This window comes from Topomyia yanbarensis, chromosome 3, assembly GCF_030247195.1.
Source record: "Topomyia yanbarensis strain Yona2022 chromosome 3, ASM3024719v1, whole genome shotgun sequence".
NCBI classification, from domain to species: domain Eukaryota; kingdom Metazoa; phylum Arthropoda; class Insecta; order Diptera; family Culicidae; genus Topomyia; species Topomyia yanbarensis.
In genome coordinates, this window is record NC_080672.1 from 220,801,441 (window position 1) to 220,873,529 (window position 72,089).

At 42.0% G+C, this 72,089-nt stretch overlaps 1 protein-coding gene across 1 annotated transcript; it reads right to left on the bottom strand.

Moving 5' to 3' along the window:
• Positions 1–26,194: 26,194 nt before the first annotated feature.
• On the bottom strand, positions 26,195–27,304 carry LOC131687671 (uncharacterized). Its single transcript, XM_058971769.1, has one exon. It carries the CDS (start codon positions 27,302–27,304, stop codon positions 26,195–26,197), a length of 1,110 nt encoding a protein of 369 aa, XP_058827752.1.
• Between the last annotated feature and the right edge of the window lie 44,785 nt (positions 27,305–72,089).

The following is a 72,089-nucleotide window of genomic DNA, read 5'->3' on the forward strand; positions in this document are numbered from 1 at the left end:
ACAAACAAGCGCACCGTCGCTACCGATGGGCACCCGACGTCATTACCATCATCAAAATCATCACACGCACTGAATGATGACCACGTGAGTTGCAGTGACGCCAGTTTTGTGGAATATTCAGGAATGTTCCAATTTTTGTCGAGCAATATTTTTGAGCGCTATATAAGAAATCGACTTCGGTTGATGGAAACAGTTTTGCTTGAAATTCCGATCTGGCAAAAGATCAAGTTCGAAAAGTGAAGTGTTATCCGACAGTAGTGATTACGATACGATTGAAGTGATATCCTACAGTAGTGATCCCGATTATGATACGATTACGATTCCTCTTCGACGGTGTTACTACGAGGATTTTTCTGTTCCGACAGTGAAAGGAAAACAGCCGCGCCGAAAAACCGAAACAATTGACACTTAGGGATCCGTCCTGTACAGTCCAACCCAATAAAGTGCTTTTTAACTGACCAGTCACCAATTACCAAACAAACTAAAATACGGACAAAAAGTACAAACTCAAATAATTGCATTACATTGCCATGTTAATTTCACGTAATCTCTATCCTCTTATCTAATAATTTGATTAGTATATCACACTCTCCCAAGAGAATTTAATGCTATTTGCGTATATTTTATATTATTTTTCGAAGTGGTTGATTCGTTCGTACCGCCGCGTTGCAAATCTATGTGTTCCGACTAAACAACTTTGTTCTTGCCGTAAAAACCGTTTACTTCGGTTGATAAACTCTACCAAATCGTAGTGGTACTATCAACGTTTTGACTGCATTGATTAGCTGCTTCGAAAAATTGTGCGCAACCCAAATAATTCGATTTCATCTCGCCACCGAAACAAATCTTTCCATTGTTTGGTAATTTTGTGTTGGAAATACTACTTCGTGATCATGAACCAGCTAGTGGATAAACCATGCGAGAAATGTAGAATGGCACTGGGTAAATCTGACCCAGCAGTGTGTGACGGCTTCTGCGATGAATTTTGTTATTTTCACAAACACTGCACCTGCCCAACAGAAGATGAATTATCTGCGTGCAGTGGCTCAAATGTGCTATGGATGTGTGACGATTCCCGTTGCCGTTGGAAGACGCAAAATTTCGTAATTCTATCAGCTCGGTTAAAGCCGCCTATGAGATGCGAGAGAAACAGCGCGATAATGAGATTGGATGTTTAAGATAAAGCATCGAGTCATTGAATTCTACTATGGCTATGCTTATAGACTGCACAAAACCGAGTTCATCTGTGCAATGCAACGAAAGTGCCGTGGTCAGAAACAATGCATCCTGAAGGAGCTGTGAACGATAGTTTCACGCTATTCCTATCAAATATCAAAAACGACGTCAGCGAGCAAGAACCCAGCCAAAAAGGGCAAGTTGCTGGCTAGCGGGGGGCTATTTGCCAACTCGGATGCGCTAATTGCCCTACAATTTGCAGGCAATTAGGGGGCTATTCTAAATGCAACATTTGGGCGATTTGTCGCCGTCATTTTTTGCCGCTCTACACGCCCTTAAATCGCCCAGGGAACGCGCTATTTAATCGACCTTAATTGCCTGATATGAAAATTAAAAATAATAATTATTTTCGGATTCAATATCTACTCACATAAATTTTTCAGTACACTAGGTAATCACCACCAAACTATAGGAAGAATCGATTGTGAAATTCGTATTGCACACAAAACTTACCACAATCAGACTTTTATTTAGACTGTAGGTCAAAGATCTTGTTCCACTTTCAGACTTTCCTTCAGAAGAAATAGAAACCATTAAACATATAGAATTTGAACATATATGGGCAAAAGCAGTAATATCAGGAGAAGTGCACATATTCTCCTCTGTGTACTTTCCACCTGAAAATGCTCACAAAAAATCATTTGAACTATTTTTTCAAACTGTAGAATCTATCATGTCAAACATGGAACCTGAAGTAAAACTGCATATTTATGGCGACTTTAATCAACGTAACACCAACTTCATCGTAGACATTGAAAACGAATCTATCTTACTCCCTGTCGTAGGCGAAAATGAAACACTTCAATACTTCTTTAACAAATTATCCGAATTTGGCCTGCACCAAATCAACCATGTAAAAAATAAACAAAATTTATATTTAGACCTCTTATTCACGAACTGCACTGAAGACTTTTGTGTTAATGCATCTTTAACTCCATTATGGAAAAATGAAGTATTTCACACAGCAATCGAATATTCAATTTTTATTCATCAAAACTCTTCCCCGAACGACTTGGAGTATGAGGAAGTGCCGGAATACCAAAAAACTGACTTCGAAGAAGTCAAACGTAGACTATGTAGAATAAATTGGCAAACTATATTGAGTATAGAAGGAAATGTCAACGAAGCAGTGACTAAATTCTATTCAATTGTAACGAATTTAATCTCTGGAACAGTACCAGTAAAAAGAAGAAAAAGAACTCATGGCGGCCAGCAGCCTGTATGGTTCAACCAACATCTGAAAAATTTAAAAAATAGAAAGCAAAAGGCACATAAAATTTACAAGAAAGAACATAGCATTACAAATCGGCAAAACTATCTGGATATTTGCTCCCAACTCGACATAGCCATTAACACTGCACATGAAGAATATAATCGTAAAATCGAGACTGAAATCAAGACCTATCCAAAGAATTTCTTCAATTACGTGAAAACGAAATTGAAAAGTAGCAACTTTCCATCCCAAATGCATTTTGACGAACATGTAGGAAATAACAATACTGAAATTTGCAATTTATTTGGAAAATTCTTTCAAGAAGTCTATACTTCATATTCCGAAACAGACCGCGACCCAGAAATATGGAAATCATCCTTTTTAGTGCCAATTTTTAAATCAGGCGCTAAATCGGACATCCGAAACCATCGTGGGATTGCCATTATATCATGCATTCCAAAATTATTCGAAAAACTAGTAAATGACAAAATATTTCAGCAAATCAAAAATCAAATAACAAGCAAGCAGCATGGCTTTTATAAAGGCCGCTCAACAGCATCAAACCTTTTAGAATTTGTAACATTTACTGTAAATGCAATGGACAATGGCAACCATGTGGAAACACTGTACACAGACTGTAGTAAAGTAAAGCATTCGACCGTATTGACATACCTTTATTACTCTTCAAACTGCAAAAATATGGCATAGAAAATAAACTATTGAAATGGCTCGAATCATATTTAACGAAACGTCAACAAACAGTTCGCTTTCAGAATATACTCTCGGAACCAATTTCTGTCACCTCTGGCGTACCCCAGGGTTCCCACTTAGGCCCTCTTCTTTTTATTTTGTACGTTAATGACATTACCTTTATACTCAAACATCTTAAAGTGCTTATATATGCAGATGACATGAAACTTTTCATGGAAATAAGAAATGTCAAAGACACTGAAATATTCCAAAACGAAATAAATATATTCCACACGTGGTGTAGCAAAAGTCTACTCCAACTTAATGTAAAGAAATGCAACTCAATAACCTCCAGCAGAAAAATTTCAAATGTTCCCGTAGACATACACTTAGGCAACCAACTTGTAGAAAAATGCAAAATTGTACGAGATTTAGGCGTAATCTTAGACTCCAAGCTCACATTTGTTGAACATTATAATACAATAATAAATAAAGCAAATAGTATGCTGGGCTTTATTAAACGTTTCACCTACAATTTTGAAGACCCTTACACAATAGAATCATTATACAATACATATGTCAGGCCAATTTTGGAATATTGCAGCATAGTATGGAACCCATACACTGTCCTGTACGAAGAACGCATCGAATCAGTCCAAAAACAATTTATTTTGTACGCGCTTCGTAAACTAAACTGGACGACATTTCCTCTTCCATCGTATAAAGCACGTTGCATGCTCATTAATATACAAACACTCAAAGAACGCCGCGAATTTGCCATGCTTTGCTTTATCAACGACATTATTTCTCAACGTGTACAGTCCGCATCATTACTTTCGCAAATAAAATTTTATGTACCTAGCCGACAACTAAGAATTCGTAATTTATTCCAAGAACAATCTTTTAGGACAAACTATGCTAAAAATAGCCCCATCAATAGAATGATGCGTCATTATAATGAAAATTGTGTAATAATTGACCTTTCCATGTCTAGAAAACAAATCAAATCTGAACTAAACCGTAGAAATAATGTATAGTATATAAGTAAATATTGTAAAACCATTCTATGTAGTCTACATATGCTTGACGAAATAAATAAAAAAATAAATTCCACTATACTTACACACGATTCCACAATTTCCAACATTTGTTGGCTAAATTAAGTGCACTAGACAAACAAAATACAAGCGAGAACACGCCAATTGTTTAAAAAACAATCTTAAACTTAAGCCAAACATGAACCGCCATATTTGTAAAACTCAAAAAACAACCAAGTCCATTTCAGCCGCCAGAAAATTGCCTTTAAATATGTATTGTATAAATTGTATAAATATGTATTGTATAATGTATTGAAATTGCCTTTAAATCGCATTCGCAAATTGCATTTGTTCCTAGGGGCAATTAGCATAGGCGAGTTGAGTCAAACGTCCAACTGTTTAAATCGCCTGACCATGTTCGTCCGCATTTTTTTTGACCGGGAAATTTCGATTCTGGTAAAAGAATGCTTAAAACTAAATGGTTCTGCAAAGGTGAAAAAACTCGTCTCGAATAGGCAAGCCGTTAGTACGTTAGACTACGTTTCATTCAAAGTGGAGCTAGACACAAGTTTGAAAAAACACACTCTTTCATCCAGCACATGGCCACACGAAGTACAATTCAGGGAATTTCGGGATCTTCGCCATAATGAACCTTGGCTGCCAACCATTCGAATGGATTCTTCTAGATCTTAAACCGATTTCAATTTAATGCTGTCGAAATTGTTTCACTGTTCAAAAATGTTACTGATTGTGTATTTGATATTAATTCTTGTTGCAATTGTTATAATTATGTTTCTTGTTGATTTAGAGTCCTTTACATTAGTTTTAAGTTTTCAATTAGACTGTAAAAGTCCGTTGAATATACAATTACAATTACAATTTCAGTTTCATCGCCTACTACGATTACTTGATAGCATTTTCTTAAACCTGCATTTATTTTTTATATTTGTGTAAATCCAGCGAATAATACTATGATTTGCTTTTGTCAAAATATAACGTTAAATTTGAACTAGAAGCTTGATATTTGTTCTTTAATTTTGGCGTAAAGTAGCCCCCGATGACGGTAGTGTGTCAGCAGAAGTCTCGTGGAGAGAATCTACTTGAATCGCTCGAACGTTTGCTGGCACTCCGGATTCCAGACGAACTTTGTCTCCGACTTCAGCAAGTTGTCGAGCGGAGAGCGCAACTGTCGCATGTTGGACACAAACTTGCCGTAATAATTGATCGCCCCAAGGAAAAAGCGAATACCTGAAACGACAGTGGGAAGAGATAGCTTGGTTATTGCCTCAATTTTTACTGGATCAGGTTGCAATCCACTTCGGTCGAATATATGGCCCAAATAGCCAATCTGTTGCTTACTAAAGCTGCACTTTTCGGCTCTGTTGGTAAAACTGAAATCCTGAATCCGCTGAAGAATTGCTTCCAAATTACAGTGCTGCTCTTGTGTTTCACCGCCAACGATGACGTCATCGAGATAACCAGAAATGCCCTTAAGGCCGGCTAGCATGATCGATGAAAAGCACCAGGTGCTACCTTTACACCAGGAGGAAGGTGGTTGTAGTGGTAGAATCCGCGGTGTGTGTTAATTATCAGCAAATGACAGTACAGTTCATCGAATTCCATCTGCAGAAAAGCGTCCGAAAGATCAATCTGGCTGAATATTTTGCAGTTAGACAACTTGGCAATGGATGTCTTCCGGGTGTGGCAGTGGATACTGATGAGGATGCAAAGCGGAATTAAGACCTGTTGAATAGTCTCCGCAAATTCGGATGTTGCCATTTGCTTTGCACACTACGACGATCGGCGCTGCGCATTCTGAATAATCGACCGGTGTGATGATAATGAGTTTTTCTAACCGTTCCAGTTCCTGGTCGACTGCGCTATACATTTCATACGCCACCGGACGCTTGGCACAAAAAACAGACTTGCATTGTTCTTTTGGGTAAGTAGCTTTGAGAGTTGCACTGGTGGACGGGGTACTAGTATCTCGGCAGCAAAAACTATCCATTGGTATGGACCACAAATTGAAACTATCGACTAAATCAGATCCGAGCAGTAGAAGTTGTTTCTCGGTGACACGAATTATCTGCTTACATGTGTTTTTGCCGATAGTGATGTCACAGTTAAATTCACCATCAAGTGGCAAAATGTTTCCAGATGCTGCCTTGGCTTTTGCTGTTGCTGGTAACAACCTTGGGCTGCCGATTTTCTTCCAGATCTGCTGACTGATGACAATAATATCGGAAGCCGTGTCCAACTGAAGATGAACCTGTGTTACATTAAGGGTAACAGAAAAGAATCTCCTTCGCTTCTGCACGTTTTACACATTAACGACGACGCAGCAGGCTTGGAAGATGGCTGATCCCGTTCGTTGAACCGTTTATCAGAAGATCGCTGCTTAATGACACTCACTTGATCGAAACATGTGGCTGACTCGATCATAGCATTGTCATGTTTGAGGTTAAGAAGACGCTGGCATTCTTCCGCTAGCTGCTCCAACGTGACGCCATTCTTCTCCTCAATCCTGGAAAGCAGCCGCGTACGGGTTTCTTCGTCGCTTTCTGCTTTCAGTCCGCAAACGTAAGTCAAGCATTTAAACTGCTCTTCCGATAGCTTTCCCAGCTTAAACTCAACGCAGGCTTTATTAACACGGCAAGCGAAAGCAATATGGTCCTCAGTCGGATGCTTGGCGATTTGTAGCGTTCTATAACGCCTGCTTATTACCAACTCTTTCGACCCAAATAAATTTTTCAGCTTCGCTATTGATTGGACAAAGGTGTGTCCTTTCGGAAGTTTCGGTAGAATAAAAAAAAACATACCTTTCATGTTCAACTGCGCCAAGCTTTCGCACCTGACCTTCGCTTCGTCGTTCAAAGGAGCGGCATCTTTCTCGAACAAATCTTCATACTTGCTATACCAAGCAAACGTGGTGCGACCGTAAGCGTCGTAGCGAAATTCCTTCACGTTGCCTGCCAAAGAACCAAGAATTTGCTCTGGTGGGTTGGGTGGTACTTGTACGTGGATAGATGAAACTGCACGCCGGAAAAATGCTTGCTGCTGCTTATCGTTTTGCTGCTGCCGTTGGAGAAATTGTGCCATTAACTGCTGGTGAGTGGATATATATATATATATATATATATATATATATATATATATATATATATATATATATATATATATATATATATATATATATATATATATATATATATATATATATATATATATATATATATATATATATATATATATATATATATATATATATATATATATATATATATATATATATATATATATATATATATATATATATATATATATATATATATATATATATATATATATATATATATATATATATATATATATATATATATATATATATATATATATATATATATATTTATATATATATATATATATAGACATCACTCTTTGCTACACCCCGGTCGTGAACAAAGCTAGTAGTTTTCTTTTTATTTTATACTTGTTGAACAATCGTGATCGCTTTTATTTTTGTACTATTTATTTTTCGTGTTTTTTTCTACTTGACGTTATCACTTAGCACAACGTTACGCTCAATTTATTGGCAAAAGCGTCATCTTCTGGTGGATAGCTGATAGTTGCATGCAAGTTCGCTTCATTTTTGCTGCGTTTATTGCATACCCGGTAGGCGTTATTTTCTTCGCTCAAAAGCATGGCTTGTTCCAACTGCTCGAAAGTCATAAATGATTCTGAGCGAATCACCTGTCGTGGGTACTGCGGAAATTCGTATCACATGATATATGTCAAGTAGGATTATGACGTTCGTGATGTCCTGGGAATTCACTCACGGGATTTATTCTGGATGTGTAACGGATGTGCTGATTTGTTTTGTAACGATAATTTCCGCAGAATGGCTTCGCGTTGTTGCGACAATGCAATGCCGGACGACAATTCTCTGAAATCATTAAAGGATGACATAGCTGATTTAAAAGATGTCTTTAAAGCTCTCTCGGTTAAAGTCGACACAAAACCGCTATCTCCAACGGTAAATACACCTTGGACAGGGATTGCTGCATATAATCCCGTTCCAAACACTCCTAAGCGCAAGCGTGAAGATGATCCGCTCAAAGCAAAAATCACTAATATTCGTGGAGCAAAAGCTGCGTTTGAAACGATAAAAACAGTATAGCACCCTGAGGATGCTGTTATGGGTCTACTTGTCTGCATTTGATCCCAGCACGACGGACGATGAAGTTTCTACACTTGTGAAAGATTGTCTGGGAAAGGATATGCAACCAAAAATAGTTCGCCTAGTTCCTAAGTACAAGGATCTCTCATCTCTGAGCTTCATCACCTTCAAAGTTGGCGTTAGCAAATCATGCAGGGATAAGGCTCTGTCCAAAGACTCTTGGCCGGAGAACATCTACTTTCGTGAATTTGTGACCAATTCAAAAATTCAACGGCCTATCATCAGGATTGCTGCGGAGAAGAATCCATCTGGTCGTGGACAGTAGCGCCAAGCTATCCCGGATAAACTCGTCTGTCTAACTTCATGTTCCTCAATGAGCGACCTCGGACTACCTGACGAATCGGCAACTTCTTCTGTGTCAGGTAAAGCCAAGAAGGGTATATGTCCTTCCGAAGCACTTCAAGATGCTGCACACCCTCAATGTAAATTTCACTTACAGTCTGCTGATGAACACAACTCAATCGACTCTACCGCTCCAGCGAACCTTCAATGTCAAAATGATAATTTCGATCGCATCGCATCTGTCCGCTCAGGTAAACGTTTGAATAATATATGTCCTTCCGAAGCTACACGTGATACTGCGCACCTTCAAGTATGGCTCCCATTGCAGTCAGCCGCTGGACACAAGAGCTATGACACAGTCATTCCCTTCGCATCGCAGCTTGTTCCCCTTCCTGACAACAGTACATCCTGCTCTCTCCGCGCTATTTGCGGTGATAGTGATCATCGAGCCCGCAGTCCTGAATCTTGACACCTCTCACATGACACTGATGGTTTGCGGATTTACTATCAGAACGTGAGAGGGCTTAAGACGAAAATTGATGACGTATATTTAGCTGCTGTGGGCGGTGACTACGATGTTTGTGTCTTCACCGAAACATGGCTCGATGCGCGTATAACATCGGTGCAGCTTTTCGGCGATGCTTATACCGTATACCGTGCGGACCGAAATAGTGGCAACAGTATTCGCGGACGTGGAGGAGGAGTTTTGATTGCTGTTTCCACCGCATTTGCCTCATGTGAGACTGATGTAGGTAGTTTAACCAGTGTTGAGGCTGTTTGGGTTAGAATTACAACTCCATTGAGGAACTTTTATATTGGTGCTGTCTATATTCCTCCTGAAAAGCGACTCGACTGCATTATCATGCAACTTCACATGGATGCTGTGAACAACGCTTCTTCACAAGCTGGCGCGGATGGCGTGATGATTGTCCTTGGTGATTTCAATCAGCCAGGGCTCATTTGGGTGCCGTCAAGACACGGATACGCGTACCCAGACCTGATTGCTTCGACAACCAACATCGCCAGTCGTTTGCTACTGGACGGATTTGCTTTCAACGGACTAAGTCAAGTAAGCATGATTCCTAACCACCAGTCACGCTTTCTGGATCTCGTCTTTGTTAGTGAGACTATTATACCTGTATGTTCCGTCAATGAAGCATCCAGCGTGATTGTTCCACTTGACAACTTTCATCCCGCGCTTGAAATCTCAATTGGCACTAATCGATCAGTTTAGTATGTAGAAACTCTTTCTGTCGACCGTCTCAACTTTCGCAAAACTTATTTTGTAAAGCAGCGCAGTTCTCTGTCGCAAATTGATTGGAGTGTACTGTATGCCCAAGTGAGTGTTAATGCTGCAGTTGCCATCTACAAGCGACTACTACTGAACTGTGTTAAGACCTCAGTGCTTAAATGTCAGCCTCCTAGCAAGCCGCCCTGGTCAAACAGCACTCTTCGAAAGCTAAAACGTACTCGAGCAAAAACCCTACGTGCGTACACAAATCGACGGTGTCCTCTTTCTAAGCGCATGTTCATTTTAGCCAGTAATGAGTATCGTTGTTACAACAAGCTTCTGTACAAACCACATCCAGAATAATCTACGCCGAAACCCGAAGGGCTTGTGGTCATTTGTCAACACGAAGCGAAAAGAAACTAGACTTCCATCAAGGATGCTTTACGACGGCGAAGAAGCTACGACAACTGTGGCGAAATGTACGCTGTTTGCCAGATTCTTCTCGAATGTTTTTTCAACTGACTCGCCAATCGCAATCGAACTCGAAAATGCCTCTCGCGACGTTCCTGCTTGTGCTGTTGATTTGGATGTGTTTACTGTCTCTGAACAAATGGTTATATCTGCAATCCGGAAAACCAAGTCATCTTATGCACCCGGCCTCAGTGATATACCTTCAACTGTATTAAAAAAATGTTCGGACTTACTTGTAACACCACTTGCATATATTTTTAACCTATCGCTTCAGCAGCAAACGTTTCCTGAGGATTGGAAATGCTCAGTAATGTTCCCGGTATTCAAGAAAGGTGACAAACGCAACATAGCGAACTATCGCGGAATCACTTCGCTAGGAGTCGAATCTAAAGTGTTTGAATCAATTATCAACCAAGCGTTATTTTCTGCTTGTCGACACTACATCAGTACATCCCAGCACGGATTTTTCCCAGGACGTTCAGTCGAGACAGATCTCGTCTGCTTTACGTCATTTTGCACGGAACAAATGTCTAAGAAATTGCAAGTGGATACTATTTACACTGATCTAAAGGCAGCTTTTGATAGAGTTAATCATGAGATACTGATAACAAAACTTAATAAGCTAGGGCCAGGGTTGTTAATGCGATACATTTTTCACGATAATTTATCGGCGTTACTCGTTAACGATAACGTATCGTCATCGGAAACTCCGTTAACGATAATGTATCGTCGCCTTCATCGTCATCGTCGATAATTGTATCGTTGCTTTCATCGTCATCGTCGGTTCATCGGTTATCGCGATACATTTTGCGTTACTTTCCCGTTTATTGGAGTTGAAGTTGATGCGGTTAACTTTAAATTGTTTAGAAATAAATACCTATTGAAGGACATGTTGTTGACAGTTGAAAATCAATAGTTTTGGACATTTTCCATGCACAGCGGGGTCTGACGATGCGTCAAAATGAAATTATTTCAACTTTTCGGCAAAATGTATTATGTTGAAGGGAAAGTTGTTGGCAATTGAAAATCAATAATTTTGGACATTTCAATACGCAGAAGGGTCCGACGATGTGTCAAAATTGAATTTTTTCAACTTTTCGAGTAAGTTGGTGCACAGAAGAGTCCCAGGTGCACAGTGTTTCCAAGCGGCAAAAAGGTGATCAATATTGTTTTGACCATGAAGAAAACAGATTTTGAGCTATTGTGCAATTAGTAATTTTAATTTTTAGCACGCAAAAACATATATTGAAAAAACTACTAAACCACTATTATTAGGCCATTCACAAATTATACTACACATTTAAGTCGTGTGGTGATTAACAGATTTTATTATAATTTTAATTTAAACCAGAAGATTTCGGATTTTGAAAAGGTGAATATACATACATATTTCCAATGTTTGATTTCCTTTTCTAGTTAGGAAGCTTTTATCCCCCTCCTCCGTTTCTTCTCTCCACTATGTAACAAGATGCTTCATGCTTCCTTCTTTTACCCTTAAATATGTAGTGTAATTTATGTACGGCCTCATAATAGAGTTTTATTCGTTTTTTGAATACAGTGAAGACCCGTTTTTATCAGCCCCTTGGCGAATTATAGGCTGATAAAACGATGACATTGACAAAATCGGCACATATTTTTTCTGGTTCTGAAGAGACGAAGTCAAAACGCAAACACCTGGACTAACATATATTTTTTCTTTCTTTTTAATAAACCGGAGCGGTTAAAATATTCTTCTTTAGTTCCTCGACAAAGCCTCATAACCCGTTCTGATCATTTAGTAAAAAATCCCTTAAGGAGGTCTTACAGTACAGTATTATTATTTTTGTATATTTTGCATCTCTAAGATAAGAAAAATATGCTAAAGAAGGAATTTACTCGAATTTGACTTGAACGTAAGCTAGAGCCCACCAAACGATTTTGATAGTGTTTGTTTTACAGATTCGTATTGGTATTCGTCTGCGGAAATTTGCGGATTCCGTACCAAAATATCGCTTTTTGGGCACTAAAATATTCGATAACTTATAAGTTGTAAGAGATACAAATAAACTTACATTACAAAAATTCTGTATTTTCTTATGCTGAACAACATCTTGGAACATTTTGAAATTCTACAAAATTACCAGGAAAAGTATTTTGAAAAAAGCAATTTTCAGGGGTATATCAAAAAAATCTCCACAAATGTAAATTAAAATCGACAGATAGACACATAGTCTCTTCTGCGATGTTAATACTTAAGATATTCTCAACAACTTTGCCAAAGAAAGTTTTCTTTTTTGTTTTTATAAACATAAGCAAAAACTTTCTTCTCAGCTTTAGAGGGATTAATCACCCAACTAATACTTTTTAAATGCATAAAAATATAAATAAACTTTGCTGAAGACACTATAACTAAAAATGTTTTTCGTGGTTCAAAGAATTTCTTTCACCTTTTTGCCAATTTGGATCCTCGAGTGAATTGAAAATGTCCAAAACTATCGATTTTCAACTGGCAATAACCTGCCCTTCAATATAAAAAGTTCGCGAAAATTTAAAAAAAAAATCTATTTTGATGCACCGACGGTACATTGAAAATACCCAAAACTATTGATTTTCACTTACCAATAACTTCTTCAATATAACAAACTTTCCTCAAAAGTTGAAAAAATCCGTTTTGACACATCGTCGAACCCCCTGTGTATTGAAAATGTCCAAAACTGTTGATTGTCAACTGTCAATAACTTTCCCTTCAATATAAAACTCTCCAGAAAAGTTGCCAAAAATTCCATTTTGACACATCGTCGAACCCCCATGTCCAAAACTATTGATTTTCAACTGCCAACAACATGTCCTTCAATAGTTATTTATTTCTAAACAATTGAAAGTTAACCGCATCAACTTCAACCCCTATAAACGGGAAAGTAACGCAAAATGTATCGCGATAACCGATGAACCGACGATGACGATGAAAACGACGATACAATTATCGACGATGACGATGAAGGCGACGATACATTATCGTTAACGGAGTTTCCGATGACGTTGACGGGTGGTTAACGTTATCGACGATGACGATTAATTATCGATTAACAACCCTGGCTAGGGCGTTCTAGTAGATTCTGCCATTGGCTTCGATCCTACCATGTGCACCATGAAGTCGTTGTTCAAATTGGCGATATTGTTTCAGAATCCTTTTTCAATACTTCCGGAGTTCCTCAAGGTAGTACGCTAGGTCCCCTACTTTTTTCACTATTCGTGAACGATGCGGTTTTCGTTCTAAGCCGTGGAGGAAAGCTGTTTTTTGCCGACGTCTTACAATTTTTTCTTGTTATACGGAATGAAGCCGATTGCCGTGAGCTACAGCATCTTATTGACACCTTTTATAGCTGGTGTGTAAGAAACATGATGGTCCTTAGCGTTGCAAAATGTTTTGTCATCAGCTATTATCGAACGAGAAATATGCTTACCTTCAACTATAACATCGCAGGAACTCTACTACAGCGCGTTGACCACGTGAAGGATCTAGGAGTCATTCTTGATGATAAGCTAACGTATGCTCATCACGTCTCAGCGACCATCGACAGAGCCAATCGTTTGCTGGGATTTATTTTCAAAATATCCAACGAATTTCGGGATCCTCTACGCTTCAAGGCTCTCTATTGCTCATTGGTGCGCCCGCAGTTGGAATTTGCAAACGTCGTTTGGTGCCCGTATCAAGCTACGTGGAGCCTTAGGATCGAAGCAGTCCAGCGTAAATTCATACGATATGCGTTACGTGAATTGCCGTGGAACGATCCATTAAACCTGCAACCGTCCGAGGACCGTTGTCGTCTTTTAGGACTTAAAACTTCAACACGCCGGAGACATGCAGCGCAAGCTACCTTCGTGTCAAAGATTCAGCTGGCTGAATACGATGATCCGGAGCTACTAGCGCAAATCAACCTCTACGCGCCTACCCGATTTTCTTCGCCCTCGAGCCCTGCAGCATTCTGAAATGCGCAGCACTAACTACGCTACCAATAGTCCAATTTTAGCAATGAGTCGTCGCTTCAACGAGTTTGCTGAAATTTTTGACTTCGTCATGAACTCTTCGCAGTTTCGTCGTCGTGTATTGCCACTATTTTAATTATGTTTAGTTTACCTTAGTTTAGTGTAGTTCATTAAGGCAAATTGTCAGTTGGACTTTTTTTATACAAATACAAATATATATATATATATATATATATATATATATATATATATATATATATATATATATATATATATATATATATATATATATATATATATATATATATATATATATATATATATATATATATATATATATATATATATATATATATATATATATATATATATATATATATATATATATATATATATATATATATATATATATATATAAATATATATATATATATATATATATATATTTGTTATTATAGGGCAACCATGGCTATTCGGACCTCTTTAAGCAAATCGCCCTTTTAGGTGGATAGATGTGAAAATATACCGGTGAAAAGTCCAAATTGTTAGTTTGAAACCTCAGCTACATTTTGGTACCATAAAAGGTTCATTTGCACCACTGAATGACAGCACTGGGCGACGATTTGCAAACCTCTACGTTTTTCAATCCTTTTACAATGTAGAGGAAATTCGGACCTCCTACGGGGCAATTCAGACAATTCATTTTTCTTTATTTTTTTACAATGGAATTATGTTTACCTATGAATTAGTTACAAGAGACACTCCTTAAGAAGCAAAAAAATAAATTGCTTTGCAAAAACTTAATCTGGTATGTTACAGCTGTCGATTGGCGGCCTATGTATTTTCTTTGCTGTGCGTGCTCAGCCGCAAGCCGCTGAGCGGTTGGTTGACGGAATAGGGGGTCCGAATAGCCCCGTACGCTCATTTCGCACAAAAGTGGTGAGCGTTTCGAAAATATCTCTGTTTTAACCCAAACAAAAATCATTCCATAAAATAGGAGCCTCAAGCTTTCCAAAACACTTACCTTTTATTTTTTAACTTTTATTTGTAGCTTTAATGACGGTTTTCCATTACAATGATTTTTGGTTTGAGAATGGCAAAACAACGAAACATGTTGTATCTCCTTTCTACAAAGAACAAAAAATCAACTTCAGCTCTCAAAATTAATGTTTCAGAATGGCGGTTCCACGAATATGAACGATAGTCAGAAAGTAATATCCCCGGATCTCCCTATTTATTCTCAACACAGTTGAATCGATGCCGATATGAACGTTTTGAATGCAGGACATTCGATGCCGGTCCAAAGAAATTGTCACGGTAGAAATAAATGATAATTCGCTCAAAACAAATGTCTGGATGTATTACATATAACATATTATTACCAATGACTATTTGAATATTTCTCGACTGGCTCGAGCATGATCTACATTGATCGGCCAGCCACTTTAAAATTTCCAAATTTTGGTGATAACTAAACTGGACCGATGGTAACTCTGCCTTGCCACCCGCCACTCTCTGCGCTAGGCTCTCTAGTGACAGTCTTGCGGTCACTCCGAGATGAGCGGAAACCACTTTTTAACCAGTCCTAAGTCAGTCATCAGTCAGGCCGTTGAGCACATGCTCTTTATTTTCACTATCGTTATTAAAGTATTTGATGTAATATAAGCGCGAACGGAGGTCTTAGTGGAATGTACGTAATGTTTCAAAGATTTTCTTCCATGGAAGAAAATCTTTGAAACATTATTTGATGTAGTCTGTACGCTTTTAATTTATTTCAAGAAGACTCCCAACCTGTCCTGTGCACAGGGCTATAACAGTTACGACGAGTATATTAGCGGATAATTGGTGAAATTTCGATTCACGAAGAGTAACTTCAAAATTCCGTCACCCCCGCGTAAAAAACAGAGAAGAAGCATGGAGAATGGTCAAATTCCGCATGATAATGACCGGGAGCAGGTCCCACCACCCACAGATCCGCTCATGGTGCAGTTCATGCACCTAATGCAGCAACAGCAGCGTCAGCACCAGCAGTTAATGGCACAATTTCTCCAGCAGCAAAACGACAAGCAGCAGCAAGCATTTTTCCGGCGTGCAGTTTCATCTATCCACGTACAAGTACCACCCAACCCAGAGCAAATTCTTAGCTCTTTGGCAGGCAACGTGAAGGAAATTCGCTACGACGCTGACGATAGCGCCACGTTTGCTTGGTATAGCAGGTATGAAGATTTGTTCGAGAAAGATGCCGCTCCTTTGAACGACGAAGCGAAGGTCAGGTGCGAAAGCTTGGCGCAGTTGAACATGAAAGGTATGTTTCTTTTATTCTACCGAAACTTCCGAAAGGACACACCCTTATCCAATCAGTAGCGAAGCTGAAAAATTTATTTGGGTCGAAAGAGTTGGTAATAAGCAGGCGTTATAGAACGCTACAAATCACCAAGCACCCGACTGAGGACCATATTGCTTTCGCTTGCCGTGTTAATAAAGCTTGCGTTGAGTTTAAGCTGGGAAAGCTATCAGAAGAGCAGTTTAAATGCTTGACTTACGTTTGCGGACTGAAAGCAGAAAGCGACGAAGAAACCCGTACGCGGCTGCTTTCCAGGATTGAGGAGAAGAATGGCGTCACGTTGGAGCAGCTAGTGGAACAATGCCAGCGTCTTCTTAACCTCAAACATGACAATGCAATGATCGAGTCAGCCACATGTTGCGGTCAAATGAATGGCATTAAGCAGCGATCTTCTGATAAACGGTTCAACGAATGGGATCAGCCATCTTCCAAGCCTGCTGCATCGTCGTTAATGTGTGCAACGTGCAGAAGCGAAGGAGATTCTTTTCTGTTACCCTTAATGTAACACAGGTTCGTCTTCAGTTGGACACGGCTTCCGATATTATTGTCATCAGCCAGCAGATCTGGAAGAAAATCGGCAGCCCAAGGTTGTTACCAGCAACAGCAAAAGCCAAGGCAGCATCTGGAAACATTTTGCCACTTGATGGTGAATTTAACTGTGACATCACTATCGGCAAAAACACATGCAAGCAGATAATTCGTGTCACCGAGAAACATCTTCTACTGCTCGGATCTGATTTAGTCGATAGTTTCAATTTGTGGTTCATACCAATGGATAGTTTTTGCTGCCGAGTTACTAGTACCCCGTCCACCAGTGCAACTCTCAAAGCTACTTACCCAAAAGAACAATGCAAGTCTGTTTTTTGTGCCAAGGGTCCGGTGGCGTATGCAATGTATAGCGCAGTCGACCAGGAACTGGAACGGTTAGAAAAACTCATTATCATCACACCGGTCGATTATTCAGAATGCGCAGCGCCGATTGTGCAGTGTGCAAAGCAAATGGCAACATCCGAATTTGCGGAAACTATTCAACAGGTCTTAATTCCGCTTTGCAACCTCATCAGTGTCCACTGTCACATCTGGAAGACATCCATTGCCAAGTTGTCTAACTGCACAATATTCAGCCAGATTGATCTTTCGGACGCTTTTCTGCAGATGGAAATCGATGAACAGTACCGTCATTTGCTGATAATTAACACACACCGCGAATTGTACCACTACAACCACCTTCCTCCTGGTGTAAAGGTAGCACCTGGTGCTTTTCATCGATCATGCTAGCCGGCCTTAAGGGCAATTCTGGTTATCTCGATGACGTCATCGTTGGCGGTGAAACACAAGAGCAGCACTGTAATTTGGAAGCAATTCTTCAGCGGATTCAGGATTTCAGTTTAACCATCAGAGTCGAAAAGTGCAGCTTTAGTAAGCAACAGATTGGCTATTTGGGCCATATATTCGACCGAAGTGGATTGCAACCTGATCCAGTAAAAATTGAAGCAATAACCAAGCTATCTCTTCCCACTGTCGTTTCAGGTATTCGCTTTTTCCTTGGGGCGATTAATTATTACGGCAAGTTTGTGTCCAACATGCGACAGTTGCGCTCTCCGCTCGACAACTTGCTGAAGTCGGAGACAAAGTTCGTCTGGAATCCGGAGTGCCAACAAACGCTCGAGCGATTCAAGCAGATTCTCTCCACGAGACTTCTGCTGACACACTACCGTCATCGGGGTTTACTTTACGCCACGGGGGCTACTTTACGCCAAAATTAAAGAATTATTTTTGAGCTTCTAGTTCAAATTTAACGATATATTTTGATAAAAGCAAAACATAGTATTATTAAATATAAAAAATGGATACAGGTTAAAGAAAATCATGAAACTGAAATTTGTATTTGTATTTGTATAAAAAAAGTCCAACTGACAATTTGTCTTAATGAACTATACTAAACTAAGATAAACTAAACATAATTAAAATAGTGACAATACACGACGACGAAACTGCGAAGAGTTCATAACGAAGTCAAAAATTTCAGCAAACTCGTTGAAGCGACGACTCATTGCTAAAATTGGACTATTGGTAGCGTAGTTAGTGCTGCGCATTTCAGAATGCAGCAGGGCTCGAGGGCGAAGAGAACGGGTAGGCGCGTAGAGGTTGATTTGCGCTAGTAGCTCCGGATCATCATATTCAGCCAGCAGAATCTTTGACACGAAGGTAGCTTGCGCTGCATGTCTCCGGCGTGTTAAAGTATTAAGTCCTAAAAGACGACAACGGTCCTCGTACGGTGGCAGGTTTAATGGATCGTTCCACGGCAATTCACGTAACGCATATCGTATGAATTTACGCTGGACTGCTTCGATCCTAAGGCTCCACGTAGCTTGATACGGGCACCAAACGACGTTTGCAAATTCCAACTGCGGGCGCACCAATGAGCAATAAAGAGCCTTGAAGCATAGAGGATCCCGAAATTCGTTGGATATTTTGAAAATAAATCCCAGCAAACGATTGGCTCTGTCGATGGTCGCTGAGACGTGATGAGTATACGTTAGCTTATCATCAAGAATGACTCCTAGATCCTTCACGTGGTCAACGCGTTGTAGTAGAGTTCCTGCGATGTTATAGTTGAAGGTAACCATATTTCTCGTTCGATAATAGCTGATGACAAAACATTTTGCAACGCTAAGGACCATCATGTTTCTTACACACCAGCTATAAAAGGTGTCAATAAGATGCTGTAGCTCACGGCAATCGGCTTCATTCCGTATAACAAGAAAAAATTTTAAGTCGTCGGCAAAAAACAGCTTTCCTCCACGGCTTAGAACGAAAACCGCATCGTTCACGAACAGTGAAAAAAGTAGTGGACCTAGCGTACTACCTTGAGGAACTCCGGAAGTGTTGAAAAAGGATTCTGAAACAATATCGCCAATTTGAACAACGATTTCACGGTGCACAAGGTAGGATCGAAGCCAATGGCAGAATCTAGTAGAACACCCTAGCTTATCAAGCTTTGTTATCAGTATCTCATGATTAACTCTATCAAAAGCTGCCTTTAGATCAGTGTAAATAGTATCCACCTGCAATTTCTTAGACATTTGTTCCGTGCAAAATGACGTAAAGCAGACGAGATTCGTCTCGACTGAACGTCCTGGGAAAAATCCGTGCTGAGATGTACTAATGTAGTGTCGACAAGCAGAAAATAACGCCTCGTTGATAATTGATTCAAAAACTTTAGATTCGACTCCTAGCGAAGAGATTCTGCGATAGTTCGCTATGTTGCGTTTGTCACCTTTCTTGAATACCGGGAACATAACTGAGCATTTCCAATCCTCAGGAAACGTTTGCTGCTGAAGCGATAGGTTAAAAATATATGCAAGTGGTGTTACAAGTAAGTCCGAACATTTTTTTAATACAGTTGAAGGTATATCACTGAGGCCGGGTGCATAAGATGACTTGGTTTTCCGGATTGCAGATATAACCATTTGTTCAGAGACAGTAAACACATCCAAATCAACAGCACAAGCAGGAACGTCGCGAGAGGCATTTTCGAGTTCGTTTGCAGTTGGCGAGTCAGTTGAAAAAACACTCGAGAAGAATCTGGCAAACAGCGTACATTTCGCCACAGTTGTCGTAGCTTCTTCGCCGTCGTAAAGCATCCTTGATGGAAGTCCAGTTTCTTTACGCTTCGTGTTGACAAATGACCAAAAGCCCTTCGGGTTTCGGCGTAGATTATTCTGGATGCGGTTTACATAGCGTTTGTACAGAAGCTTGTTGTAACAACGATACTCATTACTGGCTAAAGTGAACATGCGCTTAGAAAGAGGACACCGTCGATTTGTGTACGCACGTAGGGTTTTTGCTCGAGTACGTTTTAGCTTTCGAAGAGTGCTGTTTGACCAGGGTGGCTTGCTAGGAGGCTGACATTTAGGCACTGAGGTCTCAACACAGTTCAGTAGTAGTCGCTTGTAGATGGCAACTGCAGCATTAACACTCACTTGGGCATGCAGTACACTCCAATCAATTTGCGACAGAGAACTGCGCAGCTTTACAAAATCAGTTTTGCGAAAGTTGAGACGGTCGACAGAAAGAGTTTCTACATACTGAACTGATCGAATAGTGCCAATGGAGATTTCAAGCGCGGGATGAAAGTTGTCAAGTGGAACAATCACGCTGGATGCTTCATTGACGGAACATACAGGTATAATAGTTTCACTAACAAAGACGAGATCCAGAAATCGTGACTGGTGGTTAGGAATCATGCTTACTTGACTTAGCCCGTTGAAAGCAAATCCGTCCAGTAGCAAACGACTGGCGATGTTGGTTGTCGAAGCAATCGGGTCCGGATAAGCGTATCCGTGTCGTGACGGCACCCAAATGAGTCCTGGCTGATTGAAATCACCAAGGACAATCATCACGCCATCCGCGCCAGCTTGTGAAGAAGCATTATTCACAGCATCCATGTGAAGTTGCATGATATTGCAGTCGAGTCGCTTTTCAGGAGGAATATAGACAGCACCAATATAAAAGTTACTCGATGGAGTTGTAATTCTAACCCAAACAGCCTCAACACTGGTTAAACTACCGACATCAATCTCACATGAGGCAAATGCGGTGGAAACAGCAATCAAAACTCCTCCTCCACGTCCGCGAATACTGTTGCCACTATTTCGGTCCGCACGGTATACGGTGTAAGCATCGCCGAAAAGCTGCACTGATGTTATACGCGCATCGAGCCATGTTTCGGTGAAGACGCAAACATCGTAGTCACCGTCCACAGCAGCTAAATACACGTCATCAATTTTCGTCTTAAGCCCTCTCGCGTTCTGATAGTAAATCCGCAAACCATCAGTGTCATGTGAGAGGTGTCGTGCTGCATTCCAAGTTTCAGGACTGTGGGCTCGATGATCACTATCACCGCAAATAGCGCGGGGAGAGCAGGATGTACTGTTGTCAGGAAGGGGAACAAGCTGCGATACGGAGGGAATGACTGCGTCATAACTGTTGCGTCCAGCGGCTGACTGCAATGGGAGGCATACTTGAAGGTGCGCAGTATCACGTGTAGCTTCTGAAGGACATATATTATTTAAATGTTTACCTGAGCGGACAGATACGATGCGATCGAAATTATCATTTTGACATTGAAGGTTCGCTGGAGCGGTAGAGTCGATTGAGTAGTGTTCATCAGCAGACTGTAAGTGAAATTTACATTGAGGGTGTGCAGCATCTTGAAGTGCTTCGGAAGGACATATACCCTTCTTGGCTTTACCTGACACAGAAGAAGTTGCCGATTCGCCAGGTAGTTCGATGTCGCTCACCGAGGAACATGAAATTAGACAGACGAGTTTATCCGGGATAGCTTGGCGCTACTGTCCACCACCAGATGGATTCTTCTTCGCAGCGATCCTGATGATAAGCCGTTGAATTTTTGAATTGGTCACAAATTCACGAAAGTAGATGTTCTCCGGCCAAGAGTCTTTGGACAGAGCCTTATCCCTGCATGATTTGCTAACGCCAACTTTGAAGGTGATGAAGCTCAGCGATGAGAGATCCTTATCCTTAGGAACTAGGCGAACTATTTTTGGTTGCATATCCTTTCCCAGACAATCTTTCACAAGTCTAGAAACTTCATCGTCCGTCGTGCTGGGATCAAATGCAGACAAGTAGACCCATAACAGCTCCTCAGGTGGTGATACTGTTTTTATCGTTTCAAACGCAGCTTTTGCTCCACGAATATTAGTGATTTTTGCTTTGAGCGGATCATCTTCACGCTTGCGCTTAGGAGTGTTTGGAACGGGATTATATGCAGCAATCCCTGTCCAAGGTGTATTTACCGTTGGAGATAGCGGTTTTGTGTCGACTTTAACCGAGAGAGCTTTAACGACATCTTTTAAATCAGCTATGTCATCCTTTAATGATTTCAGAGAATTGTCGTCGGGCATTGCATTGTCGCAACAACGCGAAGCCATTCTGCGGAAATTATCGTTACAAAACAAATCAGCACATCCGTTACACATCCAGAATATATTCCGTGAGTGGATTCCCAGAACATCACGAACGTCATAATCCAACTTGACACATATCATGTGAAACGAATTTCCGCAATACCCACGACAGGTGATTCGCTCAGAATCATTTATGACTTTCGAGCAGTTGGTACAAGCCATGCTTTTGAGCAAAGAAAATAACGCCTACCGAGTATGCAATAAACGCAGCAAAAATGAAGCGAACTTGCATGTAACTATCAGCTATCCACCAGAAGATGTCGCTTTTGTCAACAAATTGAGCGTAACGTTGTGCAAAGTGATAACGTCAAGTAGAAAAAAAACACGAAACTATCACTTTCACTAAAAACAACACTTGCAGCTATCAGATATGATGCTGGTTAAGTTCATAAAACTTCAAAGTTCTTGCACAACCGATTAACACGAAAAATAAATAGTACAAAAATAAAAACGATCACGATTGTTCAACAAGTATAAATTAAAAAGAAAACTACTAGCTTTGTTGACGACCGGGGTGTAGCAAACAGTGATGCCAAAACAATTGTATTTGTATATTCAACAGACTTTTACAGTCTAATTGAAAACTACTGTATAGAACTCTAAATCAAAAAGAAACATACTTATAACAATTAATATCAAATACACAATCAGTAACATTTTTGAACAGTGAAACAATTTCGACAGCATTAAATTGAAATCGGTTTAAGATCTAGAAGAATCCACTCGAATGGTTAGCATCCAAGGTTCATTACCGCGAAGATCCCGAAATTCCCTGAATCGTACTCCGTGTAGCCATGTGCTGGATGAAAGAGCGTGTTTTTTCAAACTTGTGTCTAGCTCTACTTTGAATGAAACGTAGTCTAACGTACTAACGTCTTACCTATTCGAGACGAGTTTTTTCACCTTTGCAGAACCATTTACTTTGAAGCATTCTTTTACCAGAATCGAAATTCCTTGCTCGCTGACGTCGTTTTTGATATTTGATAGGAATAGCGTGAAACTATCGTTCTCAGCTCTTTCAGGATGCATTGTTTCTGAGCAGTTTAATGTTATTGGAGAAGAATGGTGGTGTTTTACATTGACCACGGCACTTTCGTTGCATTGCACAGATGAACTCGGTTTTATGCAGTCTATAAGCGTAGCCATCGTAGAATTCAATGACTCGATACTTTACCTACCTACTTTACCTTAAACATCCAATCTCATTATCGCGCTGTTTCTCTCGCATCTCATAGGCGGCTTTAACCGAGCTGATAGAATTACGAAATTTTGCGTCTTACAGTAGGCTACGGCAATCGTCACACATCCATACCCAAGTAGCACGCTTTGTTACTGTATAGTATTTGTAACTCTCTTGGTAACAACTATGTTATGGAAAAAGCGCACTTTGTTTGTATGTTGTGCAACATGTTCCTAATTGCAGCAAAATAATGAAAACAATAGTTGTGCCATTTGTCGAGCACTGGGTAGTTGGACAGTTCTGTTTTAGGGTGGAATGGCAAAGAAAGAGGCATTTGCAACTTGTTAGACTGTTTGTGCAAGTTAGCAAAGTTTCTGATTAGTTTCACATCTGTTATTAATGTTTGCATACTTAACACTATTGGTCAGCTCCATAGTTACATAGTTGCACAATCTGTTTAAAAAGCCGTGGAAATTCTTTTCAAATATATCCAACAATAAAATATATTGTGTAGCAGTTGTGCAACATTTAAAACTTTCAACAAGTTGCAATTGCTACTTGGGTAGCACATTTGAGCCACTACACGCAGATAATTCATCTTCTGTTGGGCCGGTGCAGTGTTTGTGAAAATAACGAAATCCATCGCAGAAGCCGTCACACACTGCTGGGTCAGATTTACCCAGTGCCATTCTACATTTCTCGCATGGTTTATCCACTAGCTGGTTCATGATCACGAAGTAGTATTTCCAACACAAAATTTCCAAACAATGGAGCGATTTGTTTTAACGGCGAGATGAAATCGAATTATTTGGGTTGCGCACAATTTTTCGAAGCAGCTAATCAATGCAGTCAAAACGTTGATAGTACCACTACGATTTGGTAGAGTTTATCAACCGATGTAAACGGTTTTACGGCAAGAATAAAGTTGTTTAGTCGGAACACATAGATTTGCAACGCGGCGGTACGAACGAATCAACAACTTCGAAAAATAATATAGAAATATAAAATATACGCAAATAGCATTGTAACTTAAATTCTCTTGGGAGAGTGTGATATACTAATCAAACTATTAGATAAGAGGATAGAGATTACATGAAATTAACATGGCAATGTAATGCAATTATTTGAGTTTGTCCTTTTTGTCCGTATTTTAGTTTGTTTGGTAATTGATGACTGTTCAGTTAAAAAGCACTTTAATGGGTCGGACTGTACAGGACGGATCCCTAAGTGTCAATTGTTTCGGTTTTTCGGTGCGGTTGTTTTCCTTTCACTGTCGGAATAGAAAAATCCTCGTAGTAACACCGTCGGAAAGGAACGTAATCGTATCGTAATCGGGATCACTACTGTAGGATAACACTTCAATCGTATCGTAATCACTACTGTCGGATAACACTTCACTTTTCTCACTTGATATTTTGCCAGAACGGAATTTCAAGCAATACTGTTTCTATCAACCGAAGTCAATTTCTTATATAGCAACTCACGCGGTCATCATTCAGTGCGTGTGATGATGTTGATGATGGTAATGACGTCGGGTGCTCATCGGTAGCGACGGTGTGCTTGTTTATTCTCGCTGTCTCGTAATCTTTCGCTCTCTCTCATTCACTCGGTCAGCAGCGCTATGGCTAGCGGGGATTGAAAATGTTATTTTGTTTCTTTTTGGCGTGGCATTCGTGTCGTTCACATCGCTAGTGGGCCGAAGGGTGAATCGAATGAGCATAGATGCTAGTTTTCATCTTGCGGACGCAACATAATCCTCCCGATTGGGATCGTAGGTTCCAACATAACTAGTTGGATCGGTTTTCGTCGATAGGTAATAGAAACACCTTCGTTATAGGGCGACGGTATGTTGATCCTTGACTTAAAGTGTCTAATGTTGAAAATGTTCACGCATCAATTGAATGTGTTGCCAACGTTTTTGGCGACCGATCTTCTCGCCGTCGTACGCAGGCTCGGGAATCGCCGTCAGTGGACGGCCGATCCGAAAATGTCCTGGAGTTAGAACTTCGGATTCCGTTGCGTCGGTAGGGATGGCGAACAACGGACGGGAATTGAGTATCGCTTCGATTTGGCATAACAATGTAGCCATTTCCTCGAATGTCAAGGTGGTAGCACCAATCACTTCAGATGACTCTTCGTGCTTTTCACGGCAGCCTCCCAGAGGCCACCAAACTCTGGTGCGTCTGGCGGGATGAAATGCCATTCCATTTCGTTGGACTGACGAAACTGGTCGATGCGGGTTACTTTCTGCTCGAAACGAAACATCTTATATAGTCGATGGAGCTCGTGCTTAGCCCCATGGAAATTGGTGGCGTTATCGGAATGTAATTCCGATACCATTCCTCGGTGGCTGACTAAACGTTGAAGTGCGGCAATAAATGCGTCGGTAGTCAAATCCGACACCAATTCCAAATGGACGGCCTTCGTCGACATACAGACGAATACCGCAATGTACGACTTCACAATCTTCGGACGGTAGGATCCCTGCTTCACCATTATGGGACCAGCGTAATCGACGCCAGTGATGCTGACCGGAGAGCATGGCGTAACTCGTTGTTTCGGTAAGTCCCATCAATTGGGAAATATCGGATGGTTTTACTCGAAAACATTTGACGCATGATCTGATGACTCCTCGTACGGTCGAACGTGCCTTGCGCAACCAAATCTTTTGTTGTAACATAGAAATTAGTGCTGAAGGTCCTAGGTGAAGTAGCTCGATGTGCATTGTCCGTATTAAAAGCCTTGTCACCGGACTCGTACTCGGAAGATTAAGTTGATGTTTTGCTGCTTCTGGTATTTGAGAATTCATCAGTCGTCCGCCGACTCGTAGAAGATTATCAGTGTAGATCAGATTCATTGCGTTAATATGTTTGCAAGGAATATTCGATTGTATTCGCTTGATTTCGTCACCAAGTTCGACATGCTGAATTACTCGCACAATAATCACGAGAGAATCGCGGAGCTCAGAAATCGTCAACCTGCTACGGATAATACGGTCGGTCTTCGTTTTACGAGCGTTGTTGATGAAACGATAGGCCCATGCGATAACTCTCTGTAGTTTCCGGAACGAACTGTACTTGACAAACACCGGTAGCTGTTCCTCGATCAATGCAGTTGTCACCACGATTTCTGGTTTCAACTCAGGAATCTCGTCGTCAGGAATGTCATGTGGTATCTCAATGGTGAACACTGGGTCGTTGAGAAATTGAGGTCCATTCCACCACATCCCACTCGATAAAAGTGCTGCCGGTAGTTGACCACGCGAAATAATGTCGGCTGGATTAGCGGCTGATCGAATATAGTTCCACTGCAGACCATCGGTGAGTTGTTGAATTTCAATAACTCGATTTCGGACAAAGACATCGAGCCGACTAAGCTGCTTCTTCAACCATGCCAAAACGATTTCGCTATCGGACCACAGCATGACTTGCTGGAATTCAGATCACTGAGATACGATTGCATCCAACGGAGAATATTAGTACCAAAGCCAAGTCTATCCAACTTTGCCACTGCAATAGCGTGATTAATCTTGTCAAAAGCAGCTGAAAGGACCGTGTAGATAACGTTAGTTTGAAGGCCGTCCGACATGGAATCTGTAACATATGTTGTGAACGACAGAAGATTCGTAGATGTTGACCGTTTCGGCATAAATCCAAAAGAAAGTTTAGAAAAGCGTGGAAGGATCATATATGCAAGCTTAGAACTCACCGGCGACTTAACTTTTTGTCTACTACCGTAGGGGTCAGGGTCTTTTGGCATTAGAAATGCGAATCACCTGAGTCTACGGCATGTCCGGACAAGCGTAAAGTAACTTATTACTTCATGCTGTCGGTTCCGACTTTACGCTTATCCGGACATTCCGTAGACAAAAAGTTAAGTCGGCGGTGAGCTCTAAGCTTGCATATATGATCCTTCCACGCTTTTCTAAACTTTCTCCCTTCAACTCCTTGCTCTCCCTTGAGTACTATGGCTCTAAATATTGAAAAATATACTTCACCTTCCAGTCCCTTGCTAATTAAATGCCGTAACAACTGTTGACAAATTGACTCAATAGGTCGTTAACAAAAATGGTTAACAAAAAAAAATGGTAAAAAAATACCATCTGGGCCTGCCGAAGTTGAAGCCTTCATTTTGCCAGTCGCCAGTTGTACCATATTATTTTCGATATTGATAGAATTCAAAGACTGGAATGAATGAGGTACACTAAGAGCCGCGCGTGTATCCTGGGTCGGTGTCAGTTTCTCGTTGAAGAACACACTCGCGAACTTTTCAGAGAATAGTTGGCAAATCTCCTGTAAACTAGAGCTCATACGTCCTCCATAGCTCATCGTTGAAGGCAACCCGGATTCCTTTCTTTGCATGCTTCCAGAATGTTTTAGGTTCGGGCTTCAACTTACGTTGCACGTTTCGCAAGTAATCGGCATGGCAACGCTTCGATGTCTTTTTATAGATTTGGTTAACATGAACGTAGTGTTGTCGCAGCACGTAGCCCCCAAACTTGTAGTACTTCTTCAGAGCGGCTCTTTTAGTCGCTTTTAACCGTCTCAGCTCGGCAGTGTGCCACACTGGGTTCTTAGATTGAAGGCCACTTCTTTTGGGTACATAGCGATCGATAGCATAGCTCATAACATTGGAGAAGGTCAGCAACGTTGACATCATCATTGTCGAGAATTTCAGTCCAGTGGATATTCGACAGGAAGTCAATAATCCTATTATAGTCGGCTTTTCTAAAATTATAGCTGACGGTGTCAGAAGCATTGCAGTCATGCTTCACTCGAATCACTTCAAGCGCTGTATGCAGGGGAGGGTGGTGTCTTTACCAGGGGGAACGGTGTTGCGGTAACATTTGGCGCGTAGTAAGATTTGCTCGAAAAACAGAGATCAGGGATTCTGTTGTTCTCGTTTACCACATTATTCGTTTGGCGTAGCAGATTTAGACTGTAGCAGTCAAGCAAACCGGTGATGCCACCATGAAAAGATGACAGTTCGGGATCAGCGAACATAAATCCGTCAGAAGCAGAGCGCCATTTTAATACGGAAAAATTGAAATTCCCAACAATCAGGATCTCATCAACCGGGCTTGCTTGAGCGGAAATCCGTTCCAGTGACTCAGTATGTGAATCAATCAATGTCGAATCGCGAGTGCGGTCCGGTGGAAGATCAACCACACAAAGAAAAAGTGCGTAACCAGCCAGTTTGATTCGCACCCACACCTGCTCGACACAAACCCCCAAAGTATCGTCAATCAGTTGCGCTTTCAATCGACGATGGATAGCCACAAGTACCCCGACAACGAAGAAGCTTTCTCTGCTGAAGATAAGTGCAGCTGTTTTGCACGGCACTTTTCGAGCGTCTTCTCTCAAGATTCGGCATCGCCTGAGGTGATTGGCAACGCTGTTCGAGACGTCCCGTCTGAAATTTTTAGCATGGATATTTTCGTCATCGACGTTCGGTTATCCAGAAGACAAAAGCGTCCTTTGATCCCGGTCCGAGTATTATGCCTGCAGCTGTATTGAAAAAATGCTCGGACATCTTGGCTACACCACTCGCGCAACTTTTCAATATGTCGCTTCAGCAGCAAACGTTTCCAGTGCACTGGAAATGTTCGACACTAATGTTTTTAGGCGACAAGCGTAACGTTGAAAATTACCGTGGAATTACTTCGCTTGGAGTTGAATCAAAACTGATTGAGTCACTGGTTAACGAAACACTGTTTGCTTCCTGCCGACACTATATTAGCACCTGTCAGCATGGTTTCTATCCTGACCGTTCCGTTGAAACCGTCATTTTGTATGGATCATACGTCATTTTGTATGGATAATATGTGCAAAAAACTGCAAGTGGATGCGATATATATTGATTTGAAATCCATCTTTGACAAAGTGAATCCTGATTGCCAAACTGAAAAAACTTGGCTGCACTACTAGGTTTTGTGAGTGGCTTCGATCGTATCTCGTTCATCGTCAAGTTGCTCTGGAGTTCCTCAAGGTAGTACACTCGGACCGCTGCTATTTTCGCTGTTTATTAATAACGTGGCTGGTATTTTAAATCCTGGTGGCAAACTATTTTTCGCTGACGATATTAAACTATATTACGTAATTCGTGATCAGTCCGACTGCCTGGTACTGCAAACCGTTCTGGATACTCTTAACGACTGGTGTGTGCGGAATAAGATGGTTTTATGTATTCCCAAATGCAGTGTCATCAGCTTTCATCGCACTAGGAACTTGACTACATCAAAGACCTTGGAGTAGTAATAGATTATAAGCTAACTTACCATCGTCACTTCTCCAGGCCAATCCACAACTGGGATTTATGTTTAATATATCCAACGAATTTCGTGATCCTTTGTGTTTTAAAGCTCTTTACTGTTCATTAGTGCGTTCGATGCTAGAATTTGGAAATGTCGTTTGGAATCTTTACCATGCTGTTTGGATCAATAGGATCGAAGGCTTTAAGAGACGGTTTGTCATATACGCTCTGCGTTTCTTGCCATGGAGTGATCCGCAAAACTTGCCGCAGTTTGAAGACCGCTGTCGTTTGTTAGGCTTGCATACCCTTGCTGAAAGGAGAATGACATCGCAAAATACTGCTGGATGAATACGACGTAGCTGAACTACTAGCACAAATGCATTTCTATGCGCCATCTCGTACTCTTCGCCAAAGAGTGATGCTTGTTCCTGAAATGAGACCAACTGACTATTCTGCCAACAGTCCTGTCATCGCAATTCGATGGTAGGAAGGACGGCCACTTTGTTTTTAATATGAAGATATGGCTTTTTGGTCACGGGTTTCACACGACAATATCTATATTTCGTCTAATACCAACGTTTCGAAGGTCTACGCCTTCATCTTCAGGGCAAAACTACAATATTTGACAATAATTACAAAAAAATCCAATATTCACATTTTACACAAATATCGTACAACGGTAACAATACTATCTTAGTCAAGTTATTTTGGACATTTAAACAGGAAACACATTCTGTCATATCTCAAATAAGACAATGATTATTTTGAATTTACTTCAGCCTGTGGATGTATTAAGGTGTCCTTAACAAATACCAGGTCTAACATTGAAATCGACCAATATTTATGGTAGTTATGCCCCGAAAACAAAACTATGTTCTCAACTCTTTATTTCTTTATTAGTCTTATACACCAACAGGCATACCAAAGCCCCAATGGTGTTGGTCTTAATAATAAACGTATTACTAACATTCAAGTCATATACACAAATAGTGGTCATACAATAATTCACAAACACGGTAAAAAAAGTCAAATGTGGTTAAAAGATTGATTCAAAAGTCTGGAAAATCGCTGACGCAGAGTTTGTCTAGACACGTTGAAATCGAAAGCTGAAGCAACCTGGTTGAAAATTCTTTGTAGACCAGTGATGACTCCATGCATACTATAATTAGTGCGTCTGAACAGTAATCGAAGCATAATGTTGTTGCGTAATGTTCGTGGTGTGACGTTTATATTAATTTGTTCTAATATAGCTGGGGCATCTATATGACCTTGCAAAGTGTCGGCGATGAACAAAGTTCTTGCTGTATTTCTTCGAACATAAAGGGGTTCCAGTTGAATCAGCTGACACCGGTTTTCATAGCTAGGTAATCGGACACACCCTTGAGGTATTCCTGACGTAGAAGTGAATGTAGGGCCCTGGCAATCTCCTATGACAACCGCTATCTCTCGGTCTGTGAGGTAAGATCGCAACCACTGCAAAACACTACTATTTATTCCACATCTCTCCATTTTTGCTATTGTGATATCGTGGTTTAGCTTATCAAAAGCGGCGGATAAGTCGGTGTAAACGACGTCAGTTTGAGCGCGACGTTCCATACTCTCTGTAATGTAGGATGTTAAGCATAACAGGTTAGATGCAGTTGACCGCCCGAACGTGAAGCCATGTTGATCGTCACTTAGGTACTGCTTGCAGTGAGCCTGAATCGGTTCCATAATCACCAGCTCGAACAACTTCGAGACAGCGCTCAATGAAGTTATCCCACGGTAATTATTGACGTATCGCTTATTGCCCTTTTTATGAACTGGGAACATGTTCGCTGATTTCCAGCAAGATGGAAAATACCTCTAGTAATAGATGCTCTAAAGATCTGAAGAAGCGGAGCAACCAAAACTTCGATGTGCCTTTTCAGTATCGCGGAGGGGAGCCCGTCGGGTCCCGGATTGAAAGATGACTTAAGTCGAGAGGAAGCTCTGGTAATCATCGTTGCATTAAAATCGATAGCACCCAGAGTGTGACCCACGAGTGGAGCTCTGCTAGCCGCGAGTTCGATTTGCTCAATAGTTAGTGCCTCATCTGTGAATACATTCGCGAATTTTTCCGAGAAAAGTGAACATATGTCTCGAGATGTAGTAGCTGTGTTCCCATTGAAAGTCATAGACGACGGCATTTTGCTGATATCGATAGAAACAGTGTTGACTGGCTCGTTTGTACGCATGGTTGAGACTGACGTAATAGTCTCTGAGTGATATTGTGCGATACTTGGTAAACCTCCGCAGGGCAGCTCTTTTTATAGACTTCAGCCGTCGCAGAGTATTCGTTTGCCATGGAGGGCCGGTTTGTCGATGGTGAACTTTCTTTGGGACATGCCTGTCAATAGCGTACACCAGAACGTTTGAAAAGGTTTGCACTGCGGTTTCGACATCTTCGGGGTCCAGAATATTTTCCCAATCGATAGTGGAAAGAAGGTCTGCGATACTGCGATGATCAGCTTTACGGAAATTGTAGGAGACAGAAAGCGGTAATATATCGAAGTCATGCACCACAGAGCTATCAATCGTGGCGATCAGTGGAGGATGATGTGCCACTGGTTTTACTAGGGGAGAGGGAGCCGTCACTATTGATGCGGCGGAAACCTGGTCGCTGACAAAACAAAGATTGAGATGGCGGCTATTCTCATTGGCAATAGGATTGATTTGTACTAACGTGGCTGAGCTATAGCTATCAAGTAGCCTCACTGCACATGGGTGGAGAACGGAATGGTCCGAATCCGGATAAAGAAATCTATTACGGGAAGATTTCCATGAAATGCTAGGAAGATTGAAATTTCCTAGTACCATGATTTCATCAACAGCGTTAGCATCTTCGAGGATAGTAAAAACTGAGCTGCAGTGTGCTTCAACGTATTCGGTATCACGAGCGCGGTCGGGTGCAACATACAACGCACACAAGTACAACTTACGGTCACCAAGCTCGATAATCGTCCAAACCTGTTCTAGACAATCCCAAGAAGTGTTCTCGACGATTCTTCCTTCAAGCTGGTTTTAACCGCTACTAATACGCCGCCTCCGGTGGATTTTCGGCTGTTGCTAGGGCTCCGGTCACAGCGAAACACCTCGTATTCAGTACCAAACACCTGACTGGAAAGTGTGTCATCGTTCAACCATGTTTCGACGAAGACAATGATGTCAAAACTCTAATCCGATATTGCAAGACGGTATTGCTCAATGATGAATATGAATGAATTAATACCACCAACATTTTGGTAGTATAGCAGCAGTTTAGCCCGTCGTTGACCAATGCTGGAAATCGAAGAGCTTTGAGGCAAGGAAGAGCTCATAGATGCATTGTACTTGCCTGAGGTAGGTTTGCGGAAAACCCCTCGTCCCATCTCCACCACAGGACCGGGACGGCTGCTGGTCGCTGGCAGGAAGGGCTCGACTGTGGTGGGGGGACTAAGGGCTTCCTCACGGCTGGCGGCAAGTGTGCGTCCCGGTGACCGAAGAGACGACATTACGTGGGATGTATGCAATGCAGCTGAACTAGGTGTCCCTCGTAAACAGCTGCGCTTCGCAGGCAGGAAGAACGTCGTCTGGTGCTGATACGGTACAATTAACGGAGAACTGGAATCGGGGAACATTTCAGCGCTTGAATTATTCAGAAAGGATGGGTACTTGCCGCAGAGGGAAGTTTGGAAGACCCTTTCTCCACTCCCGCACACAGGACCGGGACGACTGGTGAACGTTGGCTGCAGTAGCTGGACTGTGGCGGGGGGATCGAGGGCTTCCATAATACAAGCTGTGGTGCATCCCAGTAGCCCGTTAGCGAAATCTATCCTGCTTTGGCTGGTCGAAAATAAATTCCCGAACGAGTACTCCAGTCGGCCAAGTAGACGCTTTGAGTGCAGTGTCCTTTAGTTCGCTCGGAAGCTCAACTCGGAAAGAAACGAAGTTGAGTTTCGTGAGGTCGGTGTCCTTCTTGACCAACAAAACTGCTTTGGGTGCATCGCTTATTCCAAGGCATTCTTGGGTCATGGCGACGATTTCCTCCACTGTATGGCTCGGGTCAAGACGGCTCAAATAGACCCAAAATTGCTCCCGCTCATCCGCAACTGTTCTGATTTCCCGCTGAATGGCTCTAGTACCGCAAACAGCGGCTGCAGTGGCGCGAATTTTAGCATTATTCTCGCGACGTCGTTTCGGAGTGGGCGGATCCTCCGGAAGTCGCTTGACAAACAGCCCCCTTTGAGTTACAGAACCATAATTGGCCGGAAAATGGTGTTCAATACGGCTCGAGAGATTTAAGACGACCGTGTTCAAATTATCTACAGCATCACATAATTTTTTTGTGTCCACAATGGGAGCAGCGGAAACGGATTGCTGCACCCACTCGTTAAAACAGCGAGCACAATCGTCGCAGAGCCAGTACAGGTTGTTGTTGAAACGTTGTGCGGTGGAAAATCGATCCGCAATGGCCGCGACATTCAATTTTCTCAATCCCATTAACGGGAGAGTCGCATGACTTGCAACTAAAACTCATGGCTGATTTCAATCCGCCTTTTGTCGCTTACGACCTTTTGAAAACCCACCCGAGATTTCGTATCGCTGTGCGCAAACTTGAAGTGTGGGGAACACTTTCCACTACTCGCGTGCAGATGGCGAAGTGAGCGAGTAAATTTTTTTGTGAGGAATTACACACAGGTTACAGTCTCACAATTTCACCGTAGACTCACAAAGTTTTCACAAGGATTTCAAAGTTTTCACAAGGATTTCACTGGTGAACAGTACACGATACAAAACGGAGTGTCCATCAAGTGACTAAAAATTTTTTCGCCGAAAAACGGTAAGTAAAACACAGATAAAATGCAACTTTCTCCAGAGCAAAAACAAACGTCAACACGATGTAAACAAACTGCATAGATTATAGACTCCCACCGTCTCCTACTATTTACAGTGCAAAAATAGTCATCAAATATTTTCATTTCTGGAATTCACTCCAAAATAAGAGAAACTTTTTCTTGTGTCTCTCATCAATGCAGGTAACAATTATTTCGGACAATCGCCTGAATAACTTCGAAATTTTGCTTTTGACTATGGAGTACGTGTCGAAGTTAAAATGACGGGGCATTGAGACTGAAATATAGTAAAAAGTGTCGAATAATATACAGTTTTATTGAAAAGACAATCGCCACATATCATAAGGACCACTGATGTAATCGGATGTCAATTTGATTGCTTATTTTCTGGCATTCCGACAACTTACCCCATACATACCACCAACTTACCCCGGGGCTGGGGTAAGTTGGCGGCTTTTCCGCGTCACATATTTTTGTCTCTAGAAATGAAGACAACGTATCAATCATTTTCATAAAATTCAGAGATGTTGCCAACATTTTGTCCTTTCATGTAACGTGTTCTATTTTGCAAGATCTACCAAAATCAAAGCGGTAAAAAATCAAAACTGAATACACCACCAACTAGCCCCGGTCTCCCCTACGAAAAGGAAAACATGAAACAAGAACACAGAGACAAAAGGAAACAACAGGAAGAAACACAAATATAACATAACCACCAACTACAGAGTGAAGATAATATAATAAAAAGAAGAAAAGTTAAACAAGAGGAGCGTTTAATTAAAACGAAAAAAGTGATATAAGACAATGCAATAATGAAAAAGCAAAGAAAGTATTCAAGAGGGGCTAAGGAAAAAAAATTGAATGGAACAATATTTTTACGGAGAATTATTCATAAATAAGAAAATAAAACAAGATAATAAAATAAGCGTCCAAGTTTAATTCAAGAAGAACAGATGCTAACCGTAACCACCTTACGGAAGGGGGGGGGGGAGGAGAAAGCCCCACAAATCCAAATAAATCATACCAACTTCCCGTCCAAAGAAGACAACATCGGTAATACAAGTAACACTTATACAAAAATTCGGCACAAATCCCCGACTATGTACGGGGAACGTGCCATTTGAGCCAATATATTCTGATTCTTGATTAGTCCGGTCTAAGACGTTAGTATCTGTCATCGCAGAAATGGCTGTATGCTGAAGCCAAATGAAAACAGTGCAAAAGGCCGCCATATTCCTCTTGTATACATCTCAATAATTTGAATAAACTTTTCGGCCTTTATATACACAAACCATATGAGGGCAAGTAAGCAAGTTTTATCCCGTACGAAAAACAGGTGTTATCGAGTTTTTAGTGCAATTTTTTTGACATTCTTTATCTTCCTATCTAGAAGGTGCTACACGCTAGTTTCAAAACGCCACATCGAAGAGTTATATTGCAGGTAAGCAGAAGTCGAATCATTTTGAAACAAACCGTCGAACGAAGTTTTACAATTGGATGTAGAGCTGATTTAATTAAAAATTGTTTCCGTTTATTGGTTAATTTATGGCTATCAAAATGAGTGAAGCTGTTTAATTTGTTCATATTTTTTTAGTTATTTTTGTGGGTCAAGGCGGACAGGTTCAACAGTGGATCTACGTCGGCTGCGAGGAATAAAACCGGAACGGACGCGAAAAACTATGCGCGAAAAGAATAGACACGCGTTAGCAAGCAAATATTTAATTAAGGTATATCGAACATACATAGGTAAGATAAGCTTACTATTCCGGTGCGCGCCGGAAACATGTATAGTTACAAAGATGTGTATAGTGACGAGGGGTACAGCGGTGTAATTCTCTATCACTCCTCCTCAGCGGTGTCTTCTCGGATCCCATGAAGACCGATTATTGATACAAAACCCTTGTGCTTCACATTCCCCAAAGGTTTGGTGAAAACATTACTTCTCGTTCGCAAAGGTCACATATGAAGCATTTCTTCGTGTTGATGTGCTTGGACCATCTGGTGGTCTTTTCAGATTGTACGAAGGCTAGACAACCTTGATTGTCTTCGTATATAACGGTGGCCTGTTCCTGCTTCTCGCCTAAATCTTGTAGCAAATGCTGCATCCATAGCACATCTTGACACGTCTCCCCTAGTGCCACGTATTCTGCATCCATGGACGAGAGGCTCACACAGTCCTGGCGCCTGCTTGCCCACGAGACAGCTCCTCCTGCGAAAAAGACAACAAACCCAGTGGTCGACTTTCGTGTTCCTGGATCTCCTGCTCAGTCCGAGTCAGCACATGGTTCCAGATTGCCTTTATTTTTCCGCCTAGTCCTAATTTCCAATCAGCTGTACATTTCAAATAACGGAGAGCCCGCTTCGCTGCTGTCCAGTCTTTCTCCGTTGGGCCACCAAACTTTCGTCCCAAAATCGCGGCACTGGCAGAAATATCGGGCCTTGCGAAAACAGATATGTACATGAGAGCACCGACGAGACTACGATACGTAGTGATGTCATTCATCGCTTCACTCTTGCTCGTGTCCTTAAGATAGCCTTGATCCATTGGTGTTCGTGCACCTTTGGCATCTTTCATGCAAAACGTCACAATCGACCTCTTGATATACGATTGCACACTCAAGCTGTAGACTCCTTTTAAATCCTTCGAAATTTCCAAACCCAAAAATTTTTCGGTTCACCAAGACAATTAATATCGAAGTATTCCTTAAGCTGACTGTAATCTCGAGTTAGCTCCTCCTCATTTGCGCAACCGACTAACATGTCATCTACGTAAACAATAAGATATGCGATGAGCCCATTTCTTACAGCTGTACACAGACAAGGATCGGCGGAACTTGTCACAAAACCTATTCCTTGTAGAACGTCGGATAGCTTTTTGTTCCAACATCGAGCTGATTGGTAAAGACCGTAAATACTGCGACGTAAAAGGCATACTTTCTCCTCCTACCCGGGGCTCACATAGCCAGGGGATTGGCGCATATAAATCTCTTCGCTAATATCATCATACAAATAGGCTGTGCGGACGTCTAAATGTTTGAGAAACATCTTGTTTCTACCAGCTAGAGCAAGAAATGTCCTCAATGTGGCGTGGCGTATCACTGGAGCAAACACTTCATTAAAGTCCACTCCAAATTGCTGCATATGCCCTTGAGCCACAACTCGCGCCTTGAGCCGACTTGTCCAGATTCATTCATCTTTGCCTTATACACCCAGCGAATTCCGATCACCTTCTTTCCTGGCGGCAGTTGTACTAACTCCCAGGTACCGTTTTCCTTATGTGACAAAATGTCATCATCCATTGCTTCTTTCCATGAAACACGAACTGGACACTTCATCGCCTCGTTATATGATGCTGGCTCAGTCATCGCATGCGTAGCAACTCCTACGGTAAAATCGTCAAATTTAGCAGGCAATTTGTTTTGGGTTTTACGGGTAGCATGGTTACTTGGCTCGTCGTGGTTTTCCTTAAGCTCTTGCATAATATCAAGAAGATCAACCAGAAAGGGAGTGGAATTCAACTCGAAGAATTCCTCGCACTCACTTCGATCACCATCGCCTGGATTTGTGGGATCATCGAATGCTTCATCCTCTCCCTCTGTGTCACAATCGTCTACCAATCCAACCATCGGCTTACTTATCGGTTGTTGATCACTTTCATTACCCTGTGCAGGAAGCCACTCAACTCCGTCACTCGTCGACCGAGTTTCCTTCTCTGCTGGAGACGAACTATCAAACTCTAAGGATTTAGCATCGCGACTGATTACTTTTCCATCTCTAAATCAACGAAGCGATACCCTTTATGTTGTTTTGAGTAGCCTATGAATGTCAGTTTGCGAACTTTTCTATCAAACTTGCCTCGCTTCACATCTGGGATGTGAACCCATGCCTATGACCCGTAAACTCTCAAATGCTTAACATCAGGTTTTCTTTCGTACCACTTCTCAAATGGCGTTGTGTCCACTAAGCGCTAGGGTAACCTATTCTGCAGGTAAGTAGCAGCTAATACCGCCTCACCCCAATATTTTGTATCAAGCTTCGCATCAAGCAACATTGTAGTAGCCATCTCTTGCAGGTACCTATTGCGCCTCTCTGCTACACCATTCTGCTGTGACGTATATGGTGTTGTAAACTGGACCTTAATCCCTTCCTCTGCAAAAAATGTTTATAGCCTCTTATTATCGTACTCGCCGCCTCTATCAGAGCAAACAACACGCGGCTTTCTACCAAACAAATTGTGTACGTACCTGACATATTCGATGATCTTGTCTACTGCTTCCGACTTCCTAGCAAGGAGATATACGACTGCATACCTGCTGAAGTCATCAAAGATTCTCATAAGGAACCGGTTGCCACTGGGTGTTGCAGTACTCATTGGGCCACAAGTCCGTGTGCTCCAAATCCATAATTTTTGTAGACTTCCTTTCAGTCGTTTTTGGAATCGGCGTTCGCGACAATTTTCCATCCAAACATATTTCGCAGGTCGACCTGATTCCGCAATCTTTCAGCGTCATGCCAACCACCAATTTGTCTCTACTCATTCTATCAACATTCGACGGGTCGCGGTGACCGAACCGCCGGTGTCATTGGTGTTGACACAGATCTTTGTGTTTTTTCGTTTCAATTTTCATCACTGTTTCCACCGTATTCAAGCGATACAAACTACCCGATCGTGTGCCCTTCACTTTCACTTTTCCCGATTTTTCACAAATATCGCAATCGTCTTTTCCAAAAATCACCACAAACCCTTTAGAAGCCAACTTTGCCACAGAAAGCAAACTGCTATTCAACGACGGTACAAATAATAATTCATCCAGTGTGATTTTCACTGCGTTACCGCAGCCATCTACACCTGTCTCACAAGTACCACATCCGATTGATTGCACTATGGTACCATCCGCGAGAATCACTTCTGGAGTAGAGGAAAGAGGGTAACAGTGGAACTATGAAAACGTATTGTTTTCATAGTTCCACTGTTACCCTCTTTCCCCTACTCCCGGTTATTCCTTGAAACCTCCACTGGGCCCATAACCTGTTGGTCAACAGCATGTATACAGCCTGAAGAAAACCACAGTTCAGCTTTATCAATAAAAATTTTCACTATCGCTATTCAGCTGAGAGAATTATCATTGAAAAATAATTAAAAAAAGATATTTATTTCAAGTTACACACGCCATCAATCTCGTTGCAAGCCATCCTCATTTATTAGTGTTAAGTTACAGGTAGAGAAAAATTGCATTACCTTGTTGGATATTGTAGTAGATATCTCGACAAACATATGATTACGGCCTAAAAGCCAACTGTCAAAATGCACTTTGAATGGAAATTCCGGACAAACCGTTACACGCCAATCACAGATGTTGGTAGTAAACGAAAGAGAAAAGTTTTCTCTTTCATAAACTGTTTTGAACTGTGTTCGACTAGCAACGGTTTGTCCGGAATTTTCATTCAAAGTGGATTTTGACAGTTGGCTTTTAGGCCGTAATCATATGTTTGTCGAGATATAATCAGCATAACATGAATTACCCAGATTCAAAATAATAATAATGCAAAAAAGGCGTAACATATTTCTCAGTGTATTAGGTAGATTAGACGCAACCAGTAAAACTTACGCACATCTTAAAACGCAGATAGTTTTACCGGAAGACCTGCGAATATAATCCCGGAGATAGATAGATAGAGAGAGAGAGAGAGAAAGAGAGAGAGAGAGAGAGTGAGAGAGATGAGAATAAAAGAGTGAGGTATGTAATCGTGTGAAAGAGAGAGGTTGAACATCGGAAGAGTGTACGCGAGCATGGATTGTAATCTCGAAGGTTCCACAAAGGCGAACGAGATTTTCGGTTTTCATTCTGTTGGCTATTGTTACCGCGATTGCACGTGTTTTGGCGAGATAGTATCAATTCGAGAAGGCAAAAGTCACGACAATGGCACAGTGGACGCTCCGGATCGGTGAGTATAATATCAAATGGCGAAAACAAATGTAAAACAATGTGTTGGTGACTGATTATTAAAATCACAATATCGTTGAATCGATGGAATATAACTGAGGTTTAAGGCAGTTATGTGCACGTATTTGGCGAAAAAATAGGAAAAAAAATTGCGTGAGAGGTTATACAATCTATGGAGGTTCCGAGAAAAAATTTTCTGGTGAAAAAAAATGAAAATATTAGTCACGAACGAGAGGTCTCTATTGAAATAATTATAAAAAAAAGTTTATAAATTCATAATTGATCGAGATGGCTCAACCTATCGGAGCGAGAGGACTCCGTTGGAATTATTGAGCGAGAGGTCTCATACTATATTGGAGCGAAAGGACTCCATAAACGAATTTGACTAAAATATAGATTATGTGAACATAAAAATTAGCAAAGATTTTGTGTAAATATGAATTGTGTATAGTTCCGTATAAATATGATTTTTGAATTATCAATTGGTTAATGGAATGGTTTTATTTCTGATTTATAAAAAGTCCAGAAAGAAACACTCTAAAACGGATACAACTAGCAAAGAAATAGCTGAAATGAGAGCTGAGAACGCCGAATTGAGTAAGAAGCTGAAGTTAGCTGAGGAAACAATTATGTCACTCCAGACGAGCTTACGTTCACCTGATTTTCATAGCACAGAGGTGGACAGCGTAGCATTCGATGAACGCCCGGGTCCTTCGAGCACCCAACGGCCCACGAACGAGACTGGGAGTGAAGTGTCGCGATTTATGTCTTCCGTTAATTAAATGTCTGTTTCCTCCATCAACGTGCCGGAGTGCAAGTCTACCGTGGAGGGGGGACAAATTAGAAGGCGTGATTGTGAGGCATGGAAAGACCTTCTAATTGATTCACTGGAGTGGTGTAGGCGACGAGGCCACACAGTTCATTATTTTCAAAGTGAAGGCAGGTCCAACACTCCTCGAAATATACAAAAACACTAAATCGTCATTCGAGGCTCCGGATGCAGATAACTTTCCGTTTTCAAATGCTTTATTTCGACTAAAAACATATTTCGGATCCGCATCGGACATCATGCTTCAACGTCGTAAGCTAGCACTGATGGTTCAGCGTTCAGAGGAATCTGACTTGTCGTTTATCATGCGAGTGGGTGCGATTGCCCGACTATGCGACTTTTCGGAAGGGAAGGAGTGCGAGGAAATAGTGAGTTCCGTCGCCGAGCATGCGAGGAATAAAGAGATACGTGCAGTGGCATTCAAGATGTTGAGCCGACAAGGAACTTTTACAGACTTGGTGGGTAAAGTCCGTGAAATAGAGGCCGTGAATATGAACGAACAATACTATCATCTGAAGCACGGTAAGTCAGATCAAATGATTGCTGCGATTGGTGGTACTTATCCAGCAGCAGGCTCCTCACGAGAATATTACAGAGGATCTGTTGCAAGAAGAAGGTCGAATCAACCATATAATCGATATAGTGCGTCTCGCGCTCGTATGCTTCCGTTCAGAAAAGGACCAATTAAGCTACGTTATGATACACCGGATCGTTGCTTCAGGTGCAACAGTGTCTACCATAAGCCCGACGATTGTTACGCAAGGGATAAGATTTGTATTAACTGTAGACGTAAAGACCACATTCAACGAGCTTGCCGTTCAATGAAGGTGTTGGACAATCCACGAACCGCAGAAGCGAGGGATCGACTAGCAAGGTTGCATCGATCCAAATGGACACCGGTACAAAGGCAGAGGAGCATCATTCGGAAGAAAATGTAGGTGAAGGAAACCCCATTTATTTTTTCTGTATCATCTTCAGGATACCTGACATGCAATGAAATTTGATTTTTTTTGGAACTGTTAAACTTTGTTGAATTCAATAAATCCAGTCATAGATTTTTTTCTTTGTATTAATGGTACCTACGATGATGCCTCATTGTCTTCAAAAAATGCAGCATATGTATGTTTTGCAGAGGAATATCGCAACATTATTACACCCACTGACAGCGAAGGTGGATGGTATAATTGTGGCGGAAGTAGCAGGATTAGCATGTGAGTTCCTCATCGACTCTGGTGCACAGGTCATTACGCTCACCGAACAACGATATAAAATACTGTGCAATAACGAGAAATATCGAAAGAGAATGTTCAACATCTAGCGCAGTACAGATCGTCCTTTGAAGGCATATGCTACAGCAAAGGAGATTCGTGTTATGTCTACCTTTGAAGCCTTTTTGTATGTTTCGAAAGATCGTCCAACCCTGTTAGAGAAATTCTATGTCGTTAACGAATCCCGCTCTTTGCTGGGTCGAGCGACGGCAACCCGATACAGTGTTTTGTTATTAGGTCTGAATGTACCTGTGATAACAGATAAAACATCCAATGCATGGTATGAAGCGGGCGAAATCGCATCGATAACGATAGCAAATGATGTGTTTCCTAAATTTAACATACTCCCGGTACAGATTAATTACGACAGAACAAGGTTACCGTGTCGAAATATCTTCATGAATATTCCAATAGCTCTCAAGCCTATTGTTGAATACAGATTGCAACAGCTCTTATCAGCGGATATCATTGAGCGAGTGACAGAAAATACGGATTCTTCGTTTTGCTCCTCTATGTTAGCGATTCCCAAAGGAAAGGATGATATGAGGCTAGTTATCGATCTAAGAGGTCCCAACAGTTATATAACAAGAACTCCATTTGCTATGCCATGCTTGGAGGCAATTTTAGCAGACCTAAACGGCGCTCAGTGGTTTTCTAAAATTGATTTATCTAACGCGTTTTTCCATATTGAGCTAAATGAAAATAGTCGTCATCTTACAAACAAACGACATCTTAATTTCCGGAAAAACAAGAAAAGAACACGATGATAACTTAAAAGCAGTTTCGGGACGTTTACGAGAACACAACGTAAGAATGAATACTTCCAAATGCGTTTATGGGAGTCAATCCGTCAATTTCGTGGGTTTCATGCTAACTTCGAAAGGCTGGCAAATCGAAGAAGAGAAAATCAGCGCTATTAAAAATTTCAGGAGACCAATCACAATCTTAGAAGTGAAGAGCTTCTTGGGACTCGTTTCATTTATTGACAAATTTGTACCACCTCGCGCCACGAAAACCGAGAAGCTTCGAGCATTGGCTAACGCAGAACGATTTTACTGGTCACATGAAGAAGAAAATGAATTTTTGGATTTTAAGGAAGAAGCTTTAAATACCATTAAAACACTCGGATACTTCATTATGTCGACGGAACTATTCGTCGATGCGTCGGCAATTGGTCTAGGAGCTGTCCTAGTCCAATTCAATAGAGAGGGGGTTCAGAGGATAATCGCATGCGCTTCTAAAGCACTAACGACGACCGAACAGACACACAAGGAAGCGCTGGCAGTAGTGTGAGGAGTGGAACGATTTGCCTTTTATTTGACAAACATTTCCTTTACAGCCCGGACAGATGCCGAGGCGAATCAATTCATATTCGGTGGACATCATCGGATTGGGAAGCAAGCAGTTTCTCGGGTGGAAGCGTGGGCTCTTCGATTACAACAATTTGATTTTGAAATCAAACGTGTTCCAGGTGACGAAAACGTAACCGATGTCTTATCTAGGTTGATAAAAATGTCTCAGGAAGCACAGCCTTTTGAGGAGAACGATGAGGATCACATTTTGTTCGCATTGGATACAGGTAATATGGATATTACTCTTGGGGACATAGAAGCAAATGCGGAATCGGACGAGGAGCAGCTAGCGTTACGCATGGCGCTTAAACATGATATATGACCCAATGAGTTACGTAAATACGAAGCTCTGAAAATGAACCTTCATCATATCGGATCGCTTATTTGCAAAGGCGACAAAATTGTTCAGCCCCGTTCACTACGAAACAAAGCAATGTTTTCAGCGCATGGGGGTCATGTGGACGAAATTGCAATGAAGAGTTCTACTGGTGGCCAAGGATGGCACGTGAAACGGAGCGATTTGTTAAAGGTTGTGGAACGTGTTGCATGTGGCTTAGAAAGAACCCGCCCTTGCCTCTCTCACCCCGCGACCTTCCCGACGGTCCTTGGGAGATAATCCAAATAGACTTTCCTTCTATACCTGGATGTGGTTCAGGCGAGAATCTGACGGCAGTGGACACCTATTCCCGCTATCTCTATGTTATACCACTAATTCCGCGCTGTGTAGAATTTTCAAGCTTTGGGGTTGCCCCAAAACTCTACAGAGTGATAATGGACCACCATTCAACAGCTCTTCCTTCTGTTCGTTCTGGGAATCTAAAGGGGTTAAAGTTCGGAGGGCGATTCCATTAAGCCCACAGTCTAACGGCCTAATTGAGCGCCAGCATCAAGCTATAATAAAGGCTGTGGCTGCGTCTAAAATAGATGGTAAAAATAGTCGCTCAAGTTTAGATCAGTACGTCCATAATCTCAACATTTTGATATCATATGCAAGACTCAATGCCACGCCTTTCGAGCTGATGGTCGGCTGGAAATACAGGGGAACCTTCCCGTGCCTGTGGAGTGAACGGAGAACAAAACACGTAGACAGAACGAATATTGGTGAGATGGATGCGCAGGCAAAACTCGAGAGTAAACATTATGCAGACTATGTGCGGGGTGCGAAAGAAAGTAACATAAAAGTTGGAAATATTGTGCTGTTGAGCCAACAAAGAAAATGCAAAACGGACCCAATATTTTCTTCCGAGAGGTACACTGTAGTAGCAAGGCAGCGGGCTAAAATAGTAGTCATGAACAGCAATGGGGTACAGTTCACACGAAACGTACAAGACGTGAGAATGGCACCACCACCTGCATTTTCAGAGGATCAAGACAACGAAGCAGATCAAGATAAGAATCTAACAGGTAATAACCAAGTTGATACAGCAAATGAAACAGAAATAATGCGGGAAGAAAGTTCAGAGATCATCCCAGCAAGTTCGACACAGTGCAATAAATCAGCTTCAATCGAAACAACAATTCGCAACCGCAGAATTATTCGAAAACCATCACGGTGTAACAATAATTATATCTTTCAAATATATCAATAAAGTGTATTTATCATAATGAAAATGTACAGACTTGATCCTGTCAGAAGATAGTAAATAAAAGAAAATCATGACTTGCTCGTAAAATCCAGAAAGAGTGGAGGAGCGGAATAATGTAGTAGATATAATCGGCATAACATGAATTACCCAGATTCGATAATAATAATGCAAAAAAGGCGTAACATATTTCTCAGTGTATTAGGTAGATTAGACGCAACAAGTAAAACGAACGCACATTTTGAAACGCAGATAGTTTTACCGGAACACAGCCTGCATGACGAAGAAATAATCCCGGAGATAGATAGATAGACAGAGAGAGAGAGAGAGAGAGAGAGAGAGAGAGAGAGAGAGAGAGAGAGAGAGAAGAGAGAGTAATCGGTTCGTGCATCGGGTCGAAGGTGACGCTCGGAAATGTTCGGAGAAGTGCAGTGGGGGTTCGTGTTCGCTTAGGCTAGCATACGAGAATAAAAGAGTGAGGAATGTAATCATGTGAAAGAGAGAGGTTGAACACCGGAAGAGTACGCGAGCATGGATTGTAATCTCGAAGGTTCCACAAAGGCGAACGAGATTTAGGGTTTTCATTCTGTTGGCTATTATTACCGCGATTGCACGTGTTTTGGCGAGATGGCATCCATACGAGAAGGCAAAGTTCACGACAGATATCATATCACGTACCTGGGATTCGAACCCGTAACCTGTTGAATACTAAGCACTTACCTTACTGTCAGCACCAATCTCGCATACCTCGAATGCTTCAGATTTCACCGATATACCGACAAGGCTGCTGAATAGAGTCTGTACAAAGGCTACAGTAACCTTTTATAGATTTGAGTGAACCTAGTTGGCTTGGGTTCCAAACTCAACCTACGATATTTTTTTTATTTTAATTTTTTTTATTTAATAATTTTTGGAATGTTCCGGAATTTAAATTAGACAATTTACTAATTTCAAAAACTGATGATTGTAATCGTTTTTGTATCCAAGGTGAGGACTTATGGTTGTCACAAAACATTTAGTAAAAATGGGTGTCATATGAAAGTGGTGGTAACTGAATGATGGATTAAAGCCATTAATAATTCTAAGGTGGCAATCTCCTAGATTTATTTACCACTCCCTACCAAATGATTTATTTTCCATCGTGCTTTTTATTTTGGTAAGCGGAAGTCGCTATGCGAATTCAATAGTTTATTTATTTATATCAATTAAGTTCGTCTGCGTCAATAATCATTGTAACTTTGTTTGCAAGTCAATGGGTACAAAAAAATCATGGTAACAATGCTGGTGTAAAAAATTTACAGCAACGTTGGAGCATAAAGTTTCTCTTGTGGTCAATATGAGAATATTCATGTTTCACAAGTAAACAGACCGTTTCGAATTAAAAGGTAAATTTACATAAACAAGGGCGCGTGTGATTTGTGAATGAAAAATAATGAACTCGTGAAAAAATAATAAAAAATAAGGTTAACGGAAAAGCTTTTTCTACAGCTTATTTCTACCTATAATACGATTGGATATGCACTACGCATGTAATTTTTTGTCGAAATTCAGCAGTTTTGCTAATTCCGCGGAGATTTGAGCAGCTGAGAACTCGGTAAATTAATTTTTCGCTTATATCTTGGTAAAAGCTACAATTGTTTGCTGGGAATTAGCAAACAAACTACTCTTTTCGGAGATATCAGTTTAAAAGGTTACTTCTTACTCGGCTGTGCGGGGATTTGGCTGAGTTCAAATAAGTGTGTATGTATATGCAAGTCATTGGTAAGAATTATTTTTTTGGGTTTGCTAATTCATCGTACCAACTTGATAGTTTCTTTTTGTTAGCAATGACTTTTTTTCAGGACGATATTAAAATTGTAAATTAACTGCATGAAGATATAAGAAACTGTATAAATGCTACAAGAGCAATCCGGTGAAACAACAAATATAATAAGAAAAGGGTTCTAAATGTGCTAATTTGAGAAGTCCTTCACTTAAATGTAAAAAAATAATGTGCGTGTATTGGGCCTCGAACCCAGATCAGTTGCCATTCGTCATCGTTTGCTAATAGTACCAATAGTGATCTTTAATTTGAAAAAAATGCGTCTGTTTTTCATATGTATTCATAGCGGGTGTCCTTACGAGTACACTCATATCATTCTTAAACCTTAATTATTCTTTTCTGATTTGAAATTTAAAAAAAAAAAACAAATTAAATTCAACCAACAAACTGACAATTGTCCTACTAAATGACCTATGTGCAAATATCTCGTTCGCCTCACTGTTAAGCGGGACAGCACCCCATACAATAAAAAAGCTTTACCCATTTTATGTATTCAAATAGCCCATTTTCGGAAGTTATTCGAGCTGTCAAAAAATGGTTTTTTTTCTAACAATGGGTACTTTTTATCCATTTCACAACTACTCGATGAGGTAATGTCAATGGGTATATTGATCTTGATAATGGGTGAAAAATCCTTAAGCATTATTTCAAGCGAGTTAACCTGCAAACTAAGGATCGTAGTGGAACCTGCAAATTATCGCCCTGCATCAGACTCCGTGGCGGAAACGGAACATTTCGGCAATCCTCCGCAAACAACGTCTGTTTAGACTACTGAGGATGTTGAAAATAAGCGCCAGTTCGGCATTTTTAGAGCAGCCAAAAGATCCAGCCATCAAATAGGAATTTTATCTAGATTCCTATACTTTTATAAGGAAACAATAATGTGAAATGAATGTTATTTTATGTTTAATTCAGAAATAATTCTATTGACAGTATTTTTCATTCTGGCGCGAATTTCACGAATGGCTATTTTTTACGCATTTTGTTGTAACAGTTCTGCGAAAAATAATAGGTGAAACATACCCAGGTTGCCGTACAAGGCCTGTACTCATTTTTTGGGTACAAACGCTTTACCCATTTAATGGGTTATTCCACTTTTATTGAAGATGAGTAGTTTTTTACGCATTAATGGGTACTTGATTTTATCAGTGCACACAGCATGATCTGGTACTTTTGCAATCCGCTATCGGGCCCATATTATTGGCTCGAATCAAAACTCGTCGAAATGTCAATTGACGATAGGTTCGTCCGGAGTGTTCATTTGTGTTTACATTTTGCTAGCGTTGCCAATTTTATTTTGTGTCCACCACCTAATGTGGCTACGCCACATCGGTTTTGCGCGTGCTTAAACTAGGGATAGCCCCTATGTTTGAGTAAGCCGGGCAAACGAGTGGATCATAGGTTCGCTTGCTTCCGACGGAGGGTCGGTGCTCACTTCGCCAGGCGGATCCTCAGCGGCATGGCGCCGCTTCGGTTCCTAGGCCTCGGTTATGCGGCTAAGCCGCATCGAAATGGTACCCCTTAAACATTCTAACTTGAATCGGTTGTGTCAATGGAGCCGGAATACGAATTAGAACCAGCCAGCATTCCGGCTGAATTAAACTGGGAAGTTTAGTAATATTTACTCTGGAAATAAAAATTTTCTGGCAACGCTCCAGCACCCCGTTGAATTCTAACGATTTCACCACCTGGGCGCCAGGTTGACGATATGAAATGAACTTTGTTTACTTTCGACAAGTTTTGATTCGAGCCAACAACTCCGCTATCAGCTTGCCATCCCAACCCACTGAGACGTCCAAAAAATTGTTTCAAAATCGTTCAACACGGGTCCAATGATGGACGTTCGTTGAACGGTTTTTTGGACGTTGTCCAAATAGGTCCAACGAACGTCCTTCATTGGACGATTTTGAAACCAACCGTTCTTAGAGGGAAGTTTCATCTACAAACTATGGTAGATCTGATAAGGCAACCTATAGAGTCGTGCAAATCGCATGGGTTTGGATGTGTTATTGTCCTAAAAGAAATCAAACTAAAAAATATTTTTTTTCAACAGTTTTGGGCCAACATATTGAAAACGGACTGAGATAGTAACTCACGGTTCTAATCAGAATATTCCGTTAACCCGCACACCCCTAAAGATCCCTATTGTTGTAGTAGGTACAATTACTTTTGTTCATCTAAAATTCAAAGGTAGTATAACGTCAAATGCAAGGAAAATGTAATATTCAGGAGTGTTTTAGTTTTAGATTCAAAATTTTGACAGTTCTATAATATAAAACTGAAAATTTTAAAACTAGAACTTGCTGTCCCAGCAGCAGTTTTAGCGGGTGTTCTATTCAGTTTAAAATTCATGTCTCGCCATGCCTTCAGCGTTACTGCATTCAAATTTATTTTTCCCCAGTCTAGCGGGTGTAAGTGTCTGTGCTGAAAACTTTGTATGTATTTAAAACACAGTTCTAAACATGTTTTAAAATCAGCAACAAATAGAACGGCGTCGTATAACAGTTTTAAATTATGAAACAAAACTGTTCGAAATTATAAAACAAAACGCTCTGCTGGGGATGTCAATGTCTCAGTTTCAGTTCTACCTTGAAACTCCTATACAAAATAAAACGCTCCTGAACATGCCCTAAAGGTAGAAACAACTTTTTGAAGACATGTAGTGCAGCTTAATGATTAAAGGTAATACCACAGATAACAGACGTTTGGGCTAGAACAAAATTTCTTCAAAAACCTGTGTAAACTTTCAAATTGATAAACGTTGGAAATCCGTGTTTCACTATTGCCATCTGCGCAACTGTTTGCTACACGTGTTTGACAGCTGCACTCTAACTGCATTCTATCGATCACTGCGCCATCTACAAACGTTTGCCAAACGTGTTTCAGACGTCTGATTTATTTGGAATTTCAGTAGCGGGTATTTACACACGATTCAAATCGAGCCCAAACGTCTGTTATCTGTGGTAATACTATTTGTAACAGCATCATTTATTCAACTCGTAGTTCAGTCGAATCAAGAAGGTTGAATAAAAGCTTTAATATTGTCGCTGTTACATTTATTAGTAGTATAGTTCAGCCTAGTTGGAACTGGAGGATTCCAAAATTGTTTTAAAAATACAAATACATCACACTATTAAATGGCATAAACAGTGAATTTTCGATTAATCTCATTGTACGGTTCTTTAACATTGCCGTGTATCGCCGAGTAATGCAAACGGCGGCATCTTGTTACCGGAAGAAGACAAAAATATGCAAAAAATTGTCATGCTCCTCTTGTGCATACTTCGTTATTTTCCATCCTCTCTTCGGATTTCTTCTGGATAAATAAGGTTATCTTTCCTCGCAATAAAGCTGACAATAAATAAGTCAGTTTCGTCAGGTACGAAAGATAAGCACCGTCAAACTACTACCCGTATTTGCGATTTCCTTGTTCTTTCCTTCTCTCTACACGCTTGATTCCAATTGCACATCAAAGAGTTACAGTAGAGCGCGTTTGGATCAATTGGATCGATTCGAATCGAATACTCAGACCGAAGTTGTTTCTGCGAATTAGAAACAGAACTGCAATAAGAAATGTTTTGATTCTTTTCTTTTTTCATATCGCTATGAGAACAAGTGGGACCATTTAATACGTTAATATAAATCAATAACATATTTTTACGAATTATTGCCTATATACACTAATAGCAATTCGATGAAAAAATTAAAAAAATATATTTTTGTTTGCTTATTTAGTTGATTGTAACAAAAAAAATCCCAAACGCAATTCTATTTTTGTTGATTTTGTGAGATGTCTTTATTACAATATTTTGTTGTTTTCTAGCCACTACTAAAACAATACAAATCTATGATATTCAACAATTTTTTTTTTCATTTGAAAAATATATATCATACTTTTAACAAGTTACAAATTGGGTCATTAAACTATATACAGATTTCCATTCCATTCGATAAATTTTAGGTTCAATTGACATAATACAACATCAATTCAAAAAAAAAAAATATTATTACGAATTTGTAAATTCGTAAAAATCATTTTTTTTGTTTTTTTATATAAATCTTGTATAAGCTTTGCAACCATACATAGGAAAACTGCGGTTTTTTACATCTGGCCAATCAAGACAACACTTTATTTAGTCGTCAATAAGTGTTGACGTGTTTTGCATTCGCTCCCGGTATCGCGGGCTTAAGTTTGTTTAATTTTAATTTCACCAAGCCCCTCGTGCTAAAGTTTGTCTTTTTTTTAATTTGACCGAGCGCCGCGTGCTAACGTTTGTTTTGTTTTAAGTGACCGATTTTAAAAAAAGTGCGAACGATAATAAATTTGTGCTTTGGACGCCTCTGCGGATTCGATTCTGTGGACGTGTGTTGGATGCCCAAGGAAGTATCATGCAGCTTGCATTGGCGTTACCGTGCAGCGGGGATCACTAAGGAGAAAGGACAGGAGATTGGTTGATGTCAACTCGTACATACTGCCATGCTGCGACTCGTGTCAGGAACTACTACATGGGAAAATTGCTTTCAACGGACTCGCCGAGCAGCAAAAACTTCTGGAAAAACAAATACGGGAGAATACTAACTAACATTTCAGCAAAACAAGCCGGACCTAGTACATGAGGCACTCGAAGGCCTAGAAATACTTCGCACTACTGTTAAACAAGAATTGATTGCAATCAACAAAAATAGTAGTCTAGCCGGCTGTGTTATTGCAATAAAAAACCACGTTACCTCTCTGCTTGACACAGAAATTAAGTCAACATCAGATAGTGTATACGAATCGTTAAAAACAGTTACTTCGGAATTATCCGCTGATTTGCGTGACATGAACGCGGAAATAAGTCAGCTTAGTCTTTAGACACAGCCAACAGCAATCCTACACTGAAAAAAATCCAAACGTTAATTCTATTTGCTTCAAACCGCTTAAAATTCATATGAAGAAGAAATGCTATTGTTATCTCGTGCACACATATCTTCTATGTGTCAACTGTATAAACTATGTATGAACACACATAAGTTATATGTGCATATTGTTATAGAATGGGGTTTTATGTGCCCAATAGTTATGAAATGTGAATGTAAGATTAATATTTCTTGTAAATACACACATTAGGTTTATGTGCCAGCAAATAGTGTCTATATGCCTCCGTTAATTGCAAAAATCTATGTGTAAAATCAATAGGCATAACGTTTACTTTTTTTTGAGTGTATGAACCCCACTTCCACCCTAGGATACGAGATTCTCGACGAGTTGAAGTCGATCTCAGTTGCCCTCAATGAAAACAAAAGCACCAGGAAACTACAGTCGTCACATGAATCAACGTTGCTGCCAGAAATTCTCAACGAGGTTAATTCGATGTCAGCATATGTATATGCGAATAATAAGACCGCGCAATTGCTATCGCCGAAGGACTCACGCCCCAGTTTGGAAATTGAACTAAATAACGCTATTAACTCAGGATGGCGTTTCTTGGGCACGAAAAAAATATGGAAAGCTGACTGGAGTGAGTACGATGCGCGAGAAATAAATCGATTGAATCAACAAAAACAGCCGGATAAGGCTAGAAGGCGTAAAAAGAAACAAATATTTAGAAACCGAAATACTAATATTAAAAACAACAACAACAACAATATTTTTCCACCTGATCGGAGACCCCCTGCAACAATAAACGATCGTTACTATGGCCCGCCGGCCAATTTTTCCAATCGCAACTTCTTTAATCGCGCCAGTAGCTCCAATCATAACCAAAACCGTCATCCCAATCATAGCTGCAACACGAATCTTCTACCACCGGATAGAGTGCTTCTTGCAGCAGCCAAGGATCGTTTTTCCGGCCTATCTACAAATTATATTCCATCGATTCAATTTACACGAGGCGAGATTTTGAATCCCTACCCAGCACGTGATACATCAAGATCATCGCAACAATTAAATTCAGTAAATACGGAATGTTCGCCATCATCATCACCGTGTGAGGCATGCCGCTTTCAACATTCGTGTTTTCGGTAGTTTCGACACTTTCCTTAGAAGAAGAAAAAGACGAGTTTGCTGTTGAGCACAGTGTTTTCCAGGAATTAGATAATGACGGTAGACTTTCCAATACAAAAAAGACTGCGACAGAATTATTAATATATTGTCAAAATTTTAATAGGATGAAAAGCCCAGCCAAAATGGCAGAAATTCATAAACGTATATTAGGTTCGTCATTTTCGGTTATATTAGGAACTGAAACTAGCTGGGACGATAGCGTAAAAAGTGAAGCAATTTTCGGCAGTGGTTTTGACGTATTCAGAGACGACCGAAATCTTCACGAATCTCAAAAGAAGTCTGGCGGGGGAGTTCTTGTGGGTATTTCGGCTCAATTTAATTCAGAAATTCTAGTCACAGTGAAGTTTAAGGAATTTAAACATGTCTAAAACATTTAGATGTATCAAAAGGTTCTGGCCCTGATGGAATTCCACCATTATTTATGAAAAACCTAGCAACCGAATTAACTGCTCCATTGTTCTGGCTGTTTAATATGCCTTTGCAATCTGGACAGTTCCCTAAAATATGGAAAAAATCTTTTTAGTGCCTATATATAAATCTGGCAAAAAATCTGACGTACTTAATTATCGTGGGACAGCCATAATCTCATGTATTCCGAAACTTTTTGAATCAATCATAAACGAAAAAATATTTCTTCAAATAAAAAACAGAATTTCCAACCCCCAGCATGGCTTCTTCAAAGGTCGTTCGACCTCAACAAACTTACTAGAATTTATTAATTATACACTGATTGCAATGGATAATGGAAACTACGTGGAGGCACTTTATACAGACTTTAGTAAAGCATTTGATCGCATTGACATCCCAATGTTACTTTATAAATTGACAATGATCGGCATTGAGCCTGGGCTACTTACATGGTTAGAATCATATCTCTCCGAACGTCAGCAAATAATTAAATTTAAAGGAAAGCAATCTAATCCAATTAAAGTCACCTCAGGAGTTCCACAAGGCTCTCATTTACGCCCTCTAATGTTTATTTTATACGTGAACGATATCTGCTTCATTCTCAAAAAACTGAAAATACTAATTTATGGGGACGATATGAAACTTTATTTGGAGATAAGAAACGCCGAGGATATTAATACATTTCAAAACGAAATACAAATTTTCCACATGTGATGTCAAAAAAGCCTCTTACAACTGAACGTGAAAAAGTGTAATTAAATAACCTTTAGTCGAAAACGACAAACACCGAATGTTGAGATTGCCTTAGGAAATCAGACTGTAGTAAAATGTGAAAGAATTAGGGATTTAAGTGTTATATTAGATTCAAAGTTAAATTTTATTGATCATTATAACACAATTATACACAAAGCTAACAACATGCTCAGTTTTATAAAACGCTTTAGCTATCATTTTGAAGATCCTTATACTATAAAAATATTATATATTGCATATGTTAGGTCGATATTGGAACATTGCAGTATTATTTGGTGCCCTTTTTCAAGCAGACATGAAGAACGAATAGAATCGGTACAAAAACAGTTTTTATTATTTGCCCTTCGTAAATTAGCAGCATTCCCTCTGCCATCTTATGAAGCACGCTGCTTGCTTATCAATATTCAAACATTAAAGGAGCGTCGCGAATTTGCAATGCTCTTTCATTAATAATATCGTTTCGCATCGTATCGATTCAGCTGAAATTTTATCCAAATTGAACTTTTATGCTCCTTCACGACAGCTACGAAATCGAAGTATATTTTCAATAACTCCTTTTCGCACAAACTATGCAAAATATAGCCCCATAAATCGAATGATGTCTATTTATAATCACTATTGCGACTCAATTGATTTGACAATGTCTAAACTGAAACTACAACAATATTTTATACACAAAAGAAATTCTAACGCGTAAGAGGATGATTCTGTAAAAGCCGAAATTGCTTCATTTATACTAAATTCACGAAATATACACATTAGTAATTAAGGAAATGTGTAGTCTGCATCGATTGACGAAGTAAAAAAAAACAAATAAATAAATAATTAAATAAATGAAAAAAAACTACACGGTTAAAAAACTTTACCCATTTTATGTATTCAAATTGCCCATTTTCGGAAGTTAATCGAGCTGTCAAAAAATGAGTATTTTTTGTTTCTTATAATGAGTACTTTTTATCCATTTCACAACTACTCGATGAGGTAATGTCAATGGGTATGTTGATCTTGATAATGGGTGAAAAATCCTTAAGCATTATTTAAAGTGAGTTAACCTGCAAACTAATGGCGATTTCGCTTGAACCTGAAACTGAGTCAGGTTCTAACCCCAACCACTGTCAGTTCATACATTTTGACAGCAGTTGGGGTTAGGAACTGACTCAGTTTCGCCTCAAACAAAAACCACATAAGGATCGTAGTGAAACCTGCAAATTGTCGCCCTGCATCGGAGTCCGTGGCGGAAACGGAACATTTCGGCAATGCTCCGAAAACAACGTCTGTTTAGGCTACTGAGGATGTTGAAAATATGCGCTAGTTCGGCATTTTTAGAGCAGCCAAAAGATCCAGCCATCAAAAATATACCCAGATGGCGGTTTTATTTTGTTAAGTAGTTTTAGAAAAGTATTTCTATCTAGATTCCTATACTTTTATAAGGAAACAATAATGTGATATGAATGTTATTTAATGTTTTTTTTAATTCAGAAATAATTCTATTGACAGTATTTTTCATTCTAGCGCGAATTTCATGAATGAGTATTTATTACGCATTTTGTTGTAACAGTTCTGCGAAAAATAATGGGTGAAACTTACCCAGGTTGACGTACAAGGTCTGTACTCATTTATGGGTACAAACGCTTTACTCATTTAATGGGTTATTCCACTTTTATTGAAAATAAGTAGTTTTCTACGCATTAATGGGTACTTGATTTTTTCAGTGTATATTCATTCTACACGGTAAAAATTTTTACCCATTTTATGTATTCAAATTGTCCATTTTCGGAAGTTATTCAAGCTGTCAAAAAATGGGTATTTTTTGTTTCTTTTAATGAGTACTTTTTATCCATTTCACAACTACTCGATGAGGTAATGTCAGTGGGTATATTGATCTTAACAATGGGTGAAAACTGCTTAAGAATTATTTCAAGCAAGTTAACCTGTTAACTAAGGATCGTAGCGGAATCTGCAAATTATCGGCCTGCATCGGAGTCCGTGGTGGAAACGGAACATTTCGGCAATGCTCCGAAAACAACGTCTGTTTAGACTACTCTGATAAAATCAAGTACCCATTAAACTACTCTTTTTCAATAAAAGTGGAATAACCCATTAACCCATTACATCCTCGCGTATGAAATTTCATACGCAGAACTTTCCATCGTTTAACGCGTATTTACTGCAGAATGTTGGCATCTAACTGCTTTATTATTGCACTAATGGGATCATTACACCTCATATTTCATTGTGAAAAAAGACAACTGCCATTTTTTTATAATTTTGTTTACATTTTTGAACCGTGTATAGTTGGGGCAAATGGCGGCTGAAAAGTGAGCAATGCATTTAATTGAATTTTATTGTTGGAATTCGTGCTAATAATTCCATTATGTGACAAAATGTTCCTACAGGTGTAAAAAAAGTGTTGTCTATCAGAAAATCCGAAGAAATATGTCAAACAACTTAAAATTTGTTGTTTTTATTTATTTAAGCGAACGAAATTTTTTGCACGAGATATTTTCATTCTCAAAACCATTTTAAGCGGTGATTTTGTTTTTCCCATAATGTTTGATTTTTTGGTGGAATTGAAGATATCACTGCATTTGGCTCACTTTTTGAAACCCTTGGGTTATAATGGGTTAAATGGGTAAAGCGTTTGTACCCATAAATGAGTACAGACCTTTTACGTCAACTCTGCTAGCGAATGACGGATCTCAATAGTGGCATGTCTGTAATAATATACGTACATGGAACTATTGAGAACCAGAGCTACAGGTCCAAAGCCCTGGTAAAGGAGGATGGTTGTGATGATCTGGGCCGAGGTCACCATGTAAAGCAAGATAGGTCATAACCCCAATTCCAAGGCGTGAAGCGACCCGTGCCGAGGGATGAGTGATCGAGGGGGTGAAAAAGATGCTCGATCGTTAACGGAGCCTGTGGGGTACCTGGGCAACCCCCACAGTAAGCGTCCCTTACCTCGCTAATGCGGAGCTCTGGCGTGGCGGACATTTATTCTCGCGCTACTCGTGGGATCAAACATGGAGTCAACTAAAAAAAACAAACAATCGGAGGTGCCAAACCCCTTTGCTAGAGGTGGTTTGGCGAGGTCTCCCCCCCGTGGGGAGAGTAGTGGAGCGATGAGTGCTGCATCTGAAAGCACCAGTGACCCCCCAGCAGCGGTAGGAAATAGCCCTACCAACGCACCGGACGGGCCACTATCTGCGATGCGCAAAGTGATGGAGCCGCTCGATTCAATAATCGAGTACACTAGCGCAAAGCAAAATATAAGCAAGGAGTTAAAACAGAGTCTCCTGGAACTCCGAAAAACTGTTCGTGTCACAAGACAGAAACAGCAGGCTTATGCCAAGAGGGTGGAATGTCGGGAGAAGTCCGACAGAGAAACCCAGACAGTGGCCTCCAAGAGGGAGGGAAAAGAGAAGGTCGATACGGGCACTCAGACAGTGGCCTTCACCTTCTATGGAGCAGTCACGTCGCTCGAAGCGGCGGCCGAGTTCCCCTCGAAGGGAAAAAGCAAGGGCAAGGGCAATCGCAAGACGGCGTCGAACGCGAAGCGCCCTAGGAAGTCGCCAGGCGAGGGTGCAAAAACCGACACCACACGGCGTGCAACCATTAAGGCCAAACGCCGTCTGGCCGAGGTAAGCGAGGGCGAGAGTGACCTCGCTGAGCAGAGCGTTGGTACCAGCGACCCGGCGCAACCGGGGCAGGGGGGCTCAAACCCCTGGACGCTGGTCAACAAGAAGAAGCTGGCACCGACACCGGAGGTACCGCGGCCCGCGAAGAAGGCCAAGGACAGAGGCGAGGCCTTGTGGTTGAAAACCGACAAGGACAAATATGCCGATGTCATTCGTTTTCGAGCTCTCCATCGAGACAGAGGTTTTTTTTCTAGTCCGTAGTGCTGTGTGAGGCGATAAAGAATAGTGTTAATCCGCATTCAAGGTTATTTTGCCTGTTCGGTTCGGTCCTCAGTCTTTTGTTCGCGTGTGAGAATTAAACAATAGCCAGCTGTATAAGCTGGATCGGTTCGTCGTTGGACACCAGTTTAAAGCTAAGTGGTTTTTGTCTTTTGTAACACATTTATTGCTTTCTTCCATCTGCGCGGGCGCTGACCCCGTGCATTGACGTTTTCTATGGTTCCCTCTCCGGACGGTCAAATGGAAGTTGAATCGGGTTCAACTTCTAAGGCTCCCCCCCGGCCCAAATGCTATCCAGAACTCTCAACTGGTCCATTTGTGGTCTTCTTTCGGCCCAAGACTAAATCACTGAATCTTCTTCAGATTTCTAGAGACCTGACGGAACGGTTCTCGGCTGTGACCGAAATTTCAAAGGTCCGCTCAGACAAGATAAGGGTGTTGCTAGCCAACTCAAAGCAGGCAAACGATGTTGCTTGCTGTGAGCACTTTACGCGGGATTATAACGTGTATATTCCAGCTGTAAAAGTACAATCCGAAGGCGTCGTAACCGATGAAAGTTTGACGTGCGAGGATCTGCTGAAGTACGGGGTTGGCCGTTTCAGAGACCGCTTACTTCAGCCAGTCAAAATACCTGAGTGCAAACGTTTGCACTCAGTAGTAGTTGCGGGGGATGGTTCAAAAACGTACCCCCAATCAAACTCTTATCGGGTGACCTTCGCTGGTACCGATTTGCCAAATTTGGTCCTCTTGCACAAGGTTCGTCTGCCTGTGCGTCTGTTTGTGCCGCGGGTCATGAATTGCACAAAGTGTAAACAACTAGGTCACACAGCCACCCATTGTAGCAATAAGGCCCGCTGTGGAAAATGCGGGGAGAATCATCTAGATGATTCGTGCAGTAAGCAAGCCGAAAAGTGTCCTTACTGTGCGGAGAGTCTGCATGATATCTCGACATGTCCCGCGTACAAACTACGCGAGGATAAACTGAAACGTTCCCTTGCGGGACGATCCAAACATTCTTTCGCAGAAATGTTAAAGAATGCTACGCCACCATCCTCAGCAAACATCTATACTCACTTGCCTCCTGACGAGGGCGAGGCTGGTAACCCACAAGAGGGAACACCTACAAGGGTGCCTAGAATTTTTAGGAAGAGGAGGAATATTTCCTCTCGTAAAGTTCCTTGTAAAGGCCAGAAGGTGTCCCTTGACGGGGCTCCGAAAGTGACATCTATTGGAAGTGTTGCAACCAAACCGAAGCAATTAGCTCCTGGTCTCGGAGGATTAAGCTCAGAGAAGGAGTTCCCAGCACTTCCAGGAACATCAAAAATCCCAAGTGTTCCTTTGTTTCAGTTCGAGAGTAATCACAGCACTGGAATTATAAAACTCTCGGACATAGTGGACTGGATAATAAAAACTTTCAATATTACTGATCCTATTAAAAGTCTTATATTAGCTTTTCTCCCTACAGTGAGAACATTTTTAAAGCAGTTGACTGCTAAATGGCCCCTCCTCTCAGCGATTGTATCCTTTGATGGCTAACTCATCGAACGAGGTCACGGTTTTGATCACTGTTCTACACTGGAATTGCAGAAGTATCATCCCGAAAATCGATTCCTTCAAAATTTTAATAAATTATTTGAGTTGCGATGCATTTGCATTATGTGAAACTTGGTTAACTTCCGACGTAGATCTCAACTTCCACGACTTTAATACTATTCGCCTGGATCGGGACACCCCCTATGGAGGAGTGCTTTTGGGGATCAAAAAGTGCTATTCCTTCTACAGAATTAACCTTCCCTCGATAACAGGTATTGAAGTTGTCGCTTGTCAAGTAACAACCAAAGGCAAAAACCTTTGCATAGCTTCCATATATATTCCCCCCAACAACGCGGTTGGGCACCGACGGCTACAAGACATCTTAGAATCCCTGCCAGCACCGCGACTAGTTTTAGGAGACTTTAACTCTCACGGTACAGCATGGGGTTGCCTCTATGATGATAACCGGTCTTTCTTAATTCAGGATCTTAGCGATAACTTCAATTTGACAATTTTAAACACGGGTGAAATGACACGGATTCCTGCTCCTCCAGCGCGCCCGAGCGCTTTAGACTTGTCCCTTTGCTCAACATCGCTGCGGTTAAATTGCACGTGGAAGGTAATTCCTGATCCCCACGGCAGCGACCATCTGCCGATTGTAGTCTCAATCAATAACGATTCAAGGCCATTGAAATCAATCAATATTTCGTATGACCTCACACGAAATATCGATTGGAAGAGCTATGCTGCCGCGATATCCGACAACATCGAATCTACCCAAGAACTTCCTCCGGAGGAGTACAGCTTTTTGGCTGGCTTGATTCTCGACAGCGCGAATCAAGCTCAGACTAAGCCAGTACCCGGCGCGAACATACAAAAACGCTCTCCTAATCCGTGGTGGGACAAAGAGTGCTCAGACGTGTACGCAGAGAAGGCCGCCGCGTTTAAGACCTTCCGGAACGACGGGTTACCCGCTAGCTATCGACAATATGCGACGTTAGAAATGCGAATGAAGAGTTTGATGAAAGCCAAGAAACGTAGTTACTGGCGCCGGTTCGTTGACGGACTAACGAGAGAAACATCGATGAGCACTCTTTGGAATACGGCCCGGCGCTTACGAAACCGAAACAGTACTAATGAGAGCGTGGAATATTCAAACCGTTGGATATTCGATTTTACCAAGAAGGTTTGTCCGGATTCCGCCCCGGCACAGAAGATCTACCGCGCCGCGTCCCCTCACAGTAACGCGAACGAAACACCGTTTTCGATGGTGTTGCTCTCTTGTCGTGTAACAATAAAGCTTCGGGGGCAGACAGAATCAAATTCAACTTGTTGAAGAATCTGCCTGACTCTGCCAAGAAACGCTTGTTGAACTTATTTAATAAGTTCCTTGAGGCTAACATTGTCCCACTCGATTGGAGACAAGTGAAGGTCATCGCCATCCAAAAACCAGGAAAACCAGCCGCCGACCACAATTCGTACCGTCCGATCGCAATGCTATCCTGTACCCGGAAGTTGTTCGAGAAAATGATCCTATCCCGCCTCGACAATTGGGTCGAAGCAAATGGCTTACTGTCAGATACGAACGACTGTCTTGCGTTGCTCTCGAACGATTGTCTTGCGTTGTTCTCAACTGAAATTCAAATGGCCTATGCTAGGAAAGAGCAGATGGCATCAGTGTTCCTAGATATAAAGGGGGCTTTTGATTCAGTTTCGATCAACATTCTTTCAGAGAAGCTGCACCAGCATGGTCTTTCAGCGACTTTAAACAACTTTTTACTAAACTTGTTGTCGGAGAAGCACATGCATTTTTCGCATGGTGACTTATCGACATCACGATTTAGCTACATGGGCCTTCCCCAGGGCTCATGTCTAAGCCCCCTGTTATACAATTTCTACGTCAACGACATTGATGAATGTCTTGACAATTCCTGCACGTTAAGGCAACTTGCAGACGATGGCGTGGTGTCTGTTACGGGACCCAAAGCTGTCGATCTACAAGGACCATTACAGAATACCTTGGACAATTTGTCTGCTTGGGCTATTAAGCTGGGAATCGAATTCTCCACGGAGAAAACTGAGCTAGTTGTATTTTCAAGGAAGCGTGAACCAGCACAACTACAGCTTCTATTAATGGGTCAAACTATCGCTCAGGTCTTCACAGTAAAACATCTAGGGGTCTGGTTCGACTCAGAAGGTACTTGGGGATGCCATATTCGGTATCTGAAACTGAAATGCCAACAAAGGATCAACTTTCTTCGTACAATAGCCGGAACATGGTGGGGTGCCCATCCAGGAGACCTAATTAGGTTGTATCAAACAACGATACTGTCGGTAATGGAATACGGATGCTTCTGCTTTCGCTCCGCCGCGAACATACATTTCATCAAACTCGAAAGAATTCAGTATCGTTGTTTGCGTATCGCCTTAGGATGCATGCAGTCGACCCATACGATGAGTCTCGAAGTGCTGTCGGGCGTTCTCCCGTTGAAAAATCGATTCTGGGAACTCTCATATCGATTGCTCATTCGATGCGATATCTTGAACCCGGTCGTTATTGAAAATTTCGAAAGGCTTGTTGAGCTCAATTCTCAGACCCGTTTCATGTCCCTGTACTTTGACTACATGGCGCAGAATATTAACCCTTCTTCTTACAATCCCAACCGTGTGCATTTCATAAATACTTCTGAATCTACTGTTTTCTTCGACACATCCATGAAAGACGAGATTGGTGGAATTCCGGACCACATACGCCCACAAGTGGTTCCAAACATTTTTTATAATAAATTCCGAGAAGTCGACTGTTCTAAGATGTTTTATACTGACGGATCAAACCTCGAAGGGTCCACTGGCTTCGGTATTTTCAATCAAAAGTTCACCGCCTCCTACAAACTTAGTGACCCTGCTTCAGTTTACGCCGCAGAACTAGCTGCCATTCAGTATACCCTTGGAGTCATTGAAACATTACCCGCTGGCCATTACTTCATTGTTTCGGATAGCCTCAGTTCCATTGACGCTATTCGCTCGATGAAACATGGAAAGCACTCCTCGTATTTTTGGGGAAAATACGGGATCTACTGAGTGCTTTATCTGACAACTCTTTCCAGATTACCTTGGTATGGGTCCCTTCTCATTGCTCCATTCCTGGCAATGAGAAGGCAGACTCCTTAGCTAAGGTGGGTGCCTTAGAAGGAGACGTTTACGAAAGACCAATTTGCTTCAGCGAATTTTTCAGTATTACTCATCAGAGAACCCTCGAAAGTTGGCAAACTTCGTGGAACAGTGGGGAGCTGGGAAGGTGGCTACATTCGATAATCCCTAAGGTATCGACGAAACCTTGGTTCAAGGAGATGGATGTGGGTCGTGACTTCATTCGTGTGATGTCCCGACTCATGGCAAACCATTACACGCAGGATGCACATCTCCGGCGTATTGGGCTCGTGGACAGTGGTATCTGCGCTTGTGGCGACGGCTATCACGACATCGATCACATTGTCTGGGCGTGAACCGAGTACAGTTCCGCCAGGTCTCGGCTAATGGATACCCTGCGGGCCCGAGGAAGACCAACCAACGTCCCGGTTCGAGATGTGCTGGCAAGCCGCGATGTCCTCTATATGTCCCTTATATACACCTTTGTGAAAACCATCAATATACAAGTCTAACTGCCCCTTCTTATTTTCCTTATCATTCTCAGAACCCTCTTCCACCTGTATCAAAGTATCTGTATCGAATGAGCCAACAAACACGGGACCTACGGCACGAAAATAACACGCTTAACTCGAAATGTAGCCGATCCACATCTGAGCCATACTACGAAATCGTCTGGAAAACCCCTGCCATCTTGAGAGGGACCACCCGGCGTCCCAGTACATGATTCCCCTGATGAAGGCCACCCGAGTTTGTGATCCATCCGTTGATCTCACGATGCCTGAAACTGAAATAATTTTCTATCCCTGCCATCTTTGTCTACCCTCCCTCCCCTGACTCTTATACCCAGAAGTAACACCCCAACCCCCCCTATGTCATCACGAAGCATTTAGCTCTTCTTGTCTCTTCTAGTTTTAACTATTACATTATATAATCTCGTTGAAAATTCCCAACTCTACTACCCACAAAAATAACTATAATTACGAACCTTTACAAAATTCAATCATGCCCTCTAGTTATTCCTACTTTTAAGATAGTCGTAAAAAATTGTCCCCCTTAGTTAAACATTATTTGCTCCAATAATCTCGCTGATAAAAATGTCAAACCATATTGCCACAAAAACTAAATGACCCCCCTAATCTTACGAAAATAATATTATCCCCTTGTGTAGATATATAAGATAGCTATAAAATCGCATTAGTTTCATATTAAAAAAATCAATATGTAATCCCCTAGTTTTAAGCAATTTAAAATGTAAAACAAAACAAAATTGGCACCTTTAAGCTAACGCAACGTGCCTTATCAAATAAACGATTTGAATAAAAAAAAATATGCCGATGTCCTAAAGTCGATGAAGGCGACCGAAAGCCTTTCGGCCCTTGGGCAAGATGTGCGTAGCGTGAGACGCACCAACACAGGAGAAATGCTTCTGGTGCTGAAGCGAGGCGCACAATCTAGTGCGGTATACAAGGCCTTGGCCCAAGAGGTCCTCGGTGAGGGCGCCCAAGTCAGGTCGCTAGGGGCGGAAATGACTCTCCAGTGCAAGCATCTGGACGAGTTCACGATCGCAGAAGACGTCGTCGCAGCCGTTAAGGAACATTGCGACGTCACAATCGAGCGGGCCTCTGTGCGATTGAGAGATGGACCCTCTGGCACCCAGGTAGCCTACCTCAGGCTACTGAAGGCGGATGCCAAAAAGGTAACCGAGAAAGGGAAGCTGAAGATCGGCTGGTCGGTATGCCCTATTAGCATACCCCAGCCGCCTTCAGTGGATTGGTGCTATCGGTGCCTTGAGTCCGGCCACAAAGCTTACGAGTGCAAGGGCATAGATAGGAGCAAACTATGTTGTCGCTGCGGCGAAGAGGGGCATAAGAAGCGGGGTTGCACTAAGGCGTACAAGTGCCTTATCTGCACCGCTAAGAAGCAAGCCCATAAACATGCTATGGGCGGACCTTCGTGTCCCTTCGGTGAGTTAAATTAGAAGAAGCCGTGAACGTCACACAGCTAAATCTTAACCATTGTGCAGCAGCCCAACAGCTGCTGTGGCAGTCGGTCTCGGAGTCGAGGACAGATGTCGCCCTCTTATCAGACCCGTACCGTATCCCTGCCGGCAAGGGCAATTGGGTGTCGGACGGGTATGGAATGGTGGTAATCTGTACAACGGGACGGTTCCTGGTTCAAGAGGTAATACATTCCTCCGCCGAGGGTATGGCGATTGCCAAGATCAATGGGGTGTTCTATTGCAGCTGCTACGCCACACCAAGGTGGCCAATAGAACAGTTCAACCAGATGATCGACAGGCTCTCGTCGGACCTAGTGGGCCGGAAACCGGTAGTCATAGCGGGAAACTTTAACGCTTGGGCAGTGGAGTGGGGCAGCCGCTGTATAAATAGCAGGGGTCAAGCGCTAATGGAGGCGCTTGCGAAACTCGATACTGTGCTAGCTAATAATGGCTCCGCTAGTACATTCCGTAGAAACGGAGTGGAGGCGTGGATTGACGTAACATTTGCCAGCCCGAGTCTGGCTCCAGGCTTGGAATAGAGGGTAGACGAAGGCTACACCCATAGCGATCATCTAGCAATCCGCTTTAGGATCAACTATGATGTGCAGCATCCGAGGGCGGGAGATCCCTGTCAAGTACGCGGGTGGAAGTCCAATCACTTCGACAGCGAAGCTTTCACCGCGGCCCTGGGACTGGAGGCCAACACCGACAGTCTAAGCGGGGATGCGCTGGTAGCTGTTCTACCACGCGCGTGCGACGCCACTATGACGAGAAAAACACTGCCAAGAAACGGCAGATGCCCGGTATACTGGTGGAGTGCCGAGATTGCAGCTCTACGGTCAGCCTGCCTCAGAGCTAGACGTAGGATGCAAAGAGCTCGCACCGAGGATGCAAGAGAAAACCGCCGTGAAGTGTTTCGAGCTGCGAAATTGGCCCTTAACATGGCCATTAAAAGCAGCAAGAGAGCGTGTTTCGACAACCTGTGTGAGAGTGCCAACGCGAATCCGTGGGGTGACGCCTACAGTATTGTGATGGCCAAGACCAAAGGGGGCTCCTCACCCCCAGAACGGTCTCCGGACCGGTTGGCAACGATTATCGAAGTACTCTTCCCATTTGGAGCCACAAGCCCCTGGCCACCTGCACTACGACACAGTGCGGGCACGGCCGAAATGGTGGCTCCAGTGACGAATGAAGAACTACTCGCAGTGGCTAAATCCCTAGCAATGAACAAAGCTCCAGGGCCGGATGGAGTTCCAAACAACGCTCTCAAGGCAGCGATCATAGCGAACCCGAACATGTTCAGGCTAGCTATGCAGAGATGCCTTGACGAGTGCAGTTTCTCCGATAGATGGAAAAGGCAGAAATTGGTGCTGTTGCCGAAGCCCGGGAAGCCGCCAGGCGACCCATCGGCGTACAGACTGGCAAACTGCTTGAGAGGATCATCCTCAACAGGCTAACCCCGTACGCGGAAGGTACGGACGGTCTGTCCAGCAATCAGTTTGGCTTTCGGAAGGGTAAGTCCACAGTGGACGCTCTCAACTCAGTGATAAATACTGCCGAGATAGCGATCCAACGGAAAAGGCGAGGTATTCGATACTGTGCGTTAGTGACACTTGACGTGAAGAACGCATTCAACAGCGCAAGCTGGGATGCCATCGCGCTCTCGTTACACCGGCTTAGCCTACCGGTGGGTCTGTACCGGATCCTGGAAAGTTACTTCCAAAACCGCGTACTGCTATACGAGACCGATGCCGATCAGAAAAGGGTTCCGATTACCGCCGGAGTCCCGCAGGGCTCGATCCTAGGCCCGGTGCTATGGAACCTCATGTATGACGGGGTTCTGAGACTGAAGTTCCCTCCTGGGGTCAAGATCGTCGGCTTTGCCGACGACGTAACCTTGGAGGTCTACGGGGAGTCAATTCCTGAGGTAGAACTAACCGCAGAACACGCGATTAGCACGGTGGAGGAATGGATGAGCGCGAGAGGCCTGGAGCTCGCTCATCATAAGACGGAGGTAGTTATCGTCAACAACCGCAAGTCGGCACAACATACAGTTATCCATGTGGGAGAAGTCGCGATCATTTCACAGCGAAGTCTGAAGTCTCTCGGAGTCATTATAGACGACAAGCTGACCTTCGGCAGCCATGTCGACTATACATGCAAGAGAGCGTCGACTGCTGTTGCGGCTCTATCAAGAATGATGTCCAACAGCTCAAAGGTGTGCGCCAGTAGACGTAGGTTACTGGCAGGCGTTGCCGTATCTATCCTCAGGTACGGCGGCCCGTCATGGTCAAGAGCACTGAGGGTCACCAGTTACCTACAGAAACTGGAGAGCACCTACCGCGTGATGTGCCTCAGAGTGATATCTGCCTACCGCACGGTATCACACGATGCATCCTGCGTGATAGCGAGCATGATGCCAGTCGGGCTGGTCATTCGGGAAGATGAGGAGTGCTTTGAGCTACGTGGAAATAGAGGAGCCCGCGAGCGCACCAGGGTGACCTCGGTCGCCAGATGGCAGCGTGAGTGGGACAACTCCTCGAAAGGTAGGTGGACCCACCGGCTGATACCTAGCATATCGAGCTGGGTGGGAAGACCCCATAGGGAAGTTCACTTCCACCTGACACAATTCCTGTCAGGCCATGGCTGTTTCCGACAGTACCTCCACAGGTTCGGGCACGCGGAGGTCCCTGTCTGCCCGGACTGCCCAGGTGTAGACGAAACTGCCGAACACATACTGTTCGTATGTCATCGGTTCGACGTCGAAAGAAGAGCAATGCTTGACGTCTGTGGCTGGGACACAACCCCTAATACCCTTATTCATCGGATGTGTCAATCGGTGGAGAAGTGGAACGCAGTCTCGGCTGCTACCATCCAGATTGCCAGTAGGCTACAGGTAATCTGGCGAACCGAGCAACAGACGACGGGCACGGCTAACTAGTGATTGGTTAGCTGGAGCGAAAAAGGCCGAGCGCAAAAAAGGGAGTGAATGGTCTGTTCATGCCGAGGCAAGTTTGGCGCAGCGACTGGCAACCGCGTAAGGGGTAAATTATGTTGGAACTTAGCTATCAATGCCTCATGGCGTGGCAGAGGAGTGAAAGGGTGAGCATCCAAGTCGGTCTCACACGGCATGTTAAGGGTGAGCACAAAAGTCAGCCTCACATGGTATGGTAGAGGCTAGCACAAAAGTCAGCCTAGCAAGGAATGAAAAAGGTGAGCACACAAGTCAGCCTCGCATGGTATGTCAGAAGTTGGGCCTAAGAAAAATGTCCCACATGGGATGCCAGGGAGAGTGACAAAGGTACAATAGAGTGGCACGATTGAGAGTGAATCAGGTGATAGGGTGAGCACCCAAGTCAGCCTCACATGGTATGGGTGGGGCGAGCACAAAAGTAAGCCTAGCAAGGAATGAGTAAGGTGAGCACACAAGTCAGCCTCGCAAGGAACGAAAAAGGTGAGCACAAAAGTCAGCCTCATATGGGAGTGTTTGAGAGTGAATCAAAGTGCGATTGAGAGAGCACCCAAGTAAGCCTCATACAGGACGTATGAACGCGTGAGTGAGAGTGAATGAGTACATTTAATACAGCCATCCCCCCAGAAGTAATACCGAGAGGTAGTTCCTGGGAGGAATGATAGCGGAGCCCAATGGAGTTTAGTCGGTATTAATGGCAGCCTCACCATTCGAGCCCGACACGCCCCCAGTGCACCTCGTGTGGTAGATTGGACCCTACCAATATCACGTGTACTGGGCTAGGACGTAAAGGTCTTCTCCATTGTAAAAAAAAGACCTTTTACGTCAACCTGGGTATGTTTCACCCATTATTTATCACAGAACTGTTACAACAAAATGCGTAAAAAATACCCATTCATGAAATTCGCGCCAGAATGAAAAATACTGTCAACAGAATTATTTCTGAATTAAAAAAAACATAAAATAACATTCATTTCACATTATTGTTTCCTTATAAAAGTATAGGAATCTAGATAGAAATCCTATTCTAAAAGTACTTAACAAAATAAAACCGCCAACTGGGTATATTTTTGATGGATGGATCTTTTGGCTGCTCTAAAAATGCCGAACTAGCGCATATTTTCAACATACAGTTATCCATGTGGGAGAAGTCGCGATCATTTCACAGCGAAGTCTGAAGTCTCTCGGAGTCATTATAGACGACAAGCTGACCTTCGGCAGCCATGTCGACTATACATGCAAGAGAGCGTCGACTGCTGTTGCGGCTCTATCAAGAATGATGTCCAACAGCTCAAAGGTGTGCGCCAGTAGACGTAGGTTACTGGCAGGCGTTTGCCGTATCTATCCTCAGGTACGGCGGCCCGTCATGGTCAAGAGCACTGAGGGTCACCAGTTACCTACAGAAACTGGAGAGCACCTACCGCGTGATGTGCCTCAGAGTGATATCTGCCTACCGCACGGTATCACACGATGCATCCTGCGTGATAGCGAGCATGATGCCAGTCGGGCTGGTCATTCGGGAAGATGAGGAGTGCTTTGAGCTACGTGGAAATAGGGGAGCCCGCGAGCGCACCAGGGTGACCTCGGTCGCCAGATTGCAGCGTGAGTGGGACAACTCCTCGTAAGGTAGGTGGACCCACCGGTTGATACCTAGCATATCGAGCTGGGTGGGAAGACCCCATAGGGAAGTTCACTTCCACCTGACACAATTCCTATCAGGCCATGGCTGTTTCCGACAGTACCTCCACAGGTTCGGGCACGCGGAGGTCCCTGTCTGCCCGGACTGCCCAGGTGTAGACGAAACTGCCGAACACATACTGTTCGTATGTCATCGGTTCGACGTCGAAAGAAGAGCAATGCTTGACGTCTGTGGCTGGGACACAACCCCTGATACCCTTATTCAGCGGATGTGTCAATCGGTGGAGAAGTGGAACGTAGTCTCGGCTGCTACCATCCAGATTGCCAGTAGGCTACAGGTAATCTGGCGAACCGAGCAACAGACGACGGGCACGGCTAACTAGTGATTGGTTAGCTGGAGCGAAAAAGGCCAAGCGCAAAAAAGGGAGTGAATGGTCTGTTCATGCCGAGGCAAGTTTGGCGCAGCGACTGGCAACCGCGTAAGGGGTAAATTATGTTGGAACTTAGCTATCAATGCCTCATGGCGTGGCAGAGGAGTGAAAGGGTGAGCATCCAAGTCAGTCTCACACGGCATGTTAAGGGTGAGCACAAAAGTCAGCCTCACATGGCATGGTAGAGGCTAGCACAAAAGTCAGCCTAGCAAGGAATGAAAAAGGTGAGCACACAAGTCAGCCTCGCATGGTATGTCAGAAGTTGGGCCTAAGAAAAATGTCCCACATGGGATGCCAGGGAGAGTGACAAAGGTACAATAGAGTGGCACGATTGAGAGTGAATCAGGTGATAGGGTGAGCACCCAAGTCAGCCTCACATGGTATGGGTGGGGCGAGCACAAAAGTAAGCCTAGCAAGGAATGAGTAAGGTGAGCACACAAGTCAGCCTCGCAAGGAACGAAAAAGGTGAGCACAAAAGTCAGCCTCATGTGGGAGTGTTTGAGAGTGAATCAAAGTGCGATTGAGAGAGCACCCAAGTAAGCCTCATACAGGACGTATGAACGCGTGAGTGAGAGTGAATGAGTACATTTAATACAGCCATCCCCCCAGAAGTAATACCGAGAGGTAGTTCCTGGGAGGAATGATGGCGAAGCCCAATGGAGTTTAGTCGGTATTAATGGCAGCCTCACCATTCGAGCCCGACACGCCCCCAGTGCACCTCGTGTGGTAGATTGGACCCTACCAATATCACGTGTGCTGGGCTAGGATGTAAAGGTCTTCTCCATTGTAAAAAAAAGACCTTTTACATCAACCTGGGTATGTTTCACCCATTATTTATCACAGAACTGTTACAACAAAATGCGTAAAAAATACCCATTCATGAAATTCGCGCCAGAATGAAAAATACTGTCAACAGAATTATTTCTGAATTAAAAAAAACATAAAATAACATTCATTTCACATTATTGTTTCCTTATAAAAGTATAGGAATCTAGATAGAAATCCTATTCTAAAACTACTTAACAAAATAAAACCGCCAACTGGGTATATTTTTGATGGTTGGATCTTTTGGCTGCTCTAAAAATGCCGAACTAGCGCATATTTTCAACATCCTCAGTAGCCTAAACAGACGTTGTTTTCGGAGCAGTGCCGAAATGTTCCGTTTCCGCCACGGACTCCGATGCAGGGCGATAATTTGCAGTTTCCACTACGATCCTTAGTTTGCAGGTTAACTCGCTTGAAATAATGCTTAAGGATTTTTCACCCATTATCAAGATCAACATACCCATTGACATTACCTCATCGAGTAGTTGTGAAATGGATAAAAAGTACTCATTATAAGAAACAAAAAATACCCATTTTTTGACAGCTCGAATGACTTCCGAAAATGGGCAATTTGAATACATAAAATGGGTAAAGTTTTTTTACCGTGTACTGAAGATGTTGCAAATATGCACTA

Excerpts from the sequence above, each read along its gene's own strand:
- LOC131687671 (XM_058971769.1), bottom strand. The coding sequence starts at position 27,304 with ATGCTGTGGTCCGATAGCGAAATCGTTTTGGCATGGTTGAAGAAGCAG.